The following is a 72,089-nucleotide window of genomic DNA, read 5'->3' on the forward strand; positions in this document are numbered from 1 at the left end:
TGGCAAGTATTTGGACTTTAATAACATTTGCTTTCACAGCATCTAGTCCAGGAGCACAATGGAGTGATGAAAGCAGGGACTTCAACTTTGTGACCAGAAACGACACCCCATCCCTCTTTCCCTCACATGTTCACCTTTCCCCCTCATTGAGCTAATACTGCCACATAAAAAAACTCTCCATATGAAGGCCAACAGACCTCATTTCACTGAAACCCCTGTGTATGTTATTTCTACCAGTCATGTGTGCATAGACAGATAGACAGACAGATGGATGATTGATAGATACATGATATACAGCTAGATAGATAGATAGATAGATAGATAGATAGATAGATAGATAGATAGATAGATAGATAGATAGATAGATAGATAATTGATAGATACATGATAGATTGATAGAAAGATGATAAATAGACAGATGATTGGTTGATGGATAGATGATAGACACAGAAAGATGATAGCCAGCTAGATAGATAGATAGGCATATATGACATATAGATAGATAGATAGATAGATAGATAGATAGATAGATAGATAGATAGATAGACAGACAGACATACACATATATGACATACAGGCAGATAGATAGATAGATAGATAGATAGATAGATAGATAGATAGATAGATAGATAGATAGATAGATAGATAGACATATATGACATACAGGCAGATAGATAGATAGATGATAGATAGATAGATAGATAGATAGATAGATAGATAGATAGATAGATAGATAGATAGATAGATAGATAGAAAATGCTTTGCATTATATTGATGTGTGTGTAACCATTACCCAATGCAGTAAAGGGTTAAGTGCGACGCCCACCCCCAACTTTATGCCTGTTACACGTAAACACACCGTCTCTCTCTACCACACACCACACAGCACACATAAACACACCCTCACCGTCTCACACACACTCCTTCCCTGTCTGTCTCTCTGTCATTCATGCACACACAAGCATTCTCTCTCTCTCTCTTCCCTGTCTCTAAGCCTCCCTGTGTGTCTCCCTCCGTCTGTTACACACACACACACACACGCAGTGTCCTGTCTCTTTGCCCTGCTCACTAATACTACCATCCGGAGAGAGAGAGTCATGGAGGCAGACAGCCAGCATCCCAGAGACCTCCAATGAATTCCGAATCCGAACTGAGAGGTTAGCGGGACTCCTAACGCTGAGGTTTCCCCGCAGGCACACATTGCTCACTATTCGTGCAGAGACAGTGCCTACACACCCCATTCTGTCCACGGGGAAAATCCAACGCATGTAACATATATATAGAGACGGCGCGGACTCCATTCCCTCAGATGCACGCACAGGAATATATACGTCCGCTGTGAATATGCATACATGTGAATTATGCCGATAAACCCACACACATTCTGCTCACAGGAGCTGCATGCAGCTGATGTTATGACAGAGCAAGAAATGCAGCAGCCATGAACCAGCTGTGTGCAGAGCCCTGCAGAGCCCTGCAAGGTGAGTGGGAATCCTGTCATTGGGATGCTATCAATAATGGTAATATATATCATTTATCTGCGTCTCTCTAATGGTATAGCTATTATCTATCTATCTATCTATCTATCTATCTATCTATCTATCTATCTATCTATCTACCTACCTACCTATCCATATCTCTATCTATCTCTCGCTTTCCATCTATCTATCCAGCTATCTCTCTATCTATCTTGGTTCATGCAGGCTGGCCAGTCCTAATAAAAATGTCTATTATATTGCTATGTATGTTGTATAATGTATTATTCTCTACGCGGACCCGATTATAGTTTTATTTCATAAGAGCGTTTTACGTTTATTTTGTTAATACGGATACAGCTGTTGACTGTAACTGTTTGATAAACACAATTGTGAGTGTATTTATTTACTTTAAGTATGTAACATATTACTGGTTAATGATTAAGCTATTATTCCGGTAATATTGCCTCTCCGTTATATTTCTGGTTCTGCTGGCTTCCAAGGTTTTGGAGATATGCTTGCTCCTCTAAAGGAGGCCAGTGGGAAGGAGCTATGTTGTCAAGTTTTTTTTCCCATAATGTAAAGTAAATGATGGAAGCAGATAAATACACACACATTTGTCTGATATTGTCTCCCCAGACAGTATTAGGCAATTACTCTGCCGGGCTGGAGGCGAGTTCCGTCTCCAGAGAGTCCAACTGGAAACAAGACCCCGGAAGCTGGAGGATAGAATCCTGGTGAGTTATGAATTATTCTGATACCTTTGGGTGGACTCGCCTTCTGACCCAATATTTCTCTCTGCAGTTGTCCTTGTCTTTTATTGTTGTCTTTTCATTTATCAGTCCCATATAAGCACTTTCTACGTTCCAGTCTACTTTCTTTCCTTAGAGCATGGTTGGCCCGGTTATTGGGCTGAAATGGTAGTACCATGTACATTGCATGGTTAAGCAGGCCAAATTTACAGGTTTCATGATGTGCTGACCCTCCTGTAGGGTAAGGGAAGAGAAAAATATCGGTAGAAATATGTAGAGAAAATTAAACCATCTGCTTTGAAGCCCAATTAGTAGAGAATTATGTAGCCTGGGTTGGCCAAGATATTTATCACAAATATCCCAATTCCTCCACATGTTGATGGCATAAAGATATGGCATTAATGTTTAATATTTTCATGTGTAATTTGAAAAAAACATGCTAGGGATCCGTTACAATTATGAATAACATCTATGATTCATTGCTTTTCTTTTTTATGGTGACTTGATTTATTGGTGACAACATAACAGTCCAGGATCATGTTACAGGAGACTACTGCTGCTTAATATATCTATGGATGCTTCTTGTTTGATGAGCCATTTTGTTAGGAACTGCTACTGGTCAGCTTTGAGAAGCAAACTAAGTGAGATGACATTGATTGAGAAAAACCAGTATTACAAAATATTGGTAGACATGTGTGGGACCAGTCTGAGATCTTTTCAGCTCCTCATAAGAAAGACCAACATCTTTGTTTTAAAGCCTAGTTATTTTTGAAAGCCAACTAGTGCTATTGAAGTTATAAAGCCTTAGATGTGCTGTTTCAAAATATGCCCAGATAAGTTCTGCACCTTGTAGAGAGAAGTAAAAGAAATCTGTTTTTCTCTTTTATGGTCCCTGTCTCTTAAAAACTGTGTTCAAAAGTTTATTTAAATACCATAGTTGCCTAGAAACATAGTCATGTCATTCCTCCAAAGGCCTCCCCTGTGTATTATATCACAGCAGTCTCTACCACCTACAGCCACTGCCACCTGCCAATTCATGCTCATACATGTGAAATGGCATGTGTAATAGGTGTGGTGGGAGTGTTGTGTGATAGGTGGGAGAGGTTTTGTGTGTAGGTGTGATGTGTGATAGGTGTGATGGGTGTGAGGTCCTTTTAAACTAGAGGACCTTAAAGGTTAGAGAGGATTAAGAGACCATGCTGAAATGTTTATAATGAGAAAATACAGCAAAACAGTGTGTAAATTTACAACAAGAAATACGCTTGTTTAAGATGCAGACCATAATACTTTAAAAATCTAGGAAAGTTAAGAAAAAAAACAGCACCTTTGTGGAACAGCACCTTTAATTCAGCTGGTAGTTTGATTTTTTATTTGTAGTTGAATAAATTAGCATGGGTTGGAGCAGGGTAGTAATATTTAAGATTTTAGTTTTACAAATTTAGTAATGAATTTTGTCCCATAATCTCAGTTTCTCATGCTAGTCTCGTGATCGTTGTAATTTCTGGGGAAGGTGTCATATTGCTTGAATGAAATTACTCATGAAGGGATGTGGTCACGTTTTATTGTTATATATCTTTAAGATACTAACGCTCCATTTGGATAATGCATTTATCTTCTGGTGTGGTGGTCTTTTTAACAATATGATACAAAGTAAAACAACAGAATTTTGAGAATGTTACTGCAAAATCAGACATTACATTTGGTTGTTTCCCCTTACAATGACAATTATGTTACCCTGTAGTGCTAGTATGTGCACCAGGCCTTCAATCTAACCCATTTTATGAACAAAGTGATTGTATCGTGTTTTATCATGGATCTAATATTGTTCTATGTAATATTTGATGTCTAAATCACTCCAGAGTTTTAGAGCTCTCACTGTAAGGAAAACAATTCACTGCTTAAGCTGGAACAGTGACCAAACTAAATGTAATACATGGCCTCTTGTCAACGGCTTAGTGGGAGTTTTCTCTGAGAAGGCCACACATGGACCTCAAATATATTTCTACACTGTGATAAGATCTTTGAGATAAGATCTACTCCAACTCAGTCCCATCTTTTATATAAATAGGTTCCCAAAATTGAACAACATATTCTAAGTGAGGCCTCACTAATGCTTTGTATATAGGCGTAATAATGTTTTCAACTCTTGCATTGATATCTTTTTCAAGTCATGCTAATAATTTGCTTGGTTTGGCAGCTGTTAATTGACATTGTGTATGATTGCCAAGTTTGGAGTCAACTAATACCCCCAAACCTTTACCAAGAGATGACTCTGATGCCCTTTGAGCCTACTAGCCAAATACATCACTTAACATTTATCAATGGTGCATCATATGCAGTGTCCTGTGTATACAAATGCACTTTACATGGACCGCTGCACAAGAACAACAATGAATAGCAATCTGCATGCCAGCCCAGCATGCAGTAGTGCTGGCTGAAGTTATGTAGGGATACAAGCCACAGATGGTATGCATATTAAAACAGAAAATCATTGATAAAAATATATTTTCAGTCATGCACTAGCTCACGCAATGTTTGAAACTGATATACTTGGCTAATTTGAAACAAGAAAACTCTGTCATAGATAAGGCATTAGGGTTGTGGGACCTGTGGCTGCACAGTACACCTTAAGATGGGGACATTGCATGGGCACTGTGACCATGTAGCTTGCTGACACGGCCCTGGTCTTATAACTTGTGCAATAGTCACAAATTCTGTGTTCTGAATGTATGCATTATTATTATTGAAATAACATTGGGTAAACCCAATGCATGTTACTGTCTGGTGCACATTATTCAAGCATGCGGTCCAAGGCTGCTGCTACAATGTGTGTTGGCTGCTGGGGAGGTTGCACGGGAGCGGGAAGGGCTCCTTAGGCTATATAACCCTGTCAGTGTGTGTTATACATGATACTGTACTTTCATGGTTTTGGCATATATGCCGTGCTGTGTGCCTAACAGACTTTATAGTGAGTGTCATCCTGTGTTGTCATGATCCGTACTGTCATATGGCATGTAAGTTTGCCTACCTCACAACATTTCAAGTGGCCAAAGAGGAATATTTTTTGCTTCAGGCAGTCGGGAAGGGGACAGGGATACTCAGACTTTGTGACATTTAGAAGGGGAATACTTTATTTTATTTACACAATTTAAACACAATTACTGCTGTATATACACATCACTATTACTTTTAGGATTTCCCTTTACCAACCAAGAGAGATATCAGTGGGGAAAGAGGGACAAGGGAATTTAAGTCCTAAAGAGTGTGTTTCAGTAACCCTAGCTATGTACATTTTATATACTGTGCTATATTTTTGGCATTGCACAGAATGCATTACATTGCATGCAACATAGTACATGCGGGCATAATGGGGTGTGCATGACTTTTGTTGGGTATACAGATGTCATTCACTTAGTACTAAATAAGAACACTGTGATTTTTCACTGTTGCAGATCATCATTTATAGTGCAATTTTCTGATGTGATCCTTGCTATGTATACTATGTTGGGTGTGCATGGTCCTGGACATGTAAACATGTTTAGTTCACTTTTGGACCCCTGGGCTGCAAAATAACAACATGGAATCGGAATCAAATTTTTGTAATGTAAGACACATGGTAATTTATACAGTACTGTGTATCTTCCCCTTCCCAGGTCACAACATGTTGGAGATTCTATATATTTTACATCAAGCTGCCAGCAAAGGTGAGTATATTAATCTCTTACTGTGAAAATCTGAAGAGACCGTAGAGGTACAGAAAGATTATGTAGCATACATATTTTTCTATGTTAGCCCAATAAAAGGTGTCAACTTTGACTAAAGACCCTGTATGACTTAGAATTATTTTCTTTCATGTCTATTTTCACTGCATTCTCTTGTCTCCTTTCTCTCTCCTAAACCAAGAGCTCTTCCTCTTCTCAGGATGGGCCTAGCCGCTTGAGTGGCATGGCTAGCTGTGGGTGGGGGAGAAGATACCCTTGGACAGGGGCAGGGCTAGCCCCAATTACCATGAAATGGGATGGAAGTGGGAGGAGAAATGGGCGGGGAATGAGCGTGACTAAACACTGATCCTCTGTCCCAGAGAACGGGGAGGGTGACCCAGAGACCTGGGGAAGCAGCATTTCACAGTGAGACTCCAGGTCAATGGTAGAGAGTTCCCAGATATGCCTGTACCATACAGACAGGACAAGAAACGTTCACTGTATAGGCTGTTCTGTATGTGCATCTGCATTATATCTACCTAGATCTTCTCCAGAGATTTACATATAAAAATATCTCATTGACTTATACCTGATGTACATTGATATTATTTATTTTAATATTTACTGATCGATACCTGTCTTGCCTTGTCCATAAATAAACCATTGTTTTCCCCCCAGTTAACTCTTTGTTTTCTATCTCTTCCCATTTCAATTATTTCACTGCTTCTTGATCGATCTCCCAATTGCTCTGTTATCCCTCCTAACTTCTGTTCTGTCATCCCCTGTCCATCTTCTCCCCATGCTGCCTACTATTTAGATCGAAAGCTCATTCAGTGTGTTGGAGATCCGTGCTCTCACAGCCATCAGCCTCAGTCAGGTACTGTGTTGATAGCAGTATAGCTGCCTTCCTAATTATATGTCTTCTGGTATTTGGCCCCTATGTCTCATGTACCCCCAACTCCCATCCTTATTGTAGATTCTTATTGAGACTGAGAAGGGGAGCTTCCAGCTGACACTGTCATCACAGAACACAGACCAGTTGATTAACTGCATCCAAGCCACATTATCCAAAATATTCCCCACTCCAGAAACAGTGTAAGTCCTCTTGAAGGTAAAGGGCTATTCATACCTTTACCAGCCCATTAGTTAAATATATGGTTAACCTCAATTTTGGATTTCTCTCATAATAAAAGGGAACAATCAGTGCATTGTTCAGTCTCTAGAAGATAAAACAGAGGTGATTAATGAGTAAGATTTGGAATTAGCATCTTGGCTACCTAATAATGGTCATATGGTACTGAACCTTAAAAGTATTTTTTCACCTGGTATAAATGGTTTTATGTACAGCATTAATATTTGCTACAAATTAAGAAGAAATCAAGGAGATATTTATAGGTTTATAAGTATTACATATGAAACCATTTCATTATGAGCATTACTGTGTTACCCCATTTTTTTTATCTCTCATCCTTTCTTACCACAAATTTCTGCCAGATGTCTGATCAGGCGACAGTATCCTGAATCCGCAGATAACACATCACCAAGCTCTGATAATGCTGGTTTTGCCATCTCACCTGGCATCTGTGGTGAGTAATTATCTATTAGACTGAAGGGGGTGATGTATACATCAAGTGGATTTAAGGTTATTTTTTTGGTTGTAATGCCCAACACTTTATATATATAAACTAGTAAACTGAGATTTTCGAGGGGGGAAAAACAAGCCTTCTGGCTTGTCTGGTGTTTGTAGATTAGCAATGCTTCTGCTACCCCCTTAATTTTAAGTGGAGGGGTTTTCCATTACCTTTACCCACCATAACTTTTGTTATTGGTATTTCTTGTGCTCCTCCAAGCCTCAAGTATTAAGCCAGTATCACAACCTCATGCTGATGGATCCCATTAAGGACGAAACAGCTGTGGTGATCTGGCTATTGCACCTCTTACCCGAGTTTTGTCTAAAAGCTGTCTTGTACAGTGGGCAATTACTTTCAAGGGTTCCATGTATAAAGTGGATATAGAGGCAAAAGGTGATCATTGTTGACCTTGTTTGTATGCGCCTACCCAGAATCCCTTGTGGTTGTGGCAGCACCATGAGATTTCTGAGGGAAAAAACAAGCCTTCTGAATTGTCTGGTGTCTGTAGATGAGTGTTTAATAATGCTTCTACTACCCCCTTAATTTTAGTGGAAGGGATTTCCATCACCTTTACCCACCATAACTTGTGTTATTGGTATTTCTTGTGCCCCCCCAAGCTTCAAGTATTAAGCCATCTGGTGTTTCTAGGTTAGTGTTTAGCAATGCTTCTACTATCCCCTTATATATAAACTAGTAAACTGATATGTGTTTGGCCAGTCACAAAGTATTCTGAGACATTTCTTTAAATTTGCAAACATGGTTTATGCATCAGGAGCAATGACAACTATCAGGGTGGGACCTCATTCACCACATATAACATGCTATTTCTTCCTCCCTAGGAGGGTTTTCAGAGACATATGCTGCTTTATGTGATTACAATGGTGTCTGCTGCAGGGAAGAGGTTCAGTGGGTGAGTGAAACCTAATTATTAATGTTTTGTCCTGTCACAATACCATCCACCTATGCAAAAACACTATATGAACAAAAGGACACCAGACCATTACACCTATATGAGTTTGTTGGACATACCATTCCAAAACAATTGGCGTTAATACGGAGTTAAGGCTAAACCAGCCTCCACTCTTCTGGGAAGGCTTACCACAATATTTTGGAGTGTGTCTGTGGGAATTTGTGATCATTCAGCCTCAAGAGTATTTGTGAGGTTAGGCACTTATGTTGAAGGAGAAGGCCTGGCTCGCAATCAATTAATCCCAAACGTGTTCAGTAAGGTTAAGGTCAGGGCTGTTTACAGGCCACACAAGTTTCTCCACACCAAACATAAAACCATGTCTTTATGGACCTTGACTTGTACACAGGGACACAGTCATGCTGGAACAGAAAAAGTGCCTTCCCTAAACCGGAAACCACTTAATTCCCTTTGTATGCTGAAGCACAAACATTATATTTCACTGGAATTAAGGGGGCTCACACAAAGACAAACAGCCTCAGACCCATTATCCGTCCTCCACCAAACTTTACAGTAGGCACTATGTATTCAAGTAGGTAGCATTCTGGTATCATGCAAACCCAGATTTGTCCATCAGACTTCCAGATAGTAAAGCCTGATTTATTGCTCTGCTACAGAGTCCAGTGTTGGTGTGCTTTACACCAGTACAGCAGGCACCCAGTAGTGACTCTGACGGGTGATTTTACGTGCAATGTGCTTCAGCACTTAGCGTCCCCACTGATGTGCGTGGTCTACCACTTTGTAAGTGAGCTTTTGTTACTTCTAGATGCCTTCACTTCACAATAATTTCACTTACAGTAGACTGGTACCACGCTGAAAGTCATTGAGCTCTTCAGTATGACCCATATAACATTTTAAGACTAGGGGTCATATGCATAGAGAGCAAGATTTAAGCTTCCCATTGGCTGAATATACTATTATTAACACCCCGGGTATCTCTAGGCTCAATTGACTATAGGCATAACTCATCATTTCTGTAAAAAGACCTTGTAGGCAAAGCATAGATAAAAGCAGGAGCATGAGCAGGAATTGGCATAGTATATATACAATATTGAGCAGAACAATTAAGCCACAGCCTTTTGTTTCAACGTTTTGGTTGCTTAGTCTGACTGAAGTATGTGTACATACGAGGTGTGCAAGAAAGCATTAGTTATATAGCTAAAAGAACAAACCAGGATGTTCTGGCACTGAAAAGAGCACTGTGTAATTGTATGATATGATAATGTACTAAGCATCCTCACTGCAGTCTGTTAATATTGTACAATCTATATTTATTTTAAGCCTCAACATAGTCTTTATGACATTTTGTACCTTCTGGCACTTTATCAAGCTGGTCATGCACAATTGGGGAATGTTAAAAATAGAAGCACTAAAGACAGCAATGGTTTCAGCACCGTTTTAAGTTCCAGTCCTCAGGTTTCTACAGCAGGTATATTTATGCTGTGTCTTAAGGTTTGCATACACGGTTGGTCCGCTGCCTGTTCCTTGTCAGAACAGAGTATAGGCTGAAGTCACAGGCAGACAAAAAGGTACTACAGTGTACACCATGAATGTCCATGATCTCTCCTTACATGAATACATATACCATTTGTCAATCTGTGGGAGCGTGTATAGTGAGCTCACTATTTCATGTATCATCTCACCTAATCTGAGTCCAGTTGCTATGTGTGGGAAAGAGATTCCCCAGGTACTGCCACATGCGCTGAATTTGTCACAATCTGACAAATTACTGTTGGTAGCGACTAAAATATAAATACAACCATAAATATTGTATAAGGATAAATTAGAGTTTCCTGAATCTACTCTGTTTAAAAATGTCTGTGTGTGTGAACTAAGTTGAACATGATAATTTTCACAGCCTGTCTTTGATACATATTTTGTATAACACTGAGAGTTATATAAAACAAAACAAGAATTTAGCGCATACTCAGCGAATGTCATTAAAAGAAACAGATATTTAAATATTATGGATTCCATCCCACCATATGGAAATATATTGCTTAAACCGCTACTGCATTACAGTACCCCAAGTTTGGCAAATGCTATCAATATTGGCCACACATCACCACCAGCAGGATAGTGGTGTTCCAATGATATTCTGCATATCAAAAACCATTGGCTACCCTCATTTCCTAGTGTCAGACAAGATGATGGGTTGCCATGGGAACAGGTGCTGCTATCAGACATAAGGCTACAGCTTATGATGCTCTCTCTGTGATTAAAAGATATCCGGTGAAACTCATAGCAACTCTTAGCAACATAAAGACTTTATAAAATAAAGATAAACTACCATCTGGGGAAAGTGATATTGAAGGGGAGACAGTTCCTGGCACCACTATTCAATGAATAAATAGACATGCTCATAGGGTACATTATCATTAGCATAATAATAAACTTATGGCCAGAACACCTTAATCCACTATGGCCAGAACACCTTAATCCACTATGGCCAGCTCTTGGGGGAAGGTGATCAAGCTAAACATTGTTATTGTTGTGGCTCAAAGGCTTATACTAAATCTCAAATATGGGCCAAATTATCAAAAGAGCTACTTGATCATAACAACCATGAATCTCTGCATACAGTCTTACCGTCCAGACAAGCCGTGGTTTAATTTTGGATTTGCCTTGGGTTGTCTGTCATTTCCTGGCAGGCTAATTAAACCTTAGCTTGGCTGAATTATATATTAGCAACAACATGATTGCTTCTTCCCGAAGATCTTCTAGCTTAGGATTCATATATAACCGTGGTGGGGCATGATTACTGTGAGCAATGTAGAAATACCCAATGTTTTTTTCCCATCAATATGCCTTTCTCCTATCAATATATAATCAATTACAATACATGTAGTCAATTTGCGTTACAATTTTCTTCATTGTATTGCTTAGTGTATCATGTGTGTCTCTGTGGATCCTGGTATTGGTCGGTAGAAACACAAAACATGTTTGAGGCTGCGGTGTAATATGTGCCATCCATGATGTGGATAATGTCCATGTGTAATATGCCACTTGCATGTGTTGATACTTAGTTGCTACCGTTAGCTGATCCTTTCACATAGTACATTGTGTGGGAAGTTACTGTAAATGCATCCCGTTTATATGATTAAACGTTATTTGTCTGTTGATTCCCCTGTTGTGCTACTAGAAATCAAGTAGCTGCTTTTAATTATACAATTACAACATACAAGAAGTCATAATTATGTTATACTGTAGCTTTTTTGAATCTTGATATTATGAGACACGTTGGATAATTAGTTTCATCTGGTCATTTTATTTATGTTGTTGTCCTTGTTTGAAGTAGTTATCATAATCTTTGTTGTGGTGGGACACTTTAGAGGTCTATCAGGACAAGATAGACATTTACATTTTTTTAAAACAATCCTCAGGCTCTTTCAGCTACATTAACTTGGGGACTATTATTGTCGCCAGTTACTTTATATCATTTTGTTACTTATTTCTCCTAACCCACATTTCTTCATGTAATTATTTATTATCCATATATTAATCCTCCCTATTGTCCACATATTGTTCTCCACTCAAAACTTTTCCCATATTTTGTATTGACCTTTCCATTGTTTTGTTGTTTTTTTGTCCAGTGTAGGTGAGAGGAATGATAGAATATGTATTGCGGTTACATACATATTAATTATATTTAAAAAATTATAATTAAAATTGTTATCAGAAAAATTGCCTAAGGAAGTAGATCATTGTTATTTATTTTTAGTATTATTTAGTCTTTTATTTAGTGTTTAATCAGGCACATAGTATGTAGGATTATAATATTTGCACATTTAACAAATATAAATAATGAATACGATGAATAATCTCTCAGCAGAGTGGTACATGCCTTCATTATTAAAAATACTTGAGAGGCAGTACTCTGGTGCTAGCCATGAGTTGCCTTTCCCTCTGGCAAAAGCTCTCTCATGACTAGCACTGAATATGATCACGCAGGCAAGTTCTTCTTCATTGAATACATTATTCTAACTACTTCATAAAGTAGGCTGCTGCTGTTTGTACGATGTATATTTCTTTAGTATCATATATTAGTAAATGAGAGTTATGTAAAAAAAAAAAAAAGCAAGAATTCAGCGCATACCCAGCAAATGCCATTAAAAGAAACACATGTCTAAGGCATAAATATTATGGATTCCATCACGCCATATGGAAATATATTGCTCAAACCCACCACTATGTCACCCCAAGTTTAGGGAGTCCTATCTGAGTTTTCATGGCCATATTGCTGACCAAGGAGCTGAATCAGTGGGATTGCACTACATTTTAACCCAAAAGAGACTCTCAAGCAATTTAAAGCCTCTCGACACCATTAATGAAGCACCTGTGGCAGGTGGGGCTGCTCAATCCTAAGGTTTGATCAAAAACTGCAAATATACACAGCCACAAAATATACGTAAAAGTATTTATTTACTTACTATTTCAGAAAATATGGTTCTACCATTTTTACGATATATCTTTTTTAGTATCATTTCTCAGTATACGTAGATTCCCTTGACCTACCCTGTTTAAAATTTAATCTGCGTGTGTACTAAGTAGTATGTGATCATATTCACAGGCTGTCTTTGATACATATTTGTATAACACCGGGAGAGTGCTAGCACACACTAATTATTCTTCTGCGGTGGAAGGAAGCGCAGTGCATTTCATAATTTGTAAGCCAGCACCGCATCTATTACAGCTGGAGATGGTCTTGAATAGTGTATGAGTGGAGGATTGAACATTATGTGGAATACAGATAAAGGCATTGTTAAAATACTTTTTGAGCATCACAGCATCTAACTGCGAGATGTCCTTTTAGGATGTGGATATGATTTATCACTCACAGGACAACCGGGAGTTCAACCTTCAGGACTTCAGCCACCTAGAGAGCAGGTAAGGATGCAGGGGCTGTAGGACAGTCTGTACGTTCGTAAGAGGCCTGTTGTGTCACCGTTTGTCTTGTCTTCTTCTGCCACACAGGGACCTTGCTTTGGTTGTTGCTGCTCTTGCGTACAATCAGTATTTTCTCAGACTGCAAGCTGCAAATGTCAAACTGGTAAGCATACAACAGAACATGACAATATTGTTGAGGTATGAAACAAACAAGGACCAATGCAATGCCAGATCAGCAGAAGTACATGCAGGAACTTGCATATAAAGACTGAGCACGTGATCTTTCCGAAAATAGTAAATTTTGAGCACCATGCCTGCTATATTATGATGTCTTTTCATAGGGATCCGAAGTGACGGAGCAGATACTGCACTGCGTTGGGCGGTCACAGCATTTGGAGGAGCTAATCCTAGAGGACTGCGGACTGAGAGCGTAAGTTCAGAAGACAGTGGAAGGAGAAATAGGAAATAAGGATAAAAGGAGAAGAGAGCTACAAAGAGAGAAGTATGGGGCAGTGGGGAAGCAGGGGAAGCTGTGAGTGAAGTGTTGGGAAAGAACTATGTTATATAAAGAGGCAGATGGTATCAGAACGACTCAGGAAATCAGTATACAGTAAATAAGCTGCTGTCTCCTATACTGTCATCTTCTTTCCATTTCCCCTCTCTCTTACTCTTCCCGTATCCCTTGCTCTTCCCTTCTCTCCTTTTCCTTCTCGTGCCCTCTCTCTCCTGCAGTGATTTTGCTCTCCGTTTGGCCACTGTGTTGTCAGATAATACAGCTTCCTCTCTCCATACACTGAACCTGTCACACAACCCCTTGGAAGACAGAGGTACCCTGAACCCACTTGCATGTGCAATTTTGTATATCAATGTATGTGACAGAAACATATAACCACCCCTTTCTCTTTAGGAATTGCTGCTCTCTCTCAGCAGTTTCTGTACTTTCATGCTGGTCTCCGCAGTCTCAATCTGAGTAAAACAAACATCACAGCAAGAGGTACCATTGTTTATTTGGGCTCTGTTGGCCATAATTATCACAACAAAATTGAACGGGCGCAATAACTTATAAGTAAAAAAAAAATCTGTAGAAATTTATCTACCCGATTAGGCCTTACACATGTGGCACATTATACTTGTGTTATATATAATGTGCATACATTACATTAAGACTTTTCTCTCCCTAGGAGCACTAGCTCTGTGTCAGTCGCTCTGCCAGAACGCTCTTTTCTCCTCCTCGCTGCATTCTCTGACCCTCAGTAAGAATCCTGGACTACTTGGGAGCGAAGAGACTAATGTGAGACTGATTGCTGACAGTACAGTTGCATTGCAGCAATATTGTTTCCATATTGTAACCATATCAGCCACGTCTCCCTATGGATCAGTCATTATTCTGTTTACAAGCTCTCGTTACAGCCTGTGTTGGTGGTTTAACACCTTATCACATATATATTTTTTTTACTTGTATAGCTACCCTATTACTAATTGTTTCATATAAAACAAACCTACAAATCATGTATCTGTTATATTATATGTCTCTATAATAGCTTCAATTCAATCCATTCAATAATCTATATTATAATCTATATATTGTTGAATCATTCTTTGTAACGGCATGCACCCTAACATACTGCATAAATCATACTAAAGCATGGAGCCTTTGCTATCATCCCTTCTATTATATATAATACCCTTCAACAGGGTGCCATCTCTTTATGCCCTTTATGCTCTGCACTATTACTTTCCTGTATCTTATCCAAGAACACTATAATCTTTCAAACTATATCAACAGCATAAAACATATACAGTACGCCTTATTAGATGTAGACAGAACCTATTCATACTTTATACAGCCAATGTAAACAATCTGTATGACCATTTAAGTGTTACTCCATATCACATTCTGCTCTCCTTACTGTTCCTTGTATCTGTTTTTCAGGCACTTTACACTTTTCTGTCTCACCCAAACTCACTGGTCCATTTAGATCTCTCAGGAACAGACTGTGCTGTGGATACTGTAAGTGACTGGGCTTGTGAAATAAGAAGAGAAGCAGTATGCTGTTGCTTCATACAAATGTAGAAATAAGATATAAGATACAGGTTATTGGAATAGCGATGTAAGAGTATAAGAATTAGGCAGTGATGGAGCAAGGGTGCTGAGGGCAAAATGTTCATGGTGTGGAGTGCATCATTTGGTAAAAAGCAGTGTACGTTCTGTCAATACAACAATGTAAAATGTCAGGTCAATTAGAATGTGGTGCTTATGTAGTGATGTAAAAGAGGAGGATGTGAGCGGTAGTAGCATAGCACATCTGTAACTTCCATGGGGCAAGAGGGGCTGCTGCTCCTGACGCTGCAAGGTGAGGGGCACCCTTACGTCTTCCAGTGGCAATGCCTCTGTGACCTCTGATCCTGCCCCAGGCACCAAGAGCCCTAGTTACTGGATTTTAACAGGGCAAGTGTTGAATGAATGCAGGGGAACTTGTGGAAGAATGTACGATGTAAGAGTGTAACATTAGAGTGTAGGATTATTGTGAGGATAAGTGTGCATCAATGTGTGTGGGGGTCAGATATGATAATAGAATTAATCTTTATGTGTGTGAGTGTGTGTACCTTCTGTAGTTATGTGCCTAGTAGCATCTGGTACGTGAATCAGTATGTGAAGTAGTACTATGGGCTAATTCTTTATGTAGATTTGAGTATGAATAAAGAATTGGAGGATTGAAGATGTAATGTCTGAAGACTGACTGATGTTTTACCTTTTATTATGTTGTTAAGATTTTCGGGGCACTTGCCCTTGGATGCTGTTCCTGCCTCTCACATCTTGATCTCTCCAAGAATTCGTTGTCACATCGGTGAGTATGTAAAATATGTGAGGACTTGGGAGCTATCTTCATTTGTAGCAAAAGTATAAGTAAAGGTAACTCAGTGGCAGTTGGTAGGCTCAGTCTGGACAGATGTTTGATACATTACTACATAAAGGGGTTAAGTGATTTGATCTTCCTAAATTTTCTTTGTAATGTGTAGTTTTAAGATTTTTTTTACTGTAGAGAGTTCTTGTCAAACTAATATAATACCATTTTTTTGACTGGTTAATAATATTAGAGTGAATGAAATAACAGACCAGTGAGAAGCAGTATGGATATGCAATGGAAACATTTAAATAAAGAAAGGGACTGAACAAACTACAGGACAAATGTATATCTCAAAGAAGGAGAAATGCTTAAACAGGAGGTCATGATCCGAACGAGAGCGTGGTAGCCTCCCAGCAAAAGTGTTACAGGCTAATACAGTGAGGGAATTTAAAAATGCATGTGATATGCAAATTGCACATCTAAGACAAGACCAAGGACTGAATATATGGTTTGAGTCTTCCCATCATGAAAAACGGGCAGACTAGATGAGGTAATCATAATCTATCTTTATTAGGTCCAAGGAGCTCATAACTGTTTTGTAGTTATCACTTTTGGAATATTGGATGGATTACTTCTAAGAGGAATTATTTTTGCCAGGTATATTTTCATAGGAACAAGTTGGGTTTCACATGTGTTCATTTGGTGAACATACGTGTTAGAAGAATATTTATGTTTTGTATATGCATGTAAATGGGGCCTGTTATGAGACTATTGTTAAATACATCTCACTTTACCGTAATGATTCTTATTACTGATTTTTCACCTTTAGGAGGACACCAGAGACTTTGCCATCAGTGGAAAAGTTTTTTGGCAGCTCGTTGTCGCTTTCACATGTATCACTTAGTGGAACCAAAGTGCCCCCTGAACTATTGAGGTGAGAACATACTCAATATCAATATATTAATATCAATGTGTCTCTCCAAGATAAAACAAAAGTCAAATGTTTCATATTATGGACACAAATTCTAATTCTTATATTAAATGACCCTTTACAATCCCTAGCTGTGAAAATTGGGAAGAATACAAATGTTTAAGTAAACAAATCTGCCTATCAATGGGATAGAAGGTTTAATGAGCAGAGAGGCATTTACAACCTGATACACATTCAAGTATATTAATATGTTTGTTACATATCACAGAATATGATGGTAATGCAAGGTTGGGATTAGGGGAATGGTAGTTTTACCAGTTAGAATGTAAGGTACTGTAACTCTATAATGGTGTGAAAGTATACTACCAATCAGTGGAGGAAATTGCTGTTGAGCTTGTATTCTTCTTTCTTTTGTTCCTGCATTCACTGATAGAGCTCTGCTGCAAGGACTGTGTTCAAATACTCACATACAGGATCTACATCTCGACTTAAGCAGCTGTGAAGTAAGAGAGTTTGCCGTATGGGTGTATTGTGTTTTTAGAGGAACTATCAAATGATCATTCCTTGATCTGTGCATTACTTTCTTCCTCCTGTCCATCCCCTCCCTATCTTATCTTGTTCTTGCGCCTGTTCCACTCCTTGGCCTCTTTCTGTCTCATAAACCTTACCTCTGTACCCTTTAGTTGCGCTCAGTAGGTGCTCAGATATTGCAGGATCAGTTTCCTCCAATCAGTTGTATTGGCAGTTTGAACATATCCGATAATGGTAAGAACCAGTCTCTTCATGTATATTCCTTGCTGTCATCATCTTTGACTTGTGTTCACGTGCCATATAGGACTGGACAGTTCCTATTCACTGTGTTTCTCTCTTGCTTGAGCATCGTTTATCTGTTTTTCTTTGTTGTGTTTTCCATTTAATAATATGTTTCTGTCTGTATCTCAAAAATACTTTTTGTCTGCATGCCTCCAAATATCTTTCTTTCGTCTGTTCCCTCCTTTCTTTACAACACTTTCCTTTCTCTGTGTTTCTTTATCTCAGGATTGGATTCTCACTTGCTGTCTCTTATCCCTGCTCTGGGCAGAAACAGACATCTCAAGCATCTGTCTCTGGGCAGAAACTTCTCAGTTAAATCACGGTGAATACCTGTCAGTTTAGGGTAGAAAACCACAAAGGTCAGACAGGATTGAAAGATTGTTCTAGTTTATCTAGGACTATGGCATAGGGAGAATGTTAACACGAAGAGACATACTACAGTATAGAGTAATATCAAGGAAACAAGGAGTTAGCATGAGAAACTATAGCAGTAGGCATTAGTCGCTTTTAACACTGAGATGCCCAGTCAGTAATAGTTTTGAAATAGATTGTAAGTGTTATTCATTAATTCATTAGAAGGTGATAGGTGATAATTGGTAATTGCCTTTTGTATTTCCAGAGTCCTGGAGGAGATTCTGCAACGCATTGTGAATGTTCTTCAGGATGAAGACTGTGTGAGTAACAGCAGAGACAGCCTTGGAGACCAGCTGACAGAAAAGCAAATATATATATATATGCGATATGGACAAAAGTATTGGGACACCTGACCATTACACCAACAGGGACTTTTCTAACATTGCATTCTAAATACTCAAGGGAGAGGGCATCACTGCAAACGCCGTTGTTTGGCCCTAACATGAACTGTGACATCATCATCTCCCCGATCCTCCAATCACAGATCTCAGCTTCCCTCAAATAACATGTTTCCTTTTTTTTATAACAAAACATATCTAAACAATATCCAGCAAAATCAGTGAGTGGTTTTAAGTAGTATTAAGTAGTAAAAGCTGTGGATGCATACAATAGCTGTAAAAGATGATTACCCTAAAGAAATGTGCATTTTCTATGATCCATATGTTTATGAAGAGGCCCATCCTGCTTGACTAGGACTGTTTCATGCTACGGCCATCCCTATTTTATTTTTAGAATTATTTTTCAGAACGTGGATCACTTTTGCTGATTTCACTACTAATCATGTAGGGTCAACTGACGTTTCCAAGCAGAACTTGGTTGGCTCTGTAAAATGTAAAGTTCAAGGGCAAGATTTCATTATGGTCACCACACCTATTGAACTATGCATTATACAGGGCCAGTTCAACCCATCCTGCAGGGGATGTTCACTGAGGTTAGGCCTTCATAATGCTTAGTTAAGTGAAGGCGCTAAAACACCTCTCTCCTTCAAACTCACACATTGTGCCTTGGGGATATATTGAATGTAAAATATCCTTTGAGAGTTTATGCCCAGAGCGTTTGTTCTTATGGTAAAGTCACATTATTTTCACCTGAGGTATTCACTAGCATTGAAGATAACCCAACTGGGGATGTGGTGGGTCTCCTACTCAAAGGAAAACACATGAGCTGTTAACAGCAGCTACTGTAAATTCAAAGGAATCTGAGGAATAGAAATTGCTGTTTAGATGCAGAGCCAAGTCAAAGAATGCCAACAGGGCTACACCACAGCAGGGCTTTTAGTATGAACCACATTCAGGTAGCTAGCCTAGTAAATGAAATCCAGGATTTAGTGAATATACTCCTTGTGAATTAACAGAGAAACCAGTCATTTTAGAAGATGCTGACAAGTAAGCAAAAAAAAAAAGATGGCATCTGCGGATTCTGTGAATTTGGAAAAACACACAGTCATCATAAAACCAAACAACATTAAGTCAAGCTAGAGAAACAGCCGATGGGTCTAGCCATAATACACATGCAGGATAAAAAATATCTTCTGATGCTAGAGATTAAAAGGGAATCTCAGCGCCCTGCTGACAATATATTGACTCAGCTTGTGGAAATTAAATTGTAGAACTAGATAGTCGATAGAATTTTTTTTTTATTTACAAAATAAAAATGAATTCCAAAGGATTTCATCTTCTTGTACATTGAAATAGTGCGTGCCCAGATGCTTTTGGCATATAATCATATGGACGCGGAAGTGGCTACTCAGCAATTTTAAATGGAATGTATCATTAAATGCTTAGTTGATCTCCCTTTGAAATGCAGCCATTTGTAGAGTTTGGTTTCTAGGGCAATAGTTAAAACAACGAAGAGACAAAAATTGCAATTTTTATTAACTACAAAATCTTGATATTTCATGTTAAGACTTTGAGAGAGGCTTGGCGGTGATGGCTGCATACCAGCTATGCATAAATCAACAGAACTTAGTCTCTCAAGCGTAGCAGATGTTTATAATAATATATCTGGGTAGTTTGTGTTGGAAAACTGATGCAGTTGCTAGACAAATAATGACACTGCATTGATTTGTATAAATGTATTATAAATACAGCAATTTTAGAGAAACAAAGAATTTGATGGCATTACATAGCAAGTAACCCATCACATAGCATTTTGTACTTAACCTAAAGAAACAACAGGTGGGGAGTGACCTGCTCAAAAGAGCTTACAATCTAGTTTGATAAGATGCACACAAGTTGATGCAACAAAATAGTTTTTTACCAATTGAATCATTGTCCAATTGGCTCAATGGTTTTATAGACATTATATGCTCAAAATCATACTATGAAACTGGATATTAGGTATTGAATATTTCAGTCTTGATCACTCACGAATGTTTAAATAATGTCAAATGACTCTTCAACGCTTGACAGCATACAAAACTAGCCAACAATATGCAGGCTAATACCACATAGACCTAGAGGACACCACGCAGGATTCCATAACACTACCCAGACTGAGACATCCACACAAAGAGCTATACAGCACATAAAGACATGCAACTATATGGAAGTCTATTCTTGCTTTCCTCAACTCATAAGCGTTTCTCTTTTCTCTCTCTAACTCCCTTTCCTCTTTGTCTCTCAGTCCCTTCAGTCCCTCTCTCTTGCAGACTCCCGTTTAAAGTCTCGTACCTGCATTGTTTTGAATGCTCTTGGAAGTAACACTTCTCTGCAGGAGCTGGATATCAGTGGTAATAACATGTCGGATATCGGAGCCAAGATGCTGGGTAAAACCTTACAGATAAACACCACTCTACGGTGAGTGTAAGACTATTATGCAGAAATAACCCTAAATAAAAACCCCTTATTTAAGATCATAATTAATGCCAACAAGTCACTGTACAAAAAAAGATACAGGGGTTTGTAGCAATGATGTGAGGCTATTTCAGATATACTATGGAGGACATACAGGTAAATGGGGGGTCTTAAACATTTTTCGCTTATGCATTCCCTAGCCAATTGGCTAACAAAATGTATTGGTAAAAATGTACCCCCTATACAGTGACCGCTTTTTTAATAACAGGTGCACTTTAATGTACTTAGTACTTTAGTGAGTACAGTAGGCTAATAATATCACGGTACGTGAAATGCTGCATTTCTAATGATCTAATAGTTTCTCCTGTTCCTTCAACCTATGTTGTTGTGTAATTGGTGCCTCGTATTAGGTCTGTGCTTTGGGACAAGAATGCAGTTACAGCATCTGGATTCATGGATGTAGCGCGGGCTCTGGAGAAGTAAGTGGTACATAAAATTCTTTTTGACATCATTCATATGTACAACATACAATAATGTTTAAGGCTTAACAATGACTGTCCGGTTTGTGGTGCAAGGGAGAGGGAGATGGTGTATGTGAGCTTGGTTTTTAGTATGTGCATGTGTTTTAGTTATATAAAGAATACTGCACCCAAAGAAATACTAGACTCAGGCAGTACGCCAACAAACACACCAACACCATACATTTACATAGACGCTGAATCATACACTAACACACACTCACTCACTCTAACACACACACCCCGACATCTTATAATAACATACACACTCTAACACCATATCTTAATACACACACCCTTCACACACTCTTATTCACTCACATTGCGAGTAGTCTATTTTCAGTGCAGCTTACACACACTACCGCAGTGTCACCTCACTGAGCTCCTCGGTTAGCAAGATGTCTAGGTACACACAGCTCATAAAAGTGATGATCTCCCAAGACCTACACTTCACTTTCTTTGTTCTTCTAAGATTCTAGTTATCTGCTTTTTCATGTAATCCTAACCCCTGTGGTTTCTTTTATCTGGGTATCTCATCCTAGGAATCGAAGCTTGCGTTTTATGTCCTTCCCTGTGGGAGATATCTGTCAAGCATATCAGAGACATCCTGAGAGAGCAGAAAGTGCCTGGAGGAAGGTGACATATTACAACACTGACCTCATAAATAGGGCCCCTAAGCATCATGCTGTCCTTAAACATGGGATACCTCCTTTGGACCCTCTATGGGACAATGTGCTATGTCTAATGGAAGACGTATTCATCTACATTATCATGAAAATAAATATCTCTTTCTCTGTATACTCTATTTTCTGACCACCTCTGGTGAATGTTTTTCTTTCCACCTGTAGCCCTTCTGCTGACACTTATTTATCTTACTCGAAAAATACATTAAGACTCTAATCTCTCTTGTGATAAAAATATAAATTCTAGTTGTTCTAGGTTTTCGCTGGGGGGGTCACTTTTCTGCTTCTTGTTTCATCTCAGATTCACAGCTGTCTCTTGAGGAATTCTCAGACCTTGGTTGTTTCTGACCAGAGAGCCCTACGCCTCCAACAGGGTGTGACAAATAGTGCCGAACAGGTACTTGGCTTCTCCTTTCACTGTCTTTCTCCGTGTCTCTGAACCCCATGTTTATTAGTAAAACTCTCCTTCTGTGTATCACAGATGCTGCACACTCTGTCTGTTATGATACATGATCATATCAATGCTCTGCGTTCCTGTGATCTTGAGACTGTTCAAGAGGACATAATATGTGCGAGACAGCTACTGAGAGATGCTAAAAACTGTCGAGCTGTGAGTCTCTTTTTATTCACCTGTTTTTTAATGTCTGTACTGTTGCTCACCTAGGGTTTTGTTTATCAACACAGAGTTAGGGACCTACAACTTGGGTAGTGTTGAATGCATTAGGCTTCAACTGGGCACAAACACTTCAATGCAGTTGCTGTTCTGCAGGCTGGTGTAGGGACTTGGCTCATAAACTCAGCCTCACTAAACACAAGTTAACTGCAAGTGCGCATACATTTGTGCTGTATATTTTTAGTATTTACCTTGTTTGTTTGCTTTTTTACTTTGGTTGAGCATACAATCGTTTTAGGGACTATCTCAGCTACTAATTCTCAGGTTTGATATGTAATTGGCACAAATAAGTACACATCACGTTTAAGTAAATGAGCCTGCTAGTTTGGATGGGTACAACTCAGAAAATAAAACATTTTGTATTAAAAAAGGTGTGATTTACACCAACCAAAAGATGGCTCAATGGATCAAATAAATGATGGCTTAATCAATGTTTGCAGTGATTTTATGGTCAGTAGCATGAAATTGAATCTTTGACTTTAAATGTCTTTTTTTAATAATAACTTTTACATACTTGCTGGTGTTTAAATCATCTATTCTTATTTGTCATTGAAGGAATAGAGAGGATAGAGTAAAACCTTTTTATAGTGTTTTTAAGTGACATATGCAAATGAGAATGCCCATGGGGTAAGGACTCAAGAAATAACATATTCTTATATGCTTGCCTTTGCCTAGAATGTATTGGAAACTTTGCACCTTTATAAATTCAGAACATAATTGTTTTCAGATGTACCCATATTGATATAGGTGTATTTTTTTCTTTCGCTCACTTTACTCATTTTGTGCACACAATAAGCATATTGATTCTGTGCATATTTACTTTAAAGGAAAATGCTGATACTTCCTTTTGAAAGCTAATACAAAAGGTTGCAAGATTCAATGAACAGTAGATGTTGTAAAGCCCCGGTTGGAATTACTCTGTCTTCCAGCTTTAGCTGGGATGAACAGTAGTTTATAATTAAAAAGTATTCATCAGTGTTTGTTTGGTGTGGTCAAGCTGTCTCCCTGTGAAACCTTGTGGTTTAATCTTGGATTGAGGGAAATTGGAGTGTCTATGAGATTTTACTTCCCATGTTGGGTTCCTTTTTCTGTTCATAGCTGTTGCCACGTCTTCTGGAAGCAGGAAGTTGGCTGTCTCCTTCAGGTCCTGCTCAGCGCCTCTTGGAAACTGTTTCATATGAGCTGTCTCGTGCAGTTGATAGGGAACTTCAGGTATTAAAAAAAAAGTGGGGTGCGACTCACCTATAGGCCCACCAGCAGGATATTTCCTACCTCATATAGGTGGTCTTCTACTTTTAAGTTCTGTAATATTGCCCTCTTGTCACGGAGGTTTATAAACTAAAGTGGAAGTTTGCAGGAGAGCGGGAACATCAATTCACCAAATTCATTATACATTATAAAGAGCCAGAAAAGCCAGGGGCAACCAAGGAAGGGAGAGATATTTCTTGAAAGCCACCCCATAGATTGTGCCATGCTTTCCTTCCAGTAGAAGGTTACCTGGTTTGGCCATTCATAATGCTTATTAAGTCAGGTAGTTGAAACTATAGCTCTCTTGCAAACCACTGCTTTAGTGACTAAATCCCTTTATGTTACTCCTTTCTTTCCCTATCAGAACATTGCAGACACCATGTGGGAAGCGACCCAAGACCTATTCCCAGGGGCTGCACGAGATGCCCAGAGAGGAAGCGCAATGCTTTGCAGATTAAGAGAGCAGCATGGACTCAGCCTCCCACATATACGGGATATGCTTCGACAAGTGGGGAATGAGATACACAGCAAGCTACGGTGAGCAAGGAAATCTTCTTTATTTTTTGTTGATATGGATATTTTTGCAACTGCATTGAGCACTGACATGATCGCGTGCCGCACTAAAGGTTCTAGCAGGGAGGGTATTTGCGATTAAGAGCCGTAGGGGCAGAAGTGTAACTAGAAACCACAGGGCCCTGGGGCAACAGTTTTGCTCCCAAATAGCTTAGCCCACAAACAGCTTGTCTGTGTCACATGAGCACACACCACAAAAGTTCTTCACCCAGATACACTTACCTCGGGAAAATATGGTATAAGGGTGATATTCAAGTACAATTAATATACAAGTACAAGTCAAGTACAATTAAATTACCTCACACTTGGTGTAAAATATTAGATTTCTGCTACAAAACACTCGAACAAATTCCACAAAGTGCATTCAAAATAAATACAATACAATAAACACAAAATTCAAGTGTGGAAGTAAAAATAAGTAGATATGATACAAAGTTATTACTTTCCTTATTTTAAAGAAAGTGGATTAATATATTCCACGCAAGTCTGTTGGTTCAAATCTCAGGGTCACATGTAATGAAAAAAACAGAACAGAAAACAAACTCTAGTGTAGATGGTTTTCAATAACTCAATGTATCTATTTAAGACTTTGAAGACTAAAAGGTAGACTAAAAGACAGAATATTATTGTCTGCAGTCTAACATTACCAGTCGCAGTGATCACTAAACCACAGTATTCAATTAATTATACACTGCATATTAAAATACAGAAATGCACACATTGAGATTGTATCTCACTAACACTAATAATTAAACAAACATTCTCAAAGGCAAGGGAGCAATATAAATAAAGTATACAGCAGTGGTATGTTAACTAAGTCTATAAACATATCATGCTAAAACCATCCAAAACAATGTTTGGCTAAGTGATTCTTTAAATTATTTCTAAAATACTTATTATGTCTGCTCATACTGCGCATCAACTCAAGAGAAAATACTTGCACAGGCAGTAGACATAGGAAGATGTCTACTTCATTTGGATGGTGGTTGATAAATGGAACATCCTCCCAGCACTACTAGTAGAAGTTAATACAGTGGGAGAATTGAAACATGCATTTGAAATTGAAAAATAGGCATATGGATCCTGAATCTAAGACAAGGACTGGTTAAGATCTGAGTCTTTGCAGCAGAAAATCAGGCAGCCATATGGCTGGATGGTACTTATCTGCCATGAAATTCTGTGTTTCTAGGTTTTGGAATTTGGTACCCTCTTTGCAGCTATAACAGCTTCCACACTTTTTTGCGTTGGGAATCATCCAATCCATGGACACATTAGAAGCTTTTAGGCAGGGAAGTGCTGGTACCTTCTGGCCTGTGGAACAGATTAAGCAAAGTGATCCAATTGGCCCCATCAGGCACTCATACACACATTGTCACACATATTTACACTCACTCTCACAAAAATGTACACACTCATTAAGAAACATACAGTACATACTCATGCTAATAATACATACACGTACATTTACACATACATGTGTACATAGCTTGCCTGTGGCATATTAGCCCCAAACAGTTTGCCTGTACCATCTTAGCTTCCAAACAGTTTGTCTGTGTCCCTCTCCCCTCCAAGCAGACTGATCCAACATGCAGGAAATGGATGTGATGTCACTTCCTGCATGCTCGATCAGACAATGTACATGGAGAGAGTGTAAGAGATTATCTGATGAGATTGGATGATTTCTATACTCTGTGTGCTGCTAACTGTAGGTGTTACCCCCCACTAGCGGCTTTTGAAAGGGGTTGAAGGGCCCTGGTCACAGTGGCGGGCCTGGTCACAGTTGCAACACCTACAAACATGATTGTTACACTTACAACCCTGCATAGAAGTAAAACATAATAATAGGGTTGTGAAATAACTAAAATGTACTATTGTGATATTATGCCATATTTTGTTGTTTTGTTGCAGAGGCGCTCAACTTTCCCTTATGACACGTCTCAGTAATTCCGTTCTCGAACAAGTTCTGCAGGAAATGCAAAGAACACACAGGACACTGGTAAATTTCTCAGAGTTTAGAAAGACAGCCTATGGCTTTTTCTCTATGTTGTTGCTGGCGCCTTGTCCCATACAAATTTAGTAACCCATAAGCTATACCATCTTGCTTGCTCACTAAAGCCAGAGTAATTGCAAGTATATCTGACCATGTGACTGCATCATGTTAGATGGCATTGGACACTGGAGAATGTGGATGATATTTAAATTTTGTGCAAAGGGCAAATATTAGAGAACTGGGAAGATTTCCATCACCAATGACAAGGGGATAACCCACATGAAGTGCTTCTTACTCATATCCTGCGCTCTTCCTTTCTGCAACCTCTTCAATCCCATTTCTCAGTCCCGTCACAGATCCCAGCTGCAGAGTCTGATGGAAGAGGAACAGAGAATTCTGGGATATTACACCCAAACTCCCCCAAGGAAACAGGAATCTCACGAGGGAGAAATGTTCACCAGCATCGTAAGTGACTTAGAAACCACAAATTGATGCTGCTACCATTACACAATTCCCATGGGCTCCCACACGCCATCTTTGTCAATGTTCCTTTAGTAATGCCTCCATTTTCTTACTCTTGTATATTTCCTCAGGATACTATGGTGATAAAGAAACGCCTCCAAGGCAGGAAAATCCGGCCAGTCTCTGCATTTATCAGTGAGCTCCTTAAAACGTTGTTTTTCTCAACTCATACACTCCTAAGGTGTTGTCCTTTCACTGTGGCTGTTCAGTACTTTCATACACATCGATTTGCTTTCACTTCTCTCCATGAAATGTCTTTGCTTGTCTCTCATAAGAATGTGAGGTCAAATATTAATATTTCATTGTAATGTACAGCTGACCGAACATATTAATTCTGAAGGTTATGAGTACTAAAGTTGAAATCGACAACAACCTAGAACAGTGCTGGACATTGTTTACATATGAGCTATCAAGCATTTAAGGAACAACTGTATGTAGTACTAAATGGAAACTCATTACTGCTTTAGAGCACCTAATGGGATTTCTGAAAGATCCATTAAAACTGTTTGTAAGCATTAACTTAAACAGGAAAAAAGAGACAGATTACACAGAATAGTGGAGCCAGTCTAATCATTATGTAGTAAACCCTGACTGTATAACACATTATCAAGTATCTGTCCTAAAACTTGATTAGGCTTGTTTGCTTACCCACTCTTACATTCTTACACCCTCATCTATTAGGTGTGAGTGAGCAGGAGTTGAGTCCCAGGACGTTGGATTTGGGATCTCCAGGATCACGAGACCTCAGTTCACCACCTGCACTCTCCTCGTCTGCTAGTAGTCAGCTGTCTCGTTCTCTCAGTGTGTCTTTGGAAGGTCTCTCTGAACTCCCCACAGAAGGCAGCAAACTGCAGCATCAAACACGAGACAGACCAAAACAGCAAACCCGACGGGCACCAGGAGGTAGTAAGGTAAGGCATGGGTGGCAAGATAGGACTCAAAATGGGTAGAAATACCGGTAGTCTAAAACATTATTAGATTATTTTGTCTGTGGGCCATTTCAGTGATTAAAAGAATATCTCACAAGGTTTCACTGGGAATAAATGTCTGTTCTAACCCTGAGGTGCGTGGTCCTGCTTCTGACACTGAGGTACGACCTGACGCTGCATTAGACGAGGGACTGGATGATTTCTTCCATCGCACAGTACTGACACAGTCACACAGGTACTGCTTGAAGCCGACTCTGATTGTTAGGGCTGACTTTAGGTGTGTGCAAGCTTGAGTTTCTTTGTATGTATATATATATATATATATATATATATATATATATATATATATATATCAGTCTGTGTTTGATGGTTATTGTGAGTTTGTCAGTGTATGACAGTGTGTATAAGTCAGTGCATGTATACATTCACGAGAATATATCAGTTTGTACTGTGATGTATTTATCATTAGTGCTGCCATAGGCCTGAACTAGGACAGTGCCCTAACCACCCACTGCCTTATTGCTGACCAAAGTGATGACATCATCTGCTGCGGCTGCCATAGGCCTAGTCACCCTAGGCCAGAATGTGCCACTGTCCACTTCTGCATAAATCTGCCCCAGTTAGAAAAACAGTGATGGAATTAGATGGAAAGAGAAAATAAAGAAAAAAATGAGATAGAGTAGCTCGTACGGACCTTTAACGGACCTTTGGAGCGAGGAGCCCAGCTCAATGATGTGATCAATAAAATAAAATGTAAAAAAAAATTTAAAAAAATCCTAGCATGCAAACAGTTAAAATACTAGTATTTGAAACAATCGGGGTGTTTAGTTTTCAAAAAATGTATGGTTTGATGGCGTAAATTGAATTAGCCGGTTTCAAAGATGTCCTAAATAGGCCATGGGCACAAACTGACCAGATGTCAAAATTAAAGTACTAGCACTTGAAATACCCCAGAGTGTCTACTTTACTTGGGAAAATTGAATTGGTTGTCTTCAAAGATGTCCCAAATAACACATGGGGCAGGATGACCAGATGTCAAAATGACAAATTGAAAAATGGGCACCTCCCAAATGTGGCCTTTTAGCCCCCAATCAACCCAAAATGCATGTGTGGTATCACTGTACTCAGGAGGTGTTGCTGAACAGATATTGAGGTGTTGTTTTAAAGTGACATATACCAGAAGCTGTAAATTCGTACCTGAATTATAATATGTGTGAAAAAAACACTCAATACTACCACACATTTTGACAAAGGCTGGTAGTAGAATTAGTGCATGGAAAGAGTTAAAATATTAGCATTTGAAATACCCTGACATGGCTTATTTTCAACAATATATGAATAGATGGGGTAAATTGAATTAGCAAAGTTCAAAGATGTCCCAAATAGGGCACTGGGGGAATTGTGCGTGTCCCAGGTGTGACCTTTTACACCTCAAACATCCCAAAAAATGCATGCATGGGTGGTATCACTGTATGAAGGAGATGTTGCTGAACACATATTGGGGTGTTGTTTGACAGTCACATATACCAGGAGCTGTACATACATACCTGAAATACAATGTGTGTGAAAAAACCCCACAAAAGTTCGACAAAGCCTGCTAGTAGCATTATTGCAAGAAAATAATTAAAATATTAGCATTCAAGTGTCTGGTTTTCAAAAATATACAGTTTGATGGTGGTAAACTGAACAAAGATGTACCATATAGCACATGGGGCAGACTGACCACTACTTGTACTTATTGTCCTATAACTTGCAAAAAAAAGCAATAAACCATAAAAACAGGGTATTTCTAAACTCAGGACAAATATTATAATCTATTTAGCAGTTTTTTTCATTAGCCTTTGTAGATGAGTAAAAAAGATTTTTCAAAAGTACTTTTTAAAAATGTTTAACTATATTTTATATATTTTTATAGTAAATTAGATGGTATGATCAAAATAATGGTGTCTAAAGACACCATTATTCGTGCCTTTCTTGTCACAAAAAACAATATATAAATTGTGTGGGTAGAAGAAAATTACAGCTACTGCAGAAGAGTTTAAACAGCCATTGTCACAAAGGGTACAAAAGATAAAAACAGCCCTGTAATAAATATTGTACAATGTGTACAAGTAAATACACTAATACATATAATGGAAATGCAAGAATAATATTATAATAATATTTACCCTGCCTGCACTGGGCAGAGCTTAATAGAAAACGGCTGGCTATATACACCGTCTCCTGCTTTTTGGTTCTAGAAATCGGCTTGTTGAATAGCTTGCCAGATGTAAAACTTGCTGCTCTGCACTGTGTAAAACAGGATGCCCCACTGTCCACATCCATATATCTGTGTGACAGGGCACACATAATGTTACCAGATATTCTGTAATATATCAATAGGATTATTATTTTTCCATTTTTTGTTTCCCTGAAGTATCTCTTCGGCCCCTTCAGGGGACACAGAAGGGCCACCAAAGAGGCGCCGCAGGAGTCTCTTCCATTTCCGCAGAAGCCGAACCCCAAAACGTGAAAAAGGGAGAGTTGTTCCTCCATCTTCTCCTGGACCAGAAAGTGTTACAGAACACCTGAAACTGGAAGGGATCCAAATCACCAATGGGACACTAGCTACCAATGGAGCAGAAGCCCCAAATATAGGAAGTGTGAGGGGTTTGCCTGGCCGTGGAACACCGGTGAGTGGTGGAAGGAAAGCTTACGGGGGGGATAAAAAATAAAATGGAAGGTAACAACAAAAACATATATGTGTATTTTCACCTATTTGCAGTCCTGTGAGCAGCCGCAGGAGGAGGTTCAGCCTGCAAGAGTACGTGGCGTTCCTCTGCCTGGGATGGATGGAGGCCGTGTGTGGAGGGAGGTACGTGTAGGAAGATGCAGTGCTTTAATCATAAGTACTTGGCAACAAATGATAAGATAACACAACGTCTGTTGCAATATGTAAAAACATTATCAAAGACTGGATATTATTAAAAGTTGTAGTTTATTCTAGAGATGATGGGCTGGATGCAATGATGACAAACAGCTACACAACTATACTATAGGTGTGGCGATATGCAATATGCTATTTACTTAACAAAATGAATTTATGGGGTAAAATAATAACATTTTTATTGGCAAATATGATGTCATGCATGTATTAATGTCTAGGCATGTCTGGGATTCAATGATATGAGCGATTAGGAAACACATTATATGATGTTTTTTTAGTATTGTGAGTGTTACCAAAATGAATGGGGTGACAATAAGACTAATGAATGAATTCAATTATGTTGATATCTTACCATAGTGTATGAAGCGTTAATGCGTGTTAGTGATACTACTGTGAGTTGTGAATAATAGGTTTTGATGAAATTAAATGGTACCATTTTCAGATGGATATCTCCGTGGGCACTAGCTGTGTTCCCGATGACAGACGTCGTTCCTCTGGGGATGGGGGTAAGTATTTATTCACCTCCATCCAACACATCTCTCTCCTTCTATCACTCCATTTTCTGCCCCTCTCTCATCACTCAGTTCATTCCCCACACTCTCTTTCCACCAGTGATCTTAGTCTCTCCTCTTCCACTATCTGTGTCATCTGTGTAGCTTAAGTCCTTCTCTGTATGTGCACCTCTTCCTTTCACATTTGTTGGTCTTTCTCCTGTGCCTCCTCTGTCTCTCTCTCTGTGTCTCTCAGAGGAGGGTGCTACGTTTGAGGACAGACAGCCTTGTTTTTCCAACGGAGACAGAAACACTCAGAAGAATTTATCAAGAGATGAGGTAACAATCCCATAAGCACATAGAAGACATTGGGAGACCTGTGCTTCCAGTGGAATATAAACTGAAGCAAGTGGTGGGTTACTGAACAAAGTCCATTGGGAAGACATATTAAAGACACCATTAAGACATGGAGATAATTATATGGCAAATAATTAAAAATAATATACACAAATGCATATTCACTCTCTGATAACAAAGAACCGACTATTGACTAAACTTACAAAATGCTGGGTTCTGTCCCATTGGTCTTAATCTCGAAAGTATGGAAAGAGTGTTTCTTTTTCAACTCACAGACTTCATTGAGTATTATGAAGGGCCAACCCTGGAAAGTTCCCCATTGCACGTGCAGCTGAGTTGGCCCCGCATAAAGCATAGTTCAATAGTTGAGGAGACACAAATCTGCTGCAAAAGTTCAGTTGGGTTGGCTATTCATAATATACAATGAAGTTGGTTGCAATGAAACCACAACTCTCCTGCAACCAGTAACTTCAATGGCAAATCTAGCTTACCGAAACGTGACATGAAGTCTGTGACATGAGAGTGAAAGATCTTAGGTAAAGTAAACCAAGTAGAACCATGTCTTAGTATCTCTTTCTGGCAGAAGAAAGCTATGGAACGTAACCCATAGAGACAACAAGAAGATAACTAAGGCACATGGAGACCGTTGAAAAGATAATCTTGTTCTCTTTACATACTAATACAAACAGGACTACTGGCATGGTGCTTATCTTGGCACATATATTATTTAACTAAACTTGCCCCAGGCACATGGTGTTATAGAATGTTTACCTCCCATTTATTTATTCATTTAGCTCCCCAACCTTGTCTTTTCAGGGGGGTCTTAATGTTTCCTGCCCCCCTCCTACAGAAATGCGGCCGGTCGCTGCCCCACGGGGTAGGAAGGTGTCCTGTGGGGGGGGGCCCGGTGATACGGAATGTGCTGAGGAGACCAGGAAGGAAATCCCAGTGCCCAGACCACGAAACAGAGAGCCTGGGAAAGAAGCGGCCCCCCAAGGGGGAGGTGGGAACAGCCCAATGTTCATTGCAAAGACTGCCCACCATACACTGCACCCTCTCTCACTCGCCTTTACCCACAACTCTGTCTTTTATCCCATATTCCATTCTGTAACATTTTCAATTCTCTTTTTTCCTGATCTACTACCATAAACCATTTCCCTTTTCATTTTCCCAGCAATTCTGTCTTTTTCCATCCCCTACTCCGTATCCTTTCCCATCCTACCATTGTTTGAGTATTTTAATTCTCATTTCATCACCATCCTTTTTTTCTCAGATGTTCCTCCTCCTGTGCGCAAGCCTCCTCTAAAGCCACAGCGATCCCGGCGGATGCAGTCATGTGATTCAGCAGAACCGCCACCCTCTGGTAACTTTGTTACTGCCACCACACAAGTGTTATGCTTCCGTAGTATAAATTATAGTTGCAAGAAGAATGTTCTCCCTCAGCTAGTGAAAACTTGAAGGATATGAAACTTTCTCGTAGGCTGATTTTATGGTAAAGCTTGGTTAGCCTGCTAAAGTCACTAAACACTAAAGTGGCGATGACATTTCCTGGTTAGTGCTTTAGGGCAAATGATGGTGGCTGTACTTTTGTAATGGATAGAGATGTACTGTATGTATTGGAGATGGGAATGATTTTGGAGAGAGGGAATAGCCAACCAATGATCCATAGCCCTGTCTGCCTACTTTGCTTAGTTCCTCTTTTGCATTACCTATTAGTGGAGACTGTATAATTTCAGTGCACTATAGATTATGATTCATGGCAACGCACCGGTGACTGTAATTGTACTATCACTTGTTTTTTATTTACTAGTACTTTTTATGATGACTCTTGCCTTACTCACTATGCACTGCAAATGTATCTTATCCACGGGAAAGTTATTAGTTTTCCTATGTAAGCTACGGTTTATCAGGTAGTGGGCAGAGAAACTTGCTGCCCCCAGTGAGCGATGTAAAGGTGAAGCATTACACTTGAGCATGTGTAAGCTGTCACAAGATGATGCTAGCTAGTTTATGTACACTGTGTGTAAAATTAGCCCTTAAGCAAGGTACGGATGAGGTAGATGTCCTAGGGAACAATTATCATTGTTTTCTTCCGACAGTGAATGGTACCCGCATGACTTTGGCATCGAATGAACAGAAAGTGCCCCAAAGTGGTGATGCCATAAACCATGGATTGCGCCACATTGCTGGTGGGTTTTCAGGATAAGTAGGATCGTACTACACCTGGTGGGCTGAGAAAACCAAGAGGAATCGAGTTGGGGGACAAGCAAATTGTGAGCTAGCTCAGACAAGCTGGGGTTGTTGCTAGAGTGCTTTGTCTAACCTGGTATCACAATGACTTCCAGTTTGTTACAAGATACAGAAATAGAATCCACACGTAATATTTATTAACGAATCACAAACTTAGATAAACAGATTTACATCTTCTGTCTTATGATACAACCTAGAAAAAAACATGAAAAAAGTCAAGCACATCAGATGTCCATGAGATGATTAGGCAAGAAATAAGGCCTAAAAGGGTTTAAAGGAGGGCATAGTTAATGCAAAAAAATTACAAATTAACTTTTTTGTGAAGAGAATAGAGAAAAGCCAGAAAACGCAGTGGCTTGGAAAATGTATAATGAGAAGAAATATATTACCTGTTTGTATGGGAACTGTGTCACTGCTTTCATTATGCTAAACTCACAGATTACCTAACTGTGTTTTTCTGAGAATCAAAAATTATTATTTAATTTATATATATATGTGTATATGTTTATATATTATTACCTATTAGAAGCCAAAGAGAGAGATGTAAAGAGCCTGCCATCCTCTGCTTGATGCACCACCATCAGCAAGCCCAGGAGCCATGCCTGGAATGAACCAGGAGAAGTCATCTTGCCTCTGAAATGCACTGGAGAGATCAGCCTGAGTTTGTGGCTTAATGGAAGGACAACAACATCTGTCTGTGCATCATTTGCAACACTTAATAAAACTCCCAACCTTAATAACTCCTGGACTGTGTGTATATATGTATATCTCTCTATATTATATGTGTATGTTAAATAAAAATCTAACATTACAGGAGGAGCCAAGTGCAAGGAATAATGCTCTCCTGCTAGATATAACGTTTCCTGGAGATCCCTCACTGCCCATTGTCTGCTATCCTTTTATACTGTGATTGTTCAGTTTCATCCCTGTCTCACATATTATATAGTCTGTTCCTGGTTTTGACTTTTAGTATCCATCAGTAGTTAACGAGGAAAGTTCATGCTATCATTAAAATGTGTTTCTTCTCAATAACGCCAATACTGCTATTGAGATCCTCCACCAGACTTGGTAATAGTAATTATTCAGTGATCCATCTAAACACTCACCAATTAATGTTTACGTTTTTTAAATATCAATTTTCAGGAAATCCTTTTTTAGCTTTTTGAAGGATACATTAAAGTCCGACGATCATTGTGACAGGTATTATACATTCTGTCAAGTATGACAATGTAATCATCTCCAATAGTTGATAGATTGCACAACCAGTGGCATGGTATACCGGTAGTATCTGATCTTTTTAATTTTGCAGCATCATAGCGTGTTTGTTTTTCGAGACTTTCTGCAGATCTGCTTGGTTTGTCCTGTGATCTCTGCTGCAGATGGATACAAACCTTAATTTAGGTACAAGGGGCATAAATGGACAACATATTCAGACTGAAGCATGGAATAATCCACTGTGAAAGTAGCTTTGAGCTGATATTTAGATATAATCACAGTTCCTTAGTCCACGGACAATGAGCAGCTGTAATGTAATATTTCATTTTTTTTATTAATAATCGCAATTGCTCCATCACATGGGTTGCCTAGCAACTGCATTATCTTCAGTTAAAGGTACTTTCAGTACAAAATGAAATGTCTGTTCATATCCTTACATTTTAGAATAAAAGTATTTTATATTTCGATTGAAAAGAATGAAATCAAATACAAATTTAGACTTCAGTTTAAATCGCAATTCTGCCCTTTTTGTATTTTGTTCTTACTATTAGTCATCATTAGACTCATTTCATTCAAATGACTGCGTTCTCTACATTGTAGATTAGAACCTCTCTAATTCTCCTCTCAAATAAAATGACGCTAACAGCAGTGGAACTACTACAGCCAAAGAAATGAATTAAGACGCATCTTTTAACTCAACCGATGGCGCCACCAACAGCAAGCATTTGGTACTACAGGCTTCTTGAATCTGTTGCTAGGAAACACCACCACCTAGTGGTCAGAATGTAGAATGCACATTTATTGCAACTGGTAAAGTTCTTTATTATTCAAACACGACTACAGAAAAACATCTGAAGCAACAAAAGCTTTTGGGACCTCAGATGTCTCTTCTTCAGCTGGTCCTGAAGGCTTAGGGAGCCGTTTTTTCCATGTTCGCCTTTTAAAAGGTATTGATTTCTATTAAAGACCCCTTGTTGCTGTATGTGTGACCAGCTACTGATCCGTGACACTGAAGTGCATGATTCATTAATTTTAAAGAAGTTCAGGACCTTATTTAAGCGACAGTCCCTCCGTTCTCCTAATACACATTACACAGCGATGTACAAAGCCAAATGCGCGTCAAGCTATTCCGCCCCGTCTACAGCTGAGACGTGGACGTTTTGCCACCACCAACATGGCGGGAAACGAAAGGACGGCGTGGCAGCGTTTTTACCGCGTGCATTAATTGGCTGAGCTAAAATGTCGTCAGAGGGCGGGCATTGCAGGAGGAAAGGAAGATGGCGGCGCCCTTGATAGGTAGAGGATGGAGTGCTTCAGTTTACGCACCTGTTCTTTCTCATAGCCGTGATATAAGGGCAGTTTATAAACTGTTTTATAAACGTAGTGTTTGCACATTGAAGGTTAAGCCGTAAGCACCCTCATCCATATCATGAGTTTCTCAACTTGCCTTAAGGTTTTCTGTCTTATACACTCAACAAGTATATGCGATTTATATTCTAGTCATATAGTGTTTTGCCTTTTAGCTTTACTGCTGATAAGGCCTACTTTAATGTAATTGCAGAGCACAAGTGCTTATATATACAGAGGTCAGATGAAGCGTGGCAGTCACAGTGGAAGGGGTGGAATTTTTACTATACCTTAGTTGCCCTTTAGCTACAACCTCCTCTGTCAAATAGTAGCGCATGGTGATGTGACTTTATGAACAAATTCCGCCTAGAATGATGTTCTCTGCTGATTTATGTAGTTTCATCGTATTCTGCATCCCGTTACTATGGATATTGTGGCTGACTGATGCAGTGAATGTATGTACTGCGCTGCCCTAATTCTGTTTGTAATAAGTAGCATCTCTGCTTTCTTTTCAGTAAGGCATCTAGAGTTGTTTGCTGCGTTACGGAGCAGAGCGGCAGTATGTGTAAGAAAGAGGGCTCTGCATAATAGCACGCCCCTATGTGCAGGGCAGGAATGGAGGATAAGGTAAGATGTTCGGTTGGCTCCTTAATTATAACGGTTTACGTATTATTGCCCAGGAAGTTAAGACGTGGCAGGGAGTGACGCTATTGAACATTCACATCATCTTGTATCTTTTTCTCAGAAATGGCTTTGCTCGCAGCAATTCTGAATATGGCCCGTTGACTGATCTCCCGGACTGGAGTTTTGCAGGTAATGTGAATGGCTTATAATGGAAAGCGTAGAACAATAGTTGATATATGTAAAGAATATAGGATGGAGTGTGAGCTTACTGTAACCAAGTAAAGCTTCATTTCTGTCTGAAAAATGTCCCATTGTCAAGGAGTTTATAACTGCATTTACAATATGTATGTAACATTTTTTTTATGTTGTATGGGGAGCGTTACAGAATGTTTATAAAACTACTGAACATATTGTCATACGAACAAAGGATATTATGTAGGCAGTGTGTTCATCTGGTCAAGAGAGCAGAGCCAGTTGCGTTTCTGCCGTGTTCTGTATGACTGCAGATTTTATTCTCCAAGGTTATTGTGGGTTTTTGGTATAGTAGTTAATATCTGTGCCACGGCTTCTAACTCTATACTTTGGTGATCTACAGATGGACGTCCTGCCCCAACATGGAAAGGCCACCTTAGAAGAAAGGAGGAACGAGAGGCATTGACTGTAAGTTTGTGATGCTGGAAGCTTTTGTGTTTGAAAGAAAAGAGCTGTAGGTCCTTGTTAGGGTGAGCATGGAGTGATTCTCAGTAATGTAACTACTATAAGGGAGAGAAAGTACTTTCGTAGAACCACTGGATAAGGGGAAGTATTTCCTTTGCTGGAGTGAACTAGTACAGCCTCATCCTTTGACAATTATATGTGAGGCTGACCTGCCTTTCTCAGTGAGTGTGAGTTAGCTTGTAAGTCATGGTTGGTTGCATGATGAGGAAACATGTTGGTCAGCCTCTACCTTTACTTTTATTGTGAACTAAAGGTGAAAAACAAGACTGACACAGTCTAAGGTGAATACGCTTTATCAGTGATCCTGTGTTCTTTGTTCCAGCGTCGTGTGATTCTTCTTAGCACAGAAATGGAAGCTGGTTTGACAAACTGGAGAGAGAAACAGCAAGCTCTCGAGGAGGAACACGTGCAGAAAAAGAAGATGCAGCTAAAGCCTAAAGCAATTTTCAAAAAGAAAGCAGAATGCCATTAAATTCCATGACCACTGCTTTGGACTCATTGATTTCAGTACAGAGATTGTAACCTGTGATTCACACCGTGTGTGTCTCCTGCTGTATAGTACCAGGAGCTACTCCCTTTCCCAAGCTATGGAAACTGGCGGAAGTGCTAATGTAATTTCCCTGTAACTGCCACTTTACTTGATTAAAGGTGGAATCATTTACAACTCCCCCTGACACCTTTTTTTTTCCCCTCAATGTTTGAGCGTAATGTAGGTCTTGGATTTTCCTCCATGTTATGGTCACATATGCTGTAGTTTTGCGCTACAGTCTTAAGGTTGTTGGTGAGATAGGAGAATATTACATATAATGGAAATATTATGAGATATCATCCTGCAGTGGTTACTAGGAAGCTACTGGTTGGGGTTAGTGCCGTTAGCTGGAAATGAAGTCCCCTGTGTGAGGTAACTGAGCGAAGCATGGGAATGTCTGTGTGTGTGTGCTATATATATATATATATATATATATATATATATATATATATATATATATATATATATATATATCTCTCACTCACATGCTATATGGACAAATGTATTGGGACACCTGACATGTACACCACATGTGACTGGATTTTAAATACATAGATATTAATATGTAGTTGGTCCCTTGTTTGCAGTTATGACAGCCTCCAATCATCTAGGAAGGGTTTCTACAAAATGTCAGTGGTTTTTTTTTTTTTGCCTATTCATCCAGTAACCCATTTGTGAGGTAAGGCATTGATGTTGGATGAGAAGGCCTGGCTAGCAGTCTCTATTTCATTTCATCCCAAGGGTGTTTGACGACGACTACTACTACTACTTCATGATGTGTAACTTTGTGTACCTACGAGGGAAGACTTCCAGAGGATTCGGGATACAGCATCGGCAGTTTTAGGGGCTTCTATTTAGGCTCACATCGTCACCTTGTGCCCTTACGAACTCCTCGTGAATGTTAAAGAAGGAATGCATACAAATTTATTACTTACCTTTAGGTAGATGTTTTCTACAGGTCATTTGTTGAATCTGACCTAGAAGCAGCTTGTCTACATTCAGGGATATGAATTTAGTTATTCTTGCTTTTAACATTGACTGCTTTACCCATAGCTCTTACTTCACCTAGGATAATTTCTAGCATTCTCTATTTAAGAACCCTATTATATGTTGTTTTTGCAGATCTGGTGGGTCCTTGCCTACCTCCAGAATTGGTGTCTAATAATGGTATTCTACCCTACCCATGAAATCATCAGTATTCTGTCCCTATCCAAGGAATGAGAAGGAATTCTTCCTCTACTCGTTAGATGTCTGAAAGTCTGAAAAGGAGAGTATCCTAGAGAAAGTTTTTATCATTTTTGCAAGCTCTAGGAAAGTGAAAAAGCGGCCAAAGCCACTATTGCCGCTGGGATTGTATTGTGATTAGGAAGCCTATGCCAAGGCTGGAAAGGAACGTCCTCCTGTAAGATGCACTCATTGTATTAGGGTTGTCTCAGCATCATGGTGTCGGAGAATTTCCGAGTACTTCTATACCTTGGGGTTCCAAATTATGTAGATATCTTTATCGAGCGGCTCGAGAGAAATCAAACACACAAGAGTTTATGTATAATAAGATTTCTGTTTATTACGGCGCATTATGGCTGTATTTATATTCTTATCACAATCCAATCATTGAATTATTTGTTGAGGATAATATTATATGTTCTAGGAACTACACCAAGCCTACAGATAAAAATGGATATATAGAATACACAAGCTGCCATCACCCTATGTGGCTGGATAATATCCCTAAAGGACAACTGATGAGGATAAGAAGGAATTGTTCTAGGAAGGAAGATTTTGAGATAAAAGCAGGATCCATGTAGATAAGTTTATAGAAAAACACTGTTTTTTTTTAAATGTGGACGGTGCAAGATGTGCACCTTCCTCCCTAAAAAACTATTCACAGGTACAAAAACAGGAATGACTTACAAGATCAAACAATTTATGAACTGCAACTCTAAGAATGTAGTTTACCTTCTTGAATGTGGCTCTCAATATGTTGACGGAACGATTAGACCTGTAAAAGAGAGAATACTGGAGCATCTTGGTAACATCTGAAATAAGAGCATTAAACACCGTGTACCCAGACTTTGTAACATGTGCCCTAAATCCCCCCTACAATTATGGGTATAGATATAGTCCAGCCCAACAGGAGAGGTGGAAATAACACACAAAGTTTTTCTAAGAAAGAAACCGAATGGATTTTTAAATTAGAAACCTTTAATTAAGAAGGGAGGATTTAATACAGAGCTAGATATTTTAGCCTTCATATAAATTAATTACAATAATAAGTGGCTTAAAGATTATAGAATTTATTTTATTTCTTAACAGTCATATATATATCTATACATATTATATATATATATATATATATATATATATATATTTCTAATTTTAAACAGTATTGAGAAATAGTTTAGAACCTTAAAATTGCTAATTTTTGGGAACAATAAGGGAGATGTTCCTTTCCTTCCCAGACGTTTTACACTACCTTCTTCACGTTCTAGATACTCCTGTATGAGGGTGTTTATTCTTTTATACTTTTTATACATTGCTTAAATTATAATATGATTGAGAGATGTTCCTAGACAAACTAAACAATCTTTCAATGACCTTCTGGTGCAAGTATTGTAGATGACCAGACCACCCCATTCAACTATTGATTGTTGATAACAGATATAGGGGGCGTCCACCATATTTGATAGACAAATATGAGATACATTAAGTATCTGGATGTATCGACATATTAGTTTCTGGCAATAACATATCGCTTTCACGTGATTCAGACAGATCCCGCTTGGCCGTAGCCAGGGTCACTCCAGCAGAATCCTTCAGCGTGGTTTCTGAGTACAATAAACTGGTAAAATCCATTGAACTCCAAAAATGATTACACATGCCGAATAGACTGTTAGATTCATGATGGTGTCTCGACTTTATCCTCGGATGCTTTTATTCTCTTGCAGTGGCTGGCGGGTAACCAACTCAATTTCCCCTCCAGCAAAACCAATGTAGGGGTTGTTAACAGCACTTGGTAGAGACCATCAAATCTGGGTTCAAAACTTTTTTTCTCAATACTGACTCTCTCTGCCTTTTTTTTCCCCTCACTTTCGACGTACCAATTAAAATATTCCCATCATTTTAAATTTCTTTCTTTCACTTGCTATTTCCCCCTCTCGCATCCAACGATCCTTCAGAGAAAAATTATTTTAAACATCATTCTTGATATTACTTCATATATTTAGACCAATAGCTCCCTCCTGGGCTGGATTTAGGGGGTACTGCTTATGACAGGAAAAATTAGTACCTTTATTCTATTTTACCTGTAGCAGTGCAACTTTTAGCCATCCCGTATCGTTTTTTTCAGTTGACCATAATTGGTCAGGTACCCGGGTTAAAACATTCATACAAGACTCAGCCGCGTCTCGTAACTTCCTTGCGTCCACGTCTCAGAACTTCGTCAGACGCTCTCTGCCAAGCATTCGTCTTTTATTCCAGACCATGGTCTCTCTGCCAACTCTTATTGTATCAATTGAACTTTTCCCAAAGAATCTACACTAGTAGTTTATGTCATACCGGCTTGTTTTAACATTTTTTCAATGCCTTTTCTTACTCCCTTCCCCTCGTTTTCAGACGCTACCCTCATAGCGCTTTCTTCAATGAGATCGCCCTCTCCGTGGGGCTACTCAACACATTTCCCATCGCACCAGTATACAGGTCAGACACAGAACAATTATGTCCTAAAAAACACCCCTGCAGAGGAATTTTCTTTGTGTCACTGGAGACAGCTGAGTGCAGCTGAGTGCTGCTATCAGTTGTCTTGTATCCCTCCCTGTCTGTTTGTTATATCTCCTACTACATCAGGGGCGTCCAACATGAGGCCCGTGGGCCAAATGCAGCCTGCCTGACCTCAAAGTGCAGCCAGGGCAACCGGGATTGCAAGGGCCCTGCTGCTTACCTGTGGGAAGGTCTTTTGTACTGCACAGGGGAAGCGGAACCCAGCAGAGTCACGTGAATTTACGTCACATCACATTACTCTGCTCCAGTACTGCTTTCTCTGTGCAGTACAAAAGAAGTTGCTCACACAGAATGCAAACAACGCAGAGGGAGGCTGCGGCCCCTGCGGAAGTCTGTGAGCAGCACCTAGAGAGCTGCAGTGCAGTAAGGGGGATGCGTAAGTGGCGGGGCATGGCACAGGGTGTCTGTAAGTGATGTGCAGACCCCATACTGCTGGCAGCATCAATACACAAAGGGGGCAGCTAGACAGGTTTCAAACAGCAATCACACTTCTATCATGCCAAGTCAGCCAGTACATGCTGGAACCTGGCTACGCCTGTGCATGATAGGAGTGTGATTGCTGTAAACAATTATATATATATATATTATTTAATGTTTTGTCCAATTTTTTTAAAAGTAACACACCAAAATCGGACAAAAAAAATACAATAACAATATTAATTTATATATGATTGTTAACAGCAATCACACCCCTATCATGCCCATGGTTGCCTACCAGTACATGCTGGAATTTGGGTATTCCTGAGAATGCTGTTAACAATTATATATATATATATATATATATATATATATATATATATATATATATATATATTGTTATTTTATTTTTTTGTACAATTTTGGTGTGTTACTTACTTTTGTTAAAAGTGTGGTTTTTGTTTTATTTCTAAAGGTGTGAAGGGGTCATTTTCGGATTCGGCTAAGTGAACCCTGATTTTTCGGTTTCGGTCCAGAACTTTCATTTCGGTGCATCCCTAGAATAAATAGAACTATAAAATTCTTACTTATCCAGAATCCTGAATCTGTAGTCACTTCAGAGGATACAACTTTCTAGGCCCAGAAATCAGTGAGAGGAAAAGTAAAGGTTTTGTGTCATTTACTTTATTTCAATCTGCATATCACATTAAAGGCCATATTTTCTCTCAGTGAAAAATGAGTGCAGCCCACGTATACAATTCTGATGAAGTGGCCCACTGCAGAAAAAACTTGGACACCCCTGTGCTACATGCTACTGGGAATGACATTGAAACAAAATGGTTACCTGGGAATTTCTTTTCTATGTAATTTCCTGCTGGCACAATAATAACTTTTTATATTGCTTAAGTTATGAGTCTGGCTTTGTTATTCACTAAGGGTAAGGTGGAGCTTTCAGAGGTTAGAATTTCCTGCCCTACCTGGATAGTTGGAGCTGTCTCCTACCACATGCTACCAAAAGCACAACAAAGAAAAGAAAATCACAGGTAAGAATTATTAATTATTAACTGTTTGATAAGAAAGCACTGATCCACAAACTAGTATATTCCAGAAAGATAGACTAGATCTTGTATTTGGTGACCAAATGCGTGGAAAATGTTAAATTACCACTATTTAAAATACCCTGGGGTGTCTAGTTTGCGGTACATTGAATTGTCCGACTTCAAAGATGTGCCAAAAAGGATTTGGGGCAGAAGGACCAAATGACCATACTCACTAACACATACATTCACACACACACACACTCCCCCACATACACACACAATAACACACTCATGCTCTCTCACACACACACACAATTAGACATCCATGCTAACAATCATACATACATACATACAAACATTCCTGCCCCCACCTACCCCTCACTGCTCCTGGAGCTCTCTGTCCGCAGCCTCGGTTTCACCGGGGGGTCACGTGACCCTGATACGCTCAAAATAGTCATGGTCCAGGTCAGAATGTTTATAAGAACATTTTTATAGAAGAGAGACAGATCACAATATATCGATAGATGTGCCATGGATCTTCCAGACATAAGTGAGCAGGGATAGAGCACAAAACACAGAAGTCAAAGTCCACCTTGAGTAAACAGATATAAATCTTTAACAACATTGTGCAAACTGAGAGAATATCCTTGGCATTCACGGTCAAGCATGCAATCACTGAAACATTAGTTAAATATTACTTCTCTCTAACATTTTTATCTGTATATAACAAATAGAAAAAACAGCAACAGGAAAAGAATTGCTGCATTTGAATTATAGCAGGTTCCAGCGTAGTTCCTGAAGCAACAATAGACGTATTGAAAGTCTCATGAAACCAAAACCAAAAAAGCAGTCCGCCTTCCAACTGAGAACCCAGGATAATGTCGAACTATAACCTCCAAACATTGAAGATGCAGTAAAGGCTGTGCCATAATACACCTGAATGGAAAGGTATCAATCAGAAAGTATGATGGGCGGGCCTTGTGTAACAGTACCAAAATGAGTACCGAAATGTTGCTTGTATTTTAATTTTTAAAGCATTGTCTTGACTATTAACCCCTTTAGTCCTCTATAGACGTACCGGTACGTCCATAAAACGCATCTCAAAAATCCTCTATGGACGTACCGGTACGTCCTGAGCTTCTTTGACAGCCTGGACTCCCCCCTGTCAGCAGAAAACTGTTACAGGTTTAAATGCCCGATCGCGCGAGGGCATTGCCTTCCGGGTCCTGTCACTGCTGATGTCACCCGGAAGGTCATCGGAGGACAGGATATCCCCTTCAAGGTCTGTCTAGACAGTGTGATCGGTGCAGGGGGATCATCCTCCTCCCATGCTGAAACACAACATCAGCAAAAATAAATAAAAAGAATCACTAAAATATTCCAATAAATAATAATTAAAAAAAGCAATAAAGTGAGCTAAGTGATGTCATTGTAACATCACTGGCATTAATAACATGTTCAAGAGGTCCCTAAGAGGACCTCTAACCATAATGCAACAGTGCAATTTAAAAAAATAAATGCAAAAAACACAAAAAATAAAAAAGATAAAAAAGATAATAAAAAAGACCCTTACATCCCATTGCCCTAATACAACATCTAAAAGGTATAACCCCCTGCCTTCGTTTAAAACCCCCAAACCTGTTAACCCATAAGTATAAAAAATACTACCCTATAGTGTACTATCTGTAAGGGATGGCTATGGCTTTCTTTAGAAAGGAAAAAACTAAGGATGTGAGGTATTTCCATAATCAGGAGATGCAGCTAAACAATTTTGGCTGGGTTTCTCTGCCTTAACACATACCCTGTGCAAAAAAATCTAAGCAACACAGAAGTGTTGGTGAAAAAAGCACAGGAAATAATTTCTGCGGCCACCTTTGACAGTGATTGGTGGCCAAATAACTGCGTGAAGAATGCCCAGATACCCCTGATACGATAGTCTGGGTTGTCTGCTTTACAGAAATATACACTTTTGTGGGTATTTTTGGTTTATTTGTTTAAAATTAGAATCCCATCATATCTAATGTAAAAATTCTACGAATAATGTACACCTTATAGTATGTTCCCTATAAGTGCTGGGAAAGTTTGGAAATTCTATATAAATTAGATATTTCTGAAATCAGGACACCTGAATTGATAAACTTAATTGATAAACCTAATTTTGTGAGGATTCAGAGGGGAAAATATATAAAAAATTTGTTTTTTTCTGATTTTTGCTAGTTCTTACTAAATTTCTCATCCAAAATTTTACGCTAGTTATCTTACTATGATATCATAAGAAAGCTCTATCTCTCCTTGAAAAAACAATATATATAGTTTACATGGGTACACTATTCACAGGAAAGGGGAATAACTGCTGAACCGACATACCGCAAAAATGGCAAAATTGCTCCGGGTCTTGAGGTACCAAAAACCCCATAGGACTGAAGGGGTTAATGAAACCCTGCCATATCTGAAGAAATCATTGGGTATGTGTCTCCTTATCAAGGCTAGCCTCCGGCCAGTCTATCTGCATCAGCTTTGTCTTTAATAGCAACAGGGTAGGAGGCGTGGGGTGTACCCACTGGTGTAAAATAGTTTTGCAGACTGCCACCATAAAAATGCCCAGCTGTTTTCTATTACCCCTATACGTATCAGCTGTCATCGTCAGAATAGCCAATTGTGGGGTTAGATATGTTAGAAAGTCCCAGGGATTTATAATATGCATTAGCCGAGGAAATGGGGGAGGGAGGGGGTCATTGCCAAAGACAGTGATACAGGTATGCCCTTGGGGACCCATACTTGCTGCAACGGTGATTGGATTTAAACTCCATCCTGTATAATCTTGCAGGAGAGTAATAAGCATAATGGGCAATTGTAAGACACATATCAGAATACATGGAGGTTGGCACTCACTGCATCATAGACATCAGCGATCTCCAGGTTTGGCATATGTTGAATCTATTTCTTAACCCCTCCTGTTAGGTCAGGTAGGTATTTGTCTTCCCTCAACAACTTATATAAAATCGCAGTGGAACGACTTGCATCTGTGGTTCGGATTAAAAAGTCTAGGGGGTTTTGGAAGGGCCATTTCTAAACTACCGTATTTGCTCGATTATAAGACGACCCTGATTATAAGACGACCCCCCAAAATCTGAATATTAACTTAGGAAAAAAAGAAAAATCCTGAATATAAGACGACCCCAAAGGAAAAAGGTTTTACCAGTAAATGTTAATTCATGTAAACTATTTTTTTTAATAAAAGCTATGATTGAGAAAAATATTTTTTTTGTTTTTATTTCTTGTATTTTCCAACCTGTCCCCCAGTTACGCACATCTGCCCCCAGGCTTGCCACTCCAATATGGCACTGTGGCCCATGATATGCCTTTTAACCCTCTATATGCCACTGTGCCCCATGGTATGCCTTTTGACCCCCTATGTGCCACTCTGCCTCCAGAAATGCCTTATACCCCTATATCCCATTCTGGCATTTAGGGGGTTAAAATGCATATTATGCAGGTTGGAAAATACAAGAAATAAAAACAATTTAAAAAAAATAGTTTACATTTAGGGGGTTAAAAGGCATATTATGGGGCAGAGTGCCATATAGGGAGGTATAAGGCATTTCAGGAGGCAGAGTGCTCTATTAAATGCCCCCTTAACGCCACTCCAGAAATGCCCTGTGCCCCCATTTAACACACACCCTATACCCCCATTTAACTAACACACACACACACACACACACACTCTCTCTCTCTCACCCCTCTCTCACCTCTCAGCCCTCTCTTACCGGTGCTTCCAGCCGGGGCAGCGGGTTGACGTCGCCTTCTGCTGCAGCCGGAAGGAGGTGGAGTTGGCAGCGGGGGTTTGTATGCGTCCGTTGCGTATACTTTCCCCGGTGCGGGGAGCTCTGATCTCTGACAGTCGGGGAAGGTCTACGCGACGGACGCAGACAACCCCCGCAGCTAGCCACACCACCTTCCGGCTGCAGCGGACGTTGTCTACGCGGATCGCGTAGACGTCAACCTGCTGCCCCGGCAACACAGCAGGAAGCACCGGTAAGTGTGTGTATGATGGGGGGGGTGAGACAGGAGGATCCAGGTCCCCTGCAGCGGTGCGGGGGATCTGGATCTTAGTCTCCTAATCAGACCTCTATTTGAGGTCTGATTAGAAGACGACCCCGATTAGAGCATTTGCTCTGAAAAAAACCTCGTCTTATAATCGAGCAAATACGGTATTTGGAATCGGTACGAGGAGACACAATCCAGGGGTCGCACCGGGCCCCCTAGAGGCACAACCCCTGTAGTTACGCCAGTGGATGTTGCTGAACACAGTGGGGTGTTTTTTTTTTAAGAGACATATACCAGGAGATGTAAATTTATACCTGAAGTATAATTTATGTGGAAAAAAACACCACAAAATAAATCACTAGCACAAAGTTTTGCAAAGGCTATTAATGCATGTAAAGTGTTAAAATACCAGCATTTCAAATACATTGGGGTGTCTATTTTTCAAAAATATATAGTTTTATGGGTATAAATTGAATTGGCCGGCTTCAAAGGTGTCCCAAATAGGACATGGGGACAGGGTCACCAGGTTTGAAATGTTATTTTTACTTATTGCCCAATAACATGCTTTTTTTCAATTTATTTTTTTTTTATAGGAAACTAGACGATATGATCACAAACTGGTATCCAAAGTAAGTCTTTCTTGTTCTGAAAAAAAAGTATATAAATTGTTTGAGTACAGTAAACTAGAGAGAAGAAAATTACTAAACATGAGCACCGCAGAAATGTTAAAACAGCCATTGTCACAAAAAAGCCCAAGCCTTAAGGGGTTAACATTGTTATAAAAAAACAAAGACAATTCTGAAACTCGTAGTGTCTCTCTTGGGAAGTAAAGGCAAATGATGCATTTCTTTTTAAAGGGAAACCATGGTCTGTTTGCGGGGACAACATGGAGTGCTTAAAAACGTATTGGTTTCCATTCTGAAAAATTAGAAACTCTTTATAGAGCAACTGGAGCCTGGTGGTCAGGGTTATTATTTATAGAGTGCAAGCAGACTCCATAACTCTATTATAGAGAGGGGGAACACAAAATTAACTATACATCAACACGTACTATAAGATATATTGGTACAAGGGGAAAAGAGGGTCCTGCTGTTGTAAGCAGGCATCCTATTAACTTTTAGTTAACTTACTTGGAAAGGAATATTTCTGTCTAAAAAAAAAATGCATGACTGTTTCTTGAATTTGGAAATGCCTGGCTTTGTGCATGCTTCTGACCCCTGTATGTATAGGAAGGGTTGAGATGCATACACATACCTGTGACCCTTTAGGTAGACATGCCTTGAGGCCCTGTCTCCTGCTCTAAATAGGAGCTGATGGAGCTGAATTGCAGGAAGTAGGACTAGCTGCTCCAATAGGGCAAGGGGTGCAGCTTTGTTCAGCTAACTAAATGTGGGGTCAATGAAGCAACCCTGGGCCACTGATCCCAAAAATAAAATAAAAATAAATCAGACACAGAATTCTTTTAGGCTGGCCAGCAACATGTGAAAGTCACGCGTCACTTTATAAGCAACATATTTAACGTCACTCTCTGCTACCCTTTGACGCAGCTGGAAAAGAGCAAATGTGCAGGCCTCCATTGGCCCATTGTCTGGCTACACCGTATTAGTTAAGGCACGGGGTTGCAACGGAACAAAACAATACCGTTTATTGTGGTTTTAAGGTGTCCCATGTCGATTACAAATGCTGCTTCCTTTTGAAGAGTGCTGGCCTCTGCAAAGAAAGAAAACCTGTAGCGTCAACAGCTGGAAAAACGTCTGCTCATTAACATTTCCACGAAATATTTAAAAAAATGTAAATCTGTAAAAACCTAAATACCTCATTTGCCAGAATTTCTTTTCTAAATATGTCCTTGCGTTCTGCTTGCAGATGTGTGTTTTACACCATGAATCATGTGTTCTTGAGCTGCTTACTCAGAATATTAGCCACCATCCTTCCATTCACTTGCCTGGAATGGGTTGTGCCACTGTAACTTCTCCTGCACCATTGCATTGTTATTGTAAATGTTAGTGGAAAGCAAGCAAGAAGGGATAGGAAGTGCAGGGAAAGAGACAAAGGGACTCGGGAGGGGGTGAAAACTTCGGCGGCTGTGTTTCAGGAAATGCGGGAGGGGGGTGCAGGAAATGGGGGTCACAAGGAGGAGAGGGGGAACAGAAATCCCAGCTCAGCAAAAAACACACCCATAGATTGTGCTGAGACAGGACTTCTGCTGCTAAGCAGTATGGGGATGGCAGTATGCCAAGGGCATGGAGGGGGTAGCACATCTTGGGATATTGGGGCTTTCAGAGAAGGAGAGCTATTTGTTGTGTAACCTCTTCTTTTCCAGATGTTCCTGAAAATTGTTTAAAGAAAAAGAAAAACACAGACATACCCCGTAACCTCCTCCCTTTCTTCCTCCGACAGACGGTCAGAGGTGCTGAGTGGAGGGATTTTTAAATGACCACCAATGTCTACAAAGCAAATTTCCAGAAATGTTTTGCCGCTCTGTCTGCTTAGCCCATACGTTTTACTTTGGTGACCCCCCCTGCTTATCGTGCCCTTGTGTGACCTTGTAGTTTTTGCTGGTAATTGACAGTGTTATTCAACACAGATGTTGTTGGGTCATAACATCGCTGTATTCAGACGAAAGGTTTTTGTTTTTGAGAGTATATTTACGGAGGTCATTGCCCTAGGCCCTGTCCCATGTAGGGATGTCTGAACCCCCAATGGTAGAAAATCATCACTAGCTTGTTGTTTTGAGGATTTTGACATTTTGATTTATTACCTTCTTCTGTTTTTTTCCAGCATAATATACAGTATGTTGTACTAAATAATCAAAACTTACTAATTGTGTACCCAGGGCGCACAATTTAGAATAGATGTCATGTATCAGCACAATCAAAACGGCCCCCAACCAATACAATAGTGTAGTTTACACACTTCACAAGTTCACGTACTAACATTATTGTGTACATAAATCACACATTTACTCCTGGTTACATGTACAATGCCCTCGGCCAGTTCAGCCTGGACACGCTAGCCCTAATTTTGCACCTTTTTATGTACCAGGATGGGTCCTCATTACTACTGGCCTCGACCCCCTTTTTGTGCATTTTTAATCGGCCCCTTTGTACACATGGCAGTTTCACGTTGGGGTGTACTCACAAAAGTTTAAGCTGTGTCAAAGAGGCTTGCATTGAGTTGCCCAGGTCTCACGTCGATACAAGTTAATCTTCAATTACAGCAAACTCAATGGTGCCGCCATTGTTGACCATCAAGTGGCAGACTCATATGACTCAACTGACAGACTTGAGATGGCTCAAACTTTGAATCTGGGGACTAAGTGCCATATACCAACAGATTGGCATAAATCAACTGCAGACCTGCAGCACCCAAGTCAACAGCATTCAACAGCAACGTCACCATTGATGAATAAAAGAATTGCTGTTGGCTCGTTAAATCAGATGAGTTTCCTGCGAAACGCCACTGACAGGTCTTAGTAAATTGACTTGTTAGCTGTTTTGAACATGGCCATCCTCACCAGCGGGAAAGACCTCCATTTAAAAGGAAAATGGGCAGAGAGCGAGGCGTGTCAAGCGCAACAGGAGGATTCGGGTGTTGACCCAGGAGAACTGGAGAATCGCAGCAGGAGGATTCGGGTGTTGACCCAGGACTGGAGAAGCGCAACAGGAGGATTCGGGTGTTGACCCAGGACTGGAGAAGCGCAGCAGGAGGATTCGGGTGTTGACCCAGGACTGGAGAAGCGCAACAGGAGGATTCGGGTGTTGACCCAGGACTTGAGAAGCGCAACAGGAGGATTCGGGTGTTGACCCAGGACTGGAGAAGCGCAACAGGAGGATTCGGGTGTTGACCCAGGAGAACCGGAGAAGTGGTGCTTCACCTTGAGATCTCCGGGTCAAACTCGGAGAGATCCCAGGTATGCACTTCGCTGTACAGTGGGTTGGGTATTATTATTTATTGATTTGTATAGCACCATCATGTTCCGCAGCATAGTAGCACGAGTAACATTTATTATTAATTGTTATTAAATGCTTTACTTCTATAAAAGTAGTTGCACATAAAGCCTCTACATCACTAGTCATGCCATACTGTCCAGAATAACCAGAAATGCACTGGTTTTGTCTTAATAATATGAGAACAAAAATAGTTATCTTTATCTTTGGGGGGGGGGTAGCCAGCATCCCTGCTTTTGCTGCACCTCTGCTGCTGTGACCCAAGTCTCTTTTGCAGGCTGAGCATGGTGGGGGTCACAGAAGCTGGCATGCCATTGATTGCCCGTCCTTGGTCGAAGCACTGGAGTTTAACGCGTCACGTCTTTTGTGCTGAGCTGCTGTTTCTTCACACAAGAGGGGGCACCGGAAGTGAAGTTCATTCTCATTTGCCAAATCCACCCATATCCACTGAGTCGGACCACGTCTGCAGGAGAGGGAGTTATACATAGTGAGGGAGAGTGTGTGAGCGAAAGAGCTGACAGAAGGAGAGAGCTCCGCGTGAGGAGAGGAGAGGAGAGGAGAGGTGGCTGTATGACTGAATGTAGTTAGAGCAGGGCGACTCGTTCCCGGTTTGGAGGAGGGAGACTGGTGCCCGGTTAGGAGGAGGGAAGTGTGTGTGGAGTTGCAGAGTAAGTTTGGGCGCACAAAGCACACAGCAGCTCAGTCTGAGGGAGAGCGGGGAGAGCAGACACCCGGGATGGAGGCTGTGAGAGCATTCTGGGTATGGCTCCTGCTGTGCTCCATATCCAGATGTAAATCTTCCAAGTTCAGTCCAGAGGTAAGTAACCCGACCATCAGTGTGATGCAGATGATTATGTCTTCATCTAATGTTTATACATCTATTTATATGGAATGTGTACATTAGTTTCTTTACTTTCTATGTATCCCCTTTCCCTTCCCCCCTCTTTTCTTTCCTGGAGAAGCCATTCTGGGCTCCCCTCCGAATCTGAGGTCACAGATGAATCCAGTTAAGAATTGGAAAAGAGGACTTTGGAAAAGAGTCAATTCTCATGGAGGGACGTTGGATTGGATAGGAGGGAGAGGCAAGGGGAAAGAGACAAAAAGACACAAGAGGGACTGGGAGTGGGTTAAAAAGGAGTAAATAAGGAATGGGGGAGTAGAAAAGGGTGAATATTAAACAAAACATGGGAGAGCGAGAAAATCGGGCTAATGAGTTGTGGAGAGGAGGAGAGAAAAAAAGTTTTAGAGGAGAAACACAGAAAGGAGAGAACCTCAAAAAGAACAAAGGGTAGAGGAGGTTAAAGAGAATAGAGTGTGGGTAACCAGCAAAATGGTTGGTGAATAGGGCAAATGAGGAGAGAGAGAGAGAGGGTAAGAGGTCTGGGGAAGAGAGAGAAGCAGAGAGGGCGAGGAGAGCAACAATTAGGGATCGCACGTTGAAGAAGCAAAAATGAAGGAAGAAAGAAAGAAACTTAACAGGCAAAATGTGGTAGAGAGTTTTTCAGCCAAAATAATCATTAAGGAAAAAGACATCAATAGTAAGAAGAGGACATATGGGGAAAAAAAGAGAGAGGGGAGTGAATGAGGGAAGCCATTGAGGCTGGAGAGAGGCCACTTGGAGGAACCACCACTAGAACAGACAGCTATTCTTTACTCTCTGTGCTCTAGAGATGGGGGAAAGCTGGAGGTTATCCATTCCTAAATCACACTTTCAAATACTCATTGTACGGTAAATTGTCAGCAGTTGTGGACGACCTCTTATAGTCCAGCAGCTGCAGACGCTGAATTTATATACTGGTATTCTTTGTAGTCCACTGGTAACAAAATGCGAGTGGCAATGTTTAAGGAGGTACATTGTATATTTTAATCCCTTAACATAACCAAATGTTCAAGAACCCCCCATTCCAATTAATAATAACATTCAAACATCTGCAGAACATATGTAGATCCAGTTTTTTATCCATGTTACCACAGGGAGCATTTACTTCAGCAGCATCCATTCCTTGGGGTGTTTTTGGGGTTCGTTATCTGTCATAATATATCCTATCGTGGCTTTTTTTCAAAGAAGCTCATATGTTTATGATGCATATGCATGTAAATCAAATTTTTGGTTGCTGTTTGCCCTGAGTGTCCACTTGGTCCATCACAATGCAGATGTATTTCTTTAGGTGTGGGGAATTGCTTTAAGATCACCTTCATCTATGTAACAATGGATACAGCAATCCAATGCTTGACAGATACCCCATTGTCCATTACTCATCCACTGTGAAATATGGTGGAAACATGGCCTCCTTCCCATGGCCGAGTTGGTGGAATTTCCCCTAAATTTGTTGTTGAGACAAAATAGGAATGAAGACACAGTCCAACCTAGATTATTTTTATCAAAATCCTAGTGGATTACCCCCTAGTGGTGACCAATCCTGCTGTGTTTTCAGGAACTCCATAAACCAGTCAATAATCCTGCTGAAAAAATGGAATCTCTTATCTGTACTTCAAATAATGTATTCACAGATTTTGGTTTGACTGTAGGGTCATTGGCCCTTTGCCTGTAGCTTTTTGTGCTCTTGTTGCTTTGTCTTATGGGAGTTGTAGTCCTATGATTACTTTTTGTCATATTCGGTGGCAACTATATCCTAATTATAAGGGGAAGTTGTCTTATTGTTTATAACAACTTATAAGAGGCATGAAAGCTGAATCTAAGAATGGTTCTTTGACTCCTTGAGCTGAAAGACTTCACTACCCATATCTACAGTATGGTGACCAGGTGTCTATAATTATTTTCTTCATATGAATTATGAAGAAGAATTTAATCCAGCCGTAGGGCGTTAATTTTGCTTAAACATCTTGATGTAAAGAAAGTGTGTTCACCCGGTTCCAGAGCAGAACAAAAACCAGCCCTTTCCTATAAGTTATTGTCTGCAGAATTTATTAAGAACAAAAGAATGGGGAGGAGTAACTTCTCATTCCTCAACTCTGCACTGGTTATGTAAATAAAGAATCTGCTGATGATTTTACTAGGACATTAGGCAATCTTTGGTTCAAATGCTTATTTCTTGTACTAGTAATTTTAGTACATGCATTATTTCTTTCATTTTAAGGCATAAGTTCCTGGTAAAATATGCTTTTTATTAAGTGGACACTAACAAAGTTGCATATTTAAATGTGTGGCTCAAGGTGGTGGAAATGAGTTTATTTCCTTTAATTTGTATCTTTCTTTACATTGTAATTTCTTATTTGCACCCTGAACATGCATAGATAAATACTGTGCAGTCTAGTGGCTGACTTTGCATCTTTGAGGCACATGAGCCCCAGGGAAACCAAAGCGTTCCAGGTCATTGTGGAAATTCTGGAGGAGGCTAATGGGAAAAGGTCTCGGAGGACATGTCTCTGCACTCACACCGTCTCATGCTCCTAATGATATGTGTTTTATGGCGGTGGTTCCTGTGAGCATCTTCACAGATGTCCCAAGTGTCTTAAGGATCCATTGCATACTAAGAGATGAGATAAATTGTTAGAATGCATGCAATTTTCCCTGTCACTGAGGCCTCTTATAGTTCACCAGTCCCTTCCCCTCACCACTACCTATAAGACTTGTCCCATGCTGAACTCTGTCATTGGAATTTCCACATCATCAGACTTTCCAGGCCAACTGCGACACCTCATTTATATCCACACCTCGTAAACCAAATTGCGAACCAACAATGAGGTTTGGACCAAATTCATCTCAAAATCACTCTTCTACTTATCCGCGCAACCATCTGCGGGCAACATAGGGACGTGTTTATCGGTAGCCAGCAGCTAGTGGGTGGCTAACTCCCAGCGACCACATCTAACTATACAATTGTAAACTGTCTCCCGTTGAATTGCTCCTATTGTGCGCATGTCTCTAGGGTAACTGTATGCAAACCAGTTTCTTGGAGATCTGCAAAACTAGAGCGGTATTACGCAGAGGTGGCAAACCTTTTCTCAGGGAAGATCAAGGTAATATCCTATAGAGAATAAACTGTGCAATGATCTTCATTCAGTTGGTTTATAAGCTGTCATAACCATCAGGAGCTGATGTTCACACATAAGAACATTTTATGTTTATGGTGTAAAAAAAAATCTTCTTTTAAGATAGTAATAAATTATAGATTGGCAGATGAACCAAAAATGCAAGACCATTAGAGATTCTAGAGCAAGAGGTCGTTATCAAGAACTTTCACTTCAAGCAGTAACAAGAAACCATAGTTAAATGGTAAATAGGTAACACACAAGGTTTGTGCACATCATATTTCAATCTAAAATACATAATGCAAAAGGGTTGCGTGCTTTCATTGGTAGGCGTAAATTATCCTTTTGTGAATCTGGCAGTTGATGGTGAAAGGTTGCTGTCACTCTGGCAGTTGATGTTCCATACATAGTTTTATTCTGTCCCTGGTACCTCGAAGGTCTGTTTACTATTTGTGGAGCTCAGGTGAAGCAGGTACAAAGTGCCTATTTCCAAAATATTCGTGAAAACAAAGTTAAATTATGTATACTGCAAGAGTGAAACATAAGAGGGCATTTACAAGTTTATACAGGGATGAACAGGGTATTCCAGAGTTGCTTATTTTTGAGCTCTTTTTCCTTATTCGTATGCCACCTCCTATAAGAAAACAGTATAATAATGGCTTTCATTTCAGTTTCAGCCTACACTGTATTCCAGTCCAGACTTGCCTGGGCATTCAGACTCTGCGTTCGGTTGAGATGGAGTTGATTAGGTGTGGAAAGGATTCCTGTTGTTAGGCAGAAAAAAATGAAAAGAACCCACCTTCCTTCAATGATTCTATGATTCTGTAAACTGATCAGATCCTACAGACAATGATATATATATATATATATATATATATATATCTTCCAAAAGACAGACCTACAAAAATCAAAAAGGAAGCAGCCAGTGCCGCAGTCAGCAATCCTTAATATACTGTCAACTGCAAGTCAGTACAAGCATATCTGGTGGATGCAATCTACTATATCGTATTTTCCGGGTTTCCAAATTCAGTTCTATGGACCCCACAATTATACAGATCAGCAGCACAAAGGGGTGACCAGAGCCACCTATACCAGGATTGTGATGCGATTATGATCACCTGCACGCATGTACTGATTTGTGTGCTCTTTAGAAGTTTCCATATCGCATATATAGAAAATGTTAATAGTGTTGCAGTTGGGCAACTTGCAGCATGCAATACCAGTAACTACAAGGGATCTCGCTGATCACCAAAACCTTCCCATTGAATACACAATATGCCCCTGATTTGTGGGCAGACGGGCTGCTTCTTACCAGATCCATCTATTAATCTAATCTACTAATCTATTCCCATTTATGTTTCGCCATACCAATGATTGTGTTCATATAATTGCATGGTATTACAAAATAAAAAATACAAAACATCAGTTTCGGTAATGTGCACAGGATAAAATGAGGTCATATATTAGGTTTTCTGTGCTGTGGAACGTTTTCATCAAGTGGGCCCTAGAACCCTAAGGTTAATTGGGTGGCTGGCCGTACCCTACCAAGACTATGATGTAATATAATAATGTCTTTGTAGTTGACAGGCCGGCTAAAGAAAGGTTCTTTGTTGAACATCATAGAGGAAGAAGCAGGGCAGATTCCTCACTATATCAATTTGCTGGGAAAAAGTGGGTTATATCGTTCAGCTTTCTCACTTCTAGATGGTGTAGCTGTGTGCAGAGACACTGCAGGGTTTGGGAGATGGCAAAGATATGTACCCAACACCAGACATATAATAACAATTATAATAACTGAATCTGCTCCATTTAATACAACTGCACCGAGAGCTTTGGCCATCTGTACGCGGTTTCTCAATCTCTGCTGGATAGAATGTGTTTGTGTATTTGGTTGCTTTTGTTATGCTTTTCGTGTTTTAAAATCATGAAAGTTTGCGTAACTGGTCATGTGAGAATGATTGATAATCGTAGGTATGTTCAATTTGAGCAACATCCCACCCCCTTCAATCCTTCTATTTGTATCTGTGCTCGTTTCCTGGAACTTTAAACCTTTTACCCCCCCTCCCCCAACATATAGTCTTTGAAGCTTTTGTCCATTAGTTGTAGCCTCTAGGGAGATAAATACTACATCTTCCCCCACAGAGATATAACATACCATCCCACCCTTCCCATTATCCTGGGAAGCTTTGGTTAACTCATTCCATGCTCCAGAAAATAATTCACGGGTCTTTCCGTATTTTTACTTTATATTTTGAAAATAACCTAATAACTTTATATTAGATAGATAGCTAGATGGATAGATAGAGTGTTGCAGCAGTGCCGCGCCCACATGAAGAAAATTCCATAGTGTACTGAAGCAAACATCTTCGGATAAAAAAAACAGACGACATTGCCAAAAAAAAAAAACAATTGTGGTTTAATGTTAAATCACGGAACTAGATCAATTCCTCAAAAAATGTTTGTATATAAAATATTAAAAGGGTTTTTTTGGCAGCCGTGTTCCCCTAAATCCGATGAGTTATACTCACGTGCCTTTATTGCGTAATGGGATACTCGGTGCTACTTTCAGGCTCTCTTGCTAAATTAGGAAGATTTTTTCTAGCACTGTAAACTAATCATTAAAAACTTTCCGCAGCGGGGTAATCCAGAATGGGTAAGGATAACATTACCCATACGCTTTTCCTGCTATGGTGATAAAACCTCTTTTAAAACCTTGCACCAGAATATATATATATATTTTAATCCTTAGACCCTAAAAAAGAGCAAAGCAGAATAATTACTGCTAAATAACTCAATAACTTGGAGACCTCTGCTGTAGAGCATCCTGTTACTGGTGAGGCAGGAAACAAGCTCTTTCTAATAATCAATTATAAACCATGGATTAGAGTGCTTGCGATTATACTAGCCTGTCTCGTCTGTGGTTACAATGCCCCTAATGTATATAAAGGAGGGACTGGTTTCCCTGAGAACACCGAAGGCCACCCTCCTTCACCACTAAAAAGCTCATGTTCCAGAGGCATACTGAGGTATGCTTCCTGCTTTGAGTAGAGGGGGTTGGGGACGGAGATAACTAAAGAATGCCTGCACTGACTTGCACTGGTGTCCATTTAAAGACACATAGGAAAAACACACGAAAAAAAGCTGAAATGCTCATTTAAGTGCAAAACCATATTGCATTACTATTGTGTAATGACCATAAATGTCTTAGAGCTCTCATCGTTCCTCTTTTGCTTAGGATGTTTTGGACACTTCTGTGTGAATCCAGTTATTTATTAGTCTGTCAAATTCACCGATGCATTTAATGTATGATTGTTTAAATATGGTTCCAAACAGACACGAAAATGTAACATATTATAGGGTTATAAAGGAAAAGGGAAACAAGTTAAAAGTCAACCAAAAACATTTCATTGCTACTAAGAGAAAATGGGCATAAATGCTCCCACCGATTTTGACTAATTCCCTTGATGAGAAATGTGTAAGGCAGGATATGTTTGGGTACAGAAAGAGACATTTTGAAAGTGTTTTCATATTTTATGTACAGTATGTTGACAAACCCTTTTTCATACATCAGATATACCTCATTGTAAATTAGATTTGGCATGTGTTGCTGTGCAGATATCGAGTTTGCTCACAATACATGCGATTAACGATAGATAGATAGATAGATAGATAGATAGATACAATGAATTGAGTATTTGGCAGAAAAAATTGAAGCGTTTTAGATTTGACCTGATGTGACCTGATGTGCTTAGTGTCTGTTTTCCTTTTTCTCTAGGCCTGGCTACAGCAGTATGGGTATCTGCCTCCCGGAGACCTCCGTACGCACACCCTGCGTTCCCCACAGTCCATGAATGAAGCAATCGCTGCCATGCAAAGGTTCTATGGGCTCACTGTGACAGGCAAAATAGACAGCAACACCGAGAGGTCTGTACAGTCCTATGTTCATTGATTACCACTTAGACGTGTGATCACGGCAACTCAGCGTGTCGGATATGTGTACCTGTCATAGCAAACAACCGTAACAAGACTTACGCTGTACATGGTGATAGTGTGTTATAATCATGAACACATTGTTTCACTGTATACCTTTTTGTATCCTCCAATTCCACTAATAACACTATACCAGTTAACCCTTGTACCCCTTTGTCTTACACCTAAATACAGATAGCCATTGCATTGTAATTTCCGTCGGTATGTACGCAGGGCTGGTCTTGGGGAGGGGGGGCTTTTGTCACGCTAAGGTTTTACACTTTTGCAGCAAACAGCAGGAAAGTTAGCTAGGAGGCTTTTGCCGATAACGAGTCTAGACCTGTACAACAAAACGTATTTCTGGAACTGGGCCTCCTCAGAATTGTAACTGTAATTTCAACATACAGCTCCAAGATCTGACATCTTTGCGTTTTTTAGATTTATTGGCATGGATCATTCAATGGAAATAGTAGTACTTTAGTCCTCAACTTTTGGCCCGTGACATGTCAGCCCAGTGTCATGGCTTGATAACCAAAACTGAACATAAGAGGGCTTTTCCTGTACTAAAGTGGCTTAGATTCTTTCAATCTTTAAGATTGAATTGGTTTGAAACGTTTCCCAAATGCTCTTGTGTATTTTCCATTGTTTGGTCCAACTTCACTGATAGAGAATACAGTATATTCCCCAGGCTGCATAGCTGCAGCACATATTAAATTAAGACAAGCAATTGAAACATTTACTTGTATTTTACAAACACCAAAAATATATGTTTTTTTATTGCTGCAGTTTGCCGGCTGGGTATAATGTAATGGAAACTGCCAACTGTTCTTTTAGCTACTCCTGTTACTTATTACATTTCTCATTTGTAAATTAGTGAATTTTGTGTTTCTTTGAGCCGCTAGACCGTGATGTCATTTCCTGTTCACCATGTGTTTCTTCCTGGGGATTGTATAAATATTTTGTGGGGCAAGTCGAGAGAATCCCATTATAGGGCTTTACCCATAAAATCTCGAGAATTCTCTTATGTTAATTATGTGGCTTTTACATAGAGTATTTGATCTTTGTGATATCCTTTTATTTTCTGTAAACTGTATTAAGCCCTTTTAATTAGAACTGGATGAAGTGGACAACTTAATGATGATCTGGCTAACAATTAACTTTGTGTTTTTAGGGCAATGAAGAGGCCACGATGCGGAGTTCCTGACAAGTTTGGGTCTGAGATTAAAGCAAATGTGAGGCGGAAGCGATACGCTATCCAGGGTCTGAAGTGGCCACACAGGGACATTACTTTCTGGTATGTGTCAAAAAAGACCTAGTGGATAACACCCTTTGTAAGAAGATCTCCCATTTGATTTGTTATGGAGTGTACTGTTACATATTCAAAATATATCTCTATTCACAGTATACAGAATTACACACCCAAGGTGGGCGAGTACGAAACACATGATGCAATTCGAAGAGCCTTTAAAGTCTGGCAGAGTGTAACCCCACTGCGGTTCAGCGAGGTTCGATATGTGGACATTCAAAGTGGACATGCCAAACATGCTGACATCATGCTTTTCTTTGCTGAGGGATTCCATGGGGATAGCACACCCTTTGATGGTGAAGGTGGATTCCTGGCACACGCATATTTCCCAGGAAATGGCATTGGTGGGGACACTCATTTTGATTCAGCAGAACCATGGACAACCAGGAATGACAATCTTGATGGTAAGAAAAACCAATTGGCTATGAAAGAACTAGGCAAGGTGCTTGAAAAGTGGGTGTGGGAAAACCTAAGAGTAAAGTGAGGTTATAGTAGTAAGTAATAAATAAATATTCAGACAAATAAAGTTACAGTGTATTAATCTTTCCCTGCAGGTAATGATCTCTTCTTGGTGGCTGTGCATGAACTGGGGCATGCATTAGGCTTAGAACATTCCAATGATCCATCAGCCATCATGGCCCCATTCTACCAATGGATGGACACACAGAACTTTCAGCTTCCAGAAGATGACCGCAGAGGAATCCAACAGCTGTATGGAAGTGGTGAGTAGAGGGTAGAGAGAGGTTGTAGAAGCTAAGGAGAACCCAACTCTACTAGTAGTAGGGGAGGGTGATTTGAGGATGAATGTGTTTTGAAAGGGATTTCTATTCTTAGGGCATGGAGAAGGCCTCCCAACACGTGCTCCCCGTCCCACAAGGCCACCCAGACCAACCCAGAGTCAGGAACCAGATGTTGTTCCTGATGACCCTAATCATCCTACGTATGGACCAGATATCTGCCAAGGCAATTTTGACACCATTGCTGTTTTGAGGGGGGAGATGTTTGTTTTCAAGGTAAGGGACAGTTTGATTGGAAGAAATGTTTAGTGTAGTCAATTAGTTGGTTTGACATATTACAAGGACTATGAAGCTATAGCGTCTAATAGGAGAATAGCATAGGCCAAAAGACTTGGTCCACAAGGGAAAAGCTGACATTAATTGCATCAAATGCTAATGACATCTGTCGATAAATATTGCTGACCATGCTCAAGGTGGTTATTAAATCTCTGCCTCATTTTTGTGCACCTTGGTTTAATTTGATCTGTAATATCACTACAAATGGTTGGGATCCAATTTCCCTATTGGACATTCCAAGATAAATTAATCCAGATCTGAAGCAGGATGCATAGTTGCAGAGGGGGCTTTAGTAGAGTTTGAGGGCACACCAGCAGTTTGTGACTCCTAAAATGGTTCTGCGGACACCTACATTTTTTTAAAAATATAAGGTTTATAGGTTTACTAATAAAGTAACATTACCTGCTAAGTTTGCCTTTGTTCTTCCCTGCCTAGTTCCTATATACAACACATCATTAGCCCATCACACTGTGTTTTGTTCAGTTTCCATTCCTTCCTTCTGTGCTCTCTGATATATCCAGACTCCACTGACCTCTATCCTTCCTGTTTTCGCTATTCGCTCGCTGGAGATCCTTAAAACTCAGCCCAGCCTTTTCTTTACCCTACTGGATAGACCTTTGTCCTTCCCATAGGAACGCTGGTTTTGGCGTGTTCGTAATAATCGTGTGATGGATGGTTACCCCCTGCCTATTGGACAGTTCTGGCGTGGTCTCCCTAATTCTATTAACTCAGCATATGAACGCAAGGATGGAAAATTTGTCTTTTTCAAAGGTAATTTAACAACGCAGTCATCCAATACATATTCACTTCTTTCTTATGTGATTAAATAATAAAATACAGTATTTGCCTTAAGTGCTAACAGTGGATGTTAAGCCTATGTAACTTTGAGCACAGGAATGTGTTTAAATTGACAGGTCTAGCTAATTAGCTAATGTTTGTTTAATTTTGTACACCCTTACAGACAGTCAGCTTTGAGGGAATACAGAGAGAGTGGTAGATTGCATAGAAGGTGGAAGATAAATGGAACAGCCTCCCATTAAACATAGTAGAGCCCTCCCCGAAAGTGAGGGAATTTACACATGTACAGTATAGTCACAAAGCTATCCTGAATCTAAGACAAGACCAAGGATTGATAATTGGCCATCAAATAGTATGTTTGGAAACTGGAGTTACAATTTTTACTGCTGGTGTAATTTAAAAAAGCCCATCATGTGTCTGCAAGTCTTGTGTGATATAATCTAATTACCCTGTGGTCTGGTTTCTAAAGCGATTGTTCTTAATGTTCAGGAGATAAGCACTGGGTGTTTGACGAGGCCATTCTTGAACCTGGATATCCCAAGTCATTGAAGGAACTGGGTCGGGGACTCCCCAGTGATAGGATTGATGCAGCTCTCTACTGGATGCCCAATGGCAAGACCTACTTTTTCAGGGGAAACAAGTGAGTGAACTAAAAAGGGCCTCTTCTTAGGGTGCCCCTTAGATTGTTTGGAACTATTCAGTATGTTTAACGCGCCAAATATTTTGCCCCATTCCAGATACTATCGCTTTAATGAGGAAATGAGGGCAGTGGACCAAGATTATCCTAAAGCAATCAAAGTGTGGGAAGGCATACCTGACTCTGTCCGAGGGGCGTTCATGGGTAGTGATGGAGGTAAGAAACTGCCATATGTAGAGTTGGAAAATGATAATTATAGTGATATTATGTCCAGTTTTATACATGGCTCATAATCTCCTGTTTTCTGTTTTTTTCCCCTTGCCTTTCTACTTCTATCTGTCATTTTCTTCTCTTCATACATTCTCCCCCAGCTTTCACCTATTTTTATAAGGGTAACAAGTATTGGAAATTTAACAACCAACAACTGAAGACCGAGTCTGGCTTCCCGAAATCTGTTTTGATCGACTGGATGGGCTGTAGTGGTGTCCGGCCACCCAAGGAGGATGATGATGACAGGGAAGTGGTAATCATTGAAGTGGATGAGGCCAGCGGTGGTATTAGCGCAGCAGCTATTGTGGTTCCTGTCCTCCTCCTGCTCTGTGTTCTGAGTCTTGGACTGGCTGTTATCTTATTCAGGCAATGTGGAACTCCCAAGAGGCTCTTATACTTGCAGCGTTCCCTGCTGGACAAAGTCTGAGACCCTACAGAGTTGAACCCTCCCCTCATCGCTGCCTCTCCATCCCTTCCACACACACCCCTCACACAGACAATGAGGAGCAGTTTAAGCCCTTGGGGTTGGAAGGGGAGAGGATGGTGCAATTTGTACCATCTTGGCCTCTTGTTAAGCAGGCATGTGGTGATGTGTTTAACCCCTTCACTTTCAGACTGGAGCCACATCTTCACGGGTACAGGATTTTTTTGTTACAATTGATAAAAAGCCCAGCTGCCACCTACAAGGATTAGTGCAAAGCAAAAACAAACCCAGAGTTATTAAATGAGCTAATGCCAGTTTGTGATTTCAATATCTGCACCTGCCCTCAAACATTCTATCAATATTGCTTCATTGATCTTTTGGAACAGTAAAGTAAACATAAGACTTTCTCTTTTAAGAGTGGGTGCCCGGAATACATACAGAGGGTTTTTAAAATATTTCTCAATTGAATAGTTCCATTTCTCTATTCCTAGAGACACAGAATGAATCAACCTCCCGTCTGGAGCTTAAGTGCATTCTGTTGCACGCTGACTAGTAGATCGCTAAGCGGGATGAAGTTATCACTCAATCAATAAAAAATATCCGCTAAAAGGGAAAGTATACATAAAATACAAGTTTCTCCTCTATGAGAGAGCATGTATGTTTGCACTTACTCTTAAGAGCACTTTCTGAGCAGAGGCTGAAATAAAAAATGGCAGGAAGTGAAGGGTGCAAGTGAAAGCCTCCTGTGAACTAGCACATGCAACTTCAAATCTGTAAGATGCTTTCAATGTACAGAAATGTTTACATATATTTATGAATGTTATAAAAGGCTCTTTCATACAGGAGAAGCGGGTATTTAGGTACTTTGTTTCTTTTGTATTAATTTGTCAGCTCTATTTAAATATGATTACTATTTTAAAAATACCTCTGATAAACGTACGGAAATTATTTTTGTTTTACTGTTCCTTACTTTTCTCACCCGTGGTGTGTAAAAGTGTCAGTGGGGAAGAAGCATCCTGCTTAAATTCTGTCTACAGGCCCATACGTCACATGTCCTCAAAGTCAGTTTGTTTGAGCAAACTGAATCTGCTTATGACACTACCATTGTGAAAGGGACGTGGACCTCTTGTGATCACAAATTAGCAAGGAAGGTATTTCTCCTTTAGACTATAAATAGTATTTTGGTATTTTAGTGCAATATTACCTTATGGTGATTTCTAAGGGGGTGCTATGAGCCTAAGCTATGTCAGAGAAATGAATAGCTTTTATTTCCTAACGCCATGGGCTGTGTTACCAGAGCTCATCTTGTAGAACCCCTCTCAGTACTATGAAACCCCAAAGGATGGCAGTACCAGGCAGGAGGACCCAATTGTTGTAAGGCAGCTTTAGTATTCTTTAAGTCATATATAATCATTACCTCCCCAATGACTGTCATCCAGAATGCAACTATATTTCTTCAGCCACGTTATATGTCATGTAAATCTATTCCCCATTAAAAGGTACAGAGGCGGCCACTATCAGTCTCTTTCATCACCACAATATGAAGGAGGTATTCATTACATGCAGCCAGTAAGCAATGGTATTAAAGGGACAGTGCAGAGAAGCAATACTACCCTGTTTAGGAAGAGCCTAAAATGTAATGATGTGTCAGCTGGCACAGGAGTTTTTTTTTTTTTTTTTTTAACAGTGTTTAGATTATTTTAGTTACTACTAGTTACTACGTCCAATTAAATTCTGAATGAAAAGCCCGGATGAGTTAAGAATTACCTCTTGTGCAGGTAGATTGCGGGTATTTTCAATTCAGAAACTGGCTCATCGACTTGTGTAAAACATCTGCAGAAGCAAAGCAACAAAATGAGATATAAGCTGTAATGCTTGTAAGGTAGACAGTTAGGGAACTTTACATAACCTATAATTTGGGGACAGTTAAGGAGTTAGGTAAGTGTTGTTTTTTTGCAGAGCAGGAATCTGTATGTGGGAAAGGGAGGGACAAGTCTAAATCCAGTGCTACCCAGCTTCTGAAGTTCCTTGTATGGTGCCCCCAGCCCTTCCAAATTCTGACGCCTCCTTTCTGCCCTGCATCATCCAGTGTACCCCAAGGACTCTTGAAAGAAAGGGTTTAGTTTGCATTTCTAAGGAGTACCCGCAGGTCTTAAAAGCATGGTCCTGCTGTGTTTTGTTAAATTGGCACTCTGCAGGTCTCTGGCAGAGAAAGCATTAGTTACTGCTCTGCACGTCTTCTTCAAGGAAGAGTTAATCACTTACTCTGCAGGTCTGTGTTAGGAGGAGGTTTAATAGTTGCTTTGCACATCTCTGTGGCGGAAGGGTTAACCACAGCTCTACAAGCCTGGCAGAGTAAGGGTTAAGCTCTACACCACTGTCTATTCAGGAAGGGGTTAATCACAACTCTGCAGAGCTTACTATATCAGGAAATAGGTTAATCTCTGCTCTGCACATTTCTGCGGCAGGGAAGGGGTTAATCATAGCTCTGCAGGTCTATGGCAGGGATGGAGTTGAGAAGGGCAGATCACATGGTACGTTCAGGGGTCAGGGGTCACATTTGCTTGTTTCTTGTCTTTCTCCTTCCTTTGGTTTATATTTTTTATTATTATAATTATTATTATTTGATAATAAGGCTCCATGCCCTGCGCACAGCTCCTGCAGGTCAGGCGGCTCTGCGTCTTCCTCCTGTCCACTGCCAGAGGGGTCTGTTGAGCCACCCAGGTGTGAAGAACCCTTTCACTCCACCCCTAAGCGCTGCATCGGGGTTCAGAGAACGTGCATAATTTGGGGTACAGTGTATGTCTTTGTTACTCTACCCTCCAAGCGCCTGCTAGCATGTATAGCAACATAGCCTCAAACAGCGCCTTGTGGAGGGATGACATAATGCAGCATTCCCCAAGCTGTGCATCATAACTGAAGATGGGGCTTAGGGTCCCTCTTGCAGGTTTCATTAAAGCTTTTCACGTGGGAAAAATCCGTGTTTTTATGGGTTTTGGGGCTTTTTTTTTACATCTTTTGTAAATTTTATGAAAAAAGCTATTTGTTATGGATGAAAAAAAGCATTTTGTAACACTAGAAATATAAAAATTACCAAAATATGGCATGTGTGTTCATTTTATGTGCATGATGACAGTATGCTTTCAATGGCCATGTGTATTCAGTGCTGTACCAAGATGCAGTAGAATAAATCACAGGCTGCCTGCAGTGGGAAACAGAAATGTTAGGAAACCGTTCTAGGGCAGGGCTGTGCATTTGATGTCCATGTGCATCCTTCCCATAAGCTCTAGAGATGCTACCTGCTTTGTGGGATAGCCTGTCTGTGCGTTCAAATGCAGGACAAGGTTTTCTGCATTTGAACGGGATTCAAAACTATTTTTGAAAATAATTAAATACCAGCCCCATATTTCATGGTGGTGTCCCAGCCTAAATATTTTTTGTTCATAATAGGGACAATCCATGCATTTTTCAAGTATATTTCAAGAACACGTTAGTCATAACGTAATACATATAAAAACATAAATTAATATCACTGTGTCCCATGACACAGAAATCAATTTCACAGTAGCAAAAAACTTGCAGCTAAAAAAGTGCAAAATAATTTGCTAAGTAGTGTGTAAAACTATTATTAGTGTAAAATTATTCTTTAGAGGTAAAATGTGTAAAACATTTGTTAAATAATAATTAATTTTAAAAGTCTTAACACTTTAATGTTAAAAGCTTAGAAAAATGTTTTAGTTTAGTTCCATCATGGCTTCTTTCTCTACTGACATTAGCATAAACACCTCCAAATGTGGTTGGGAAAAGGAACTTCGAAGTAGATGTATTTTAAGTTTTGAAAAGTTTTACTCCTGCGAGGAGTTTGCAGGCTGACACCGTCTTAGACCCAAAATTTTCCATTTCCATCCTTGCCCCTGCTTTTAGGCTTCATCAAGGTCAGCAAGTGCCATTGCAGGCAGCTGGGATAAGGTCAATAATAGAGTCAATGAATGGGACCATTTGCTGTGGGATAAGCAAGTGTAGGTAAAACTTTTACAAATTTTTGTTCAGAAAAAATAAAAACTGATTAATTGGGTGTTCTGTATTGGTGTACTGACATCCCAGTAGGATGATAGTCTGCTCTTGTTATCCAGCTTAGGGGACACCACTCCAGGTTACATCGAAGGCATACTCATGCTCGGCGTACAATATTATATTTGTACATGTAAGGGAGAGCAGGTGGGCTGGCTACAATTAGTAGAGGGCACTGCACCTCATGGAAGGAGGGCAGCAACAGCACTGCAGCTCACACGCTGCTGTTGATCAAATGAAAACCACAGGGATATAGAGAGATCAACTGAATAACACATGTAAAACCTGCATTGTGGGTATAGAGCAAATGAGAACCACACGAGAAAAGAGCTCAACTGAATAACACCCTGCATTGTGGGTATAGATCAAATGAGAGCCACATGGGAAAAGAGCTCAACTGAATAACACATGCACACCCTGCGTTGTGGGTATAGATCAAATGAGAACCACATGAGAAAAGAGCTCAACTGAATAACACCCTGCATTGTGGGTATAGATCAAATGAGAACCACATGGGAAAAGAGCTCAACTGAATAACACATGCACACCCTGCGTTGTGGGTATAGATCAAATGAGAACCACATGGGAAAAGAGATCAACTGAATAAGACATGCAAACCCTGCACTGCAGATATCGATAAAATGAATGTACCCTGTATGGGTCTGTAAATCTCAAAATGTTTCTCTGTTTCTTACTATATCCCACACCAGATAACTATTAGTACATTTCTATGTATTGTGTTACTGTCCATATTTCACCTCACACGGGGTCACCACTTTGGCTTTTTTTACTGGCGGTTTATGAATTCCATATGCTTTTTTTAGCCACATGAAACGGGATTAGAGGATTAGTCACATTGGTTCCTGAGGGATCCTTGCCACCAGTGCTGGACTTCCTTTATTCCAGCTGCCAGGTGGGCACTTCTCTTTCAAGCAGACTGCATGAAAAGGTCTTACTTTCACTTCCAGATAATGTGGTGAATAAAACTGGCCAGTGACATATTGGACGTTTGCCAAGGGATATATTCAGACAAAATAATTGAATTCTCATATTATCTACCTATTGATTGCCACACATGCCTAATATCACAATCACATATATTTATATATACTGTATATATGTATATACTGTGTATATGTATATATATATATATATATATATATATACACACACATATATATGAAAGGTTTGGGTTCTTACAGTTAATCAGATTTTTTTTTTATTCAACTCAACTCAATATCTGGGTATTAATCAGACTGTAAATGTCAAAACACGCAGCTCAACTATTTGTGAAAACTCCATACATTAAACATGCTGTGTCTGAACTTCCATTACCTTTTGCCTTTTTAATCTTCGTAACAGTTCGTAACTTTTTCGTAACCAGTGCAGAAAAAGGAATGGTTGGGTGGATGCCATGACTGCCCACGACATAATGAGTTCCACAGCAGCCGGGGCGAGGCTTGTCATTTACACTGCTTAGAGTCTTAGGGGCTTTGCTGATCATTCTAAAATTCTATCATTTTTTAATTCTAACAACAAAAATATTAATAGTGATAAATATGGATTCCAAAGAAGTGGTGTATGTTAAAGTAACTTACATGCTTTTAATGTGAGACAAAATATGGGCCAGGGTGATGGAGTGCTATCTAGTCATGTCAACACAAACTGACAGATTATGCGAAACAATCCTGTGATATACAGTGTGGTTATTGCCAAATCCTCTGTATTTAGGTCTAGGTGAACCATGTTTCCAGCTCCCATCTTAAACATTTACAGCTCATACCCCTTTACAGCTCATACATACATATAGCTAGCAACACCCGCCACCACACCAGCTCCCTATATTATAGAACCAGGTACAAATACATCACATAGACCGAGGAGAATGTATATGAATGAACCAATGTAAATGGCTTCTTATTACAGAGTACTCTGTTGGAACCACTACATTTTAAAATCATTTGGAACCCCTGATTCATGATCTATATCCCTGTATAGTTTTACCTCAAGAAACACCAGGCATATTGTCAAGATTATGTCCTTACATAGCCTAACCTGCTATAATGCCATTGGCATGGGCAGGGTACTGCTAGGTTCAGCCATGAACCCAGCTAACCTGTGCACGTGCAAGCATGGACATTCATGCATAGATAAAATACCATTCCTGACTTACTATGTTCAAAAGATGAACCCGTGACACCAGTTGTTGAGTAATGGAACAGAGTTTCACAATTAAATAATGCTTGGATTGCAGGCTTGTTATTTATTGTAAACGGCAGTTTGTTTTATTGATCCCCAAAAGCAATGGGCATCGATGCCTCTTGTTGGAAGTACAGATTTCTTGCAATGATTGATAAACATCTCTCCAATATATGTACGTGTTTAAAAGATATCATAAACACTTCTGCAAACTTCATTTTCATGCATCTTTTCCATTATTCATTTTATACCGTACTTCTCTCTTTCACCCCTCCTTCCCCCTCATCCCTATTTCTGGCCAAGGGTCTGGGTCCTGTGATCAGAAACGCTGCCAACATTCCAAAGAAAATGGAAACAGAACTATCCAAACTCGTGATTCCAGCATCACTAATTTTAATTTGAAAAAAAAAAGCTACATAAAGGAAAGAAGCAGAAATATATAGATAAAATGATGCAAACAGCAGTATAAAGAGGGAGAGGAAATTAAAAGAGAAGCAGGCACATAGTAAGAAGGAGACAAGCGTTCATTAATAAATGAGGCAACAATACAGTGAGGCAGGCTTCCACCGACACTCACATTAACGTGGCAGGCATGGATGAGGGCAGGTAGCCAGGCAGCCATGTATGCAGTGAAGGGGCAGGCAGGCATTCAGTGTGGGGCAAGCATGTGTGCAGCGAAGGGGCAGGCAGGCATTCAGTGTGTGGCAAGCATGTGTGTAGTAAAGGGGCAGGCAGGCAGGCAGGCATTCAGTGTGGGCCAAGCATGTGTGCAGTGAAGGGGCAGGCAGGCATTCAGTGTGGGGCAAGCATGTGTGCAGCGAAGGGGCAGCCAGGCATTCAGTGTGTGGCAAGCATGTGTGCAGTGAAGGGGAAGGCAGGCATTCAGTGTGTGGCAAGCATGTGTGCAGTGAGGGGGCAGACATATATTTAGAAATGGGCTTGCAGAGAGAGATGTGTAAATGTTCCTTTCCTGTAAACAATAGAATACCTCGACCTAAGTTTTCTTTTGAGTTGCAATGAATATGTCATGATCCTCCTGACTGTTGGTTCCATTAAAAGTTCTGCCAAAAAATGAGATCAAGCTTTAGGTTTTTTTTGGCAAAAAAGGAAGCGGACACTAGCACATGATTATGTAAGCAAGTAGAGAGCACAGTATAAACAAAGGAAACAAAACATACTAAATGCATTAAACTAATAAACTCATGACTGTAAAAAAATCTTTAAAAAAATCTTCTTTCAGCAATGCATATAACATGAATAAAATAGTAGTTGCTGTGTTTACTAGTAAAAAGCTATCCGCAATCACTTACA

At 39.9% G+C, this 72,089-nt stretch overlaps 3 protein-coding genes and 1 long non-coding RNA gene across 8 annotated transcripts; all 4 read left to right on the top strand.

Moving 5' to 3' along the window:
* Positions 1 to 1,022: 1,022 nt before the first annotated feature.
* On the top strand, positions 1,023 to 35,115 carry CARMIL3 (capping protein regulator and myosin 1 linker 3). 4 transcript variants are annotated; one of them, XM_053468281.1, is made up of 41 exons: positions 1,023 to 1,157; positions 1,395 to 1,481; positions 2,115 to 2,212; positions 5,881 to 5,931; positions 6,746 to 6,805; positions 6,905 to 7,023; positions 7,423 to 7,514; positions 8,399 to 8,469; positions 13,340 to 13,413; positions 13,501 to 13,576; positions 13,755 to 13,843; positions 14,146 to 14,240; positions 14,321 to 14,407; positions 14,595 to 14,704; positions 15,347 to 15,424; positions 16,186 to 16,262; positions 17,092 to 17,196; positions 17,627 to 17,696; positions 17,877 to 17,958; positions 18,232 to 18,328; positions 18,626 to 18,680; positions 21,046 to 21,218; positions 21,626 to 21,694; positions 22,276 to 22,369; positions 22,718 to 22,813; positions 22,898 to 23,026; positions 24,188 to 24,301; positions 24,702 to 24,874; positions 26,819 to 26,906; positions 27,246 to 27,365; positions 27,494 to 27,557; positions 28,104 to 28,333; positions 28,486 to 28,586; positions 30,768 to 31,023; positions 31,116 to 31,205; positions 31,720 to 31,783; positions 32,025 to 32,107; positions 32,942 to 33,128; positions 33,399 to 33,488; positions 34,225 to 34,314; positions 34,902 to 35,115. In XM_053468281.1, the coding sequence occupies exons 2-41, from the start codon at positions 1,442 to 1,444 to the stop codon at positions 34,943 to 34,945; spliced, it is 3,981 nt and encodes a 1,326-aa protein (XP_053324256.1). In that variant the 5' UTR covers positions 1,023 to 1,157; positions 1,395 to 1,441; the 3' UTR covers positions 34,946 to 35,115. The 4 variants fall into 4 exon arrangements, 3 of the variants coding, with proteins under 3 accessions (XP_053324256.1, XP_053324248.1, XP_053324263.1); XM_053468273.1 differs by having other exon boundaries at positions 1,029 to 1,481; XR_008354378.1 differs by lacking the exons at positions 32,942 to 33,128; positions 34,902 to 35,115 and having other exon boundaries at positions 1,029 to 1,481.
* A 1,727-nt stretch (positions 35,116 to 36,842) lies between these two features.
* Positions 36,843 to 38,942, top strand: MRPL52 (mitochondrial ribosomal protein L52). The gene is made up of 5 exons (XM_053468459.1): positions 36,843 to 36,886; positions 37,453 to 37,564; positions 37,683 to 37,750; positions 38,157 to 38,221; positions 38,601 to 38,942. Exons 1-5 carry the CDS (start codon positions 36,868 to 36,870, stop codon positions 38,748 to 38,750), a joined length of 414 nt encoding a protein of 137 aa, XP_053324434.1. The 5' UTR covers positions 36,843 to 36,867; the 3' UTR covers positions 38,751 to 38,942.
* Positions 38,943 to 43,917: 4,975 nt separating this feature from the next.
* Positions 43,918 to 50,445, top strand: LOC128498142 (uncharacterized). 2 transcript variants are annotated; one of them, XR_008354408.1, is made up of 4 exons: positions 43,918 to 44,044; positions 44,819 to 44,989; positions 48,682 to 48,717; positions 50,412 to 50,445. It is a non-coding gene; the product is annotated as an uncharacterized LOC128498142 (long non-coding RNA). The 2 variants fall into 2 exon arrangements; XR_008354402.1 differs by lacking the exon at positions 44,819 to 44,989.
* A 1,444-nt stretch (positions 50,446 to 51,889) lies between these two features.
* MMP14 (matrix metallopeptidase 14) lies at positions 51,890 to 64,925 on the top strand. Its single transcript, XM_053468339.1, has 11 exons — positions 51,890 to 52,001; positions 52,316 to 52,855; positions 59,807 to 59,955; positions 61,172 to 61,294; positions 61,403 to 61,710; positions 61,861 to 62,028; positions 62,141 to 62,319; positions 63,012 to 63,150; positions 63,667 to 63,817; positions 63,915 to 64,030; positions 64,186 to 64,925. Exons 2-11 carry the CDS (start codon positions 52,775 to 52,777, stop codon positions 64,509 to 64,511), a joined length of 1,740 nt encoding a protein of 579 aa, XP_053324314.1. The 5' UTR covers positions 51,890 to 52,001; positions 52,316 to 52,774; the 3' UTR covers positions 64,512 to 64,925.
* Positions 64,926 to 72,089: the final 7,164 nt, after the last annotated feature.

This window comes from Spea bombifrons, chromosome 1 (genome assembly GCF_027358695.1).
Source record: "Spea bombifrons isolate aSpeBom1 chromosome 1, aSpeBom1.2.pri, whole genome shotgun sequence".
Lineage (NCBI taxonomy): Eukaryota > Metazoa > Chordata > Amphibia > Anura > Pelobatidae > Spea > Spea bombifrons.

Bases quoted from the DNA above. Each gene is read 5' to 3' on its own strand.
- CARMIL3 (XM_053468281.1), top strand. From the start codon at position 1,442: ATGAACCAGCTGTGTGCAGAGCCCTGCAGAGCCCTGCAAG. The intron at 27,366-27,493 runs GTAAGTGACTTA...ATATTTCCTCAG, and splicing joins GAGAAATGTTCACCAGCATC to GATACTATGGTGATAAAGAA. The intron at 33,129-33,398 runs GTGGGAACAGCC...TTTTTTTCTCAG, and splicing joins AGCGGCCCCCCAAGGGGGAG to ATGTTCCTCCTCCTGTGCGC.
- MRPL52 (XM_053468459.1), top strand. The intron at 37,565-37,682 runs GTAAGATGTTCG...TCTTTTTCTCAG, and splicing joins GGGCAGGAATGGAGGATAAG to AAATGGCTTTGCTCGCAGCA. The intron at 37,751-38,156 runs GTAATGTGAATG...GGTGATCTACAG, and splicing joins CCCGGACTGGAGTTTTGCAG to ATGGACGTCCTGCCCCAACA.
- MMP14 (XM_053468339.1), top strand. From the start codon at position 52,775: ATGGAGGCTGTGAGAGCATTCTGGGTATGGCTCCTGCTGTGCTCCATA. The intron at 61,711-61,860 runs GTAAGAAAAACC...CTTTCCCTGCAG, and splicing joins CAGGAATGACAATCTTGATG to GTAATGATCTCTTCTTGGTG. The intron at 64,031-64,185 runs GTAAGAAACTGC...ATTCTCCCCCAG, and splicing joins GTTCATGGGTAGTGATGGAG to CTTTCACCTATTTTTATAAG.